The sequence below is a fragment of the Dipteris shenzhenensis genome, chromosome 8 (assembly GCF_047967505.1).
Source record: "Dipteris shenzhenensis isolate YYH24624 ecotype China chromosome 8, Dip_SZ_1.0, whole genome shotgun sequence".
NCBI classification, from domain to species: Eukaryota; Viridiplantae; Streptophyta; class Polypodiopsida; order Gleicheniales; family Dipteridaceae; genus Dipteris; species Dipteris shenzhenensis.
In genome coordinates, this window is record NC_141603.1 from 33,752,772 (window position 1) to 33,824,860 (window position 72,089).

At 41.9% G+C, this 72,089-nt stretch overlaps 1 protein-coding gene across 1 annotated transcript; it reads right to left on the minus strand.

Moving 5' to 3' along the window:
* Window positions 1-44,127: 44,127 nt before the first annotated feature.
* Window positions 44,128-45,249, minus strand: LOC147899410 (pleckstrin homology domain-containing protein 1-like). The gene has a single exon (XM_087378226.1). The coding sequence runs from the start codon at window positions 45,092-45,094 to the stop codon at window positions 44,666-44,668; it is 429 nt and encodes a 142-aa protein (XP_087234352.1). The 5' UTR covers window positions 45,095-45,249; the 3' UTR covers window positions 44,128-44,665.
* Window positions 45,250-72,089: the final 26,840 nt, after the last annotated feature.

Genomic DNA, 72,089 nt, shown 5'->3' on the forward strand with positions numbered 1-72,089 from the left:
TCCTAGTAAGAGGATGAGTGTTGCTTTCCTTTTTCGAGTTTGGGAGCAAATCTCTGCAGGCAGCACAGCCAGAAAGTGTAAGAGTGCATTGTCTTAGATTGAGACGCCCTTCGTGGTATGGCGAGAGGGCAATATATGCTGCAGGTTAGGGCAAAGCCCTAGGTGACTTTATTTTTCTGATTCGAGGCCATTTTGGGGCCCGTTTTTGAGGCGGAAGTTCTCCGCAAGCACTGAGAAAAAGGCCCTGTTTTTGCTATGCAACCACTGCTCTGCAGGTCAGTGAAAAGTTGCTGCAAAATTTGCATCGTATGCCTATGCGCAAAGATATTGGGAGTTACAGAATCATCCTTATTGCCTGTTGATGCAAAATCGTCACTAGGAAGTGACTGTGTGGTCAAATACCACTTTCGTCAATTTTGCAGATTTGCCCTTGTGAGGCAGAAGCTGTGTTTTTTACAATGACAGAATATTTTGCAGTGTTCTATAATGGCGTCTGATTCTCTTTCACAGATTGTCACTAAAAAGCTTGATAAGAACAACTTCCAAGCATGGAAGTTTAGAATGACGAATTTCCTTATGGGAAAAGGCTATTGGGATTCATTACAGAAAAATGAAGAAGAACAAGTTCTTCCTAATGTTGCAAATCAATAGAAAATGCAGGCATTTAAAGGATGGCATGAGAGAGCCAGAAAAGTTATGTACTAGCTATCTATCAGTATTTCAGATTCTATGATTGTGCATATTCAGGATGCAAGTATGCCAAAGGAGGCACGGGATACTTTGGCAAAAATGTACACCACAAATACGCAAGCCAGGAAAATGCAGCTCAAGCAGGAGTTGCACAATGTGCAGAGAGAAAATATGAGCATCAATGGCTGCCACATGAAGGTGAAGAAAATTGCAGATGCACTTGCTTCCATTGGGTCGCCAGTGAAAAATGATGATTTGGTTTTTGTGACCTTGAATGGTCTAGGAAAGGATTATGCACAGTTCCGGACATCCATTGCCGTCCATGAAAAATTTCCTAATTTTGAGGATTTGTTTGCTCTTCTAATTTCTGAAGAGCAGAGAAAAGGTGGTGCATCTTCTTCAGGAGGAACTTCAAAAGAAACTGTCTTCTACTCAAATGCTAGAAGAGGTAGAGGCAGAGGTAGAGGAGGCCAATCTGGAGGCCGTGGTAGAAATTAGAATACACGGCAAACTCAAGAAAACTAGTCCTTTGGAGGAGGACGTGGTAACTCTAAAGGCAGGGGAAGCCAAAGAGGTCGTGGTGGATGGCACAAAGGCCAAAATGCAAACAGCAATGTTGAATGCTACTACTGTGGTAAAATGGGTCATATGGCTAAAGACTGCTACAAAAAGCAGAATGACATTATGAATGGAAAATTGCACCAAGGCAATTATGCATCTTCTAGTAGACAGGGTGATGATAGAAATGAGCATCTATTTATGATGCAGCACATGATCAATTCTATGACAAGTGCAGAAGAAGGAAATGATGTGTGGTATGTTGACTCAGGTGCGTCAAACCACATGACAGGTCATGCAGAATGGATGCAGGATGCAAGGAAAATGGATAGACTAGGATTTGTGGAGAATGGTGATGATATTGCACATCCTATTGTGCAGATTGGTAAAATTCCTTTGTCTATGTAGGATGGGAAAAAGAAATACCTGTCTGATGTATTTCATGTCCCGAATATCACCAAGAACCTGGTTTCTGTTGGTCAAATGGTTGAGCAGGGCTTGCAGGTCAGATTTAATCCTCATGGATGCTTTGTTGAGGATATGAAAAATAACGGTCACTTGATAGCAAAAGGAAAGAATAAGGGCAGGATGTTTACGTTGGATGCAGAGGTTGGATGCAGAGAATTGAGTGCAGCAATGTTTGCACATGGGACCGGTGTAGTTGCAGATATTGATATCTGGCATAAACGCATTAGTCATGTTAATGTGTAGTGACTTAAATCAATGCAGGCCCAAAACATTGTTGTAGGATTGCCTAAATTCAAGGTTGCAGAAATGCATAAGGTATGTGAAGCCTGTCAATTTGGAAAGCAGGCAAGGAAACCATTTCTTAGACATGTTCAAGAGAGTAAGAAGCCATTGGAATTAATCCACTCTGATGTGTGATTTAGTGATATAAAATCAAATATTTCATTAACATAGCCAACCTAAAAGAAAAATGAATAAAGAAAATGAAAATTTACAAGGTGATGTAGTGGAAGATCAAAGTCATCTAGATTAAATTAAAAATTACATTGACAAGGTTCCTCCAAAGCGCAAGAAATTATATAGAGAATATATTGCCTAAGGGTCTTACTAGAGCTGTGCTACAAGGCACATAAGTTGTCATATTGACCAACCATCATTTGTTGAAGTTGATGCATCTATAAAAACACATGGATTTCAATTAGGTAGATGAAGGAATTTGACAATTTGGGCCATTCCAATGTCCATTTTTGGCAAATGTTGAAGGAATTTGACCGCGGCACTGAAGACAAAGTTGGTCGAGATGTCATGGGGTGTCCAAAAATGCAAAAACCCACCACAGCGCGAATTTGGCCATTTGGAGGATGTCCAAATGGCCAAATTCGCGCCATGGTGGGATTTGGCATTTTTGGACACGCCATGATGTCCCGACCAACTTTGCCTTCTCCACCGCGATCAAATTCCTCCTACATTTGCCAAAAATTGACATTGAAATGGCCAAAGTTGTCAAATTTCTTCATCTACACCTTCAAAATCTATATTTCTTCATAGAAAATCATGAAATGCATCAATCCTTTACAAGGTGATGTAGGAAAATCTCAAATTTTGGTTTTTAAACACTCCATCTCATCAATGTGGTGCCATGGTCAAATCCCTTCTACATATGTATTGGAATGGCCAAACTTGGCAAACAACATTTTATTGACTTGTAAGTTACATCAAAATGTGATATAACTTTTGCGTGCAAGGTTTTTAAACACTTCATCTAATCAATGTGGTGCCATGGTGAAATCCCTTCTACAAAATGTATTGGAATGGCCAAACTTGGCAAACAACATTTTATTGACTTGTAAGTTACATCAAAATGTGATATAAATTTTGTGTGCAAGCTGATATAAAAAACAATGCAATATTAAAAACAACAGATCATTAAAATAGACATAATAAATTTTTTTGCTTTAGATAGAAGAATATTATTAGAAATAGGTGTTTGTATTTCAAATTGTATTACAAAGAGGCTTCATAGCCTATTTCTCTTCTTCTTCAACTCTAATACACCAATAATAAGGTCTTTGAATCCTCGACTAAGTCCTTAGAAAGATTGCTATGCTATTTGGAATCTCACATTCAACTCATAAGTTCTTATAACCTCATGTACAACACATTGGAATGGATCATGTAGGTTGCCTTGGGTCAATACTGTGAATTCTCCATGTCTTTTTGTTCCAAATGGATAGATTCTCTATTCCTGCTTGCTACTACACACATGAAGAAACATCATTTTAGAAATCTAAATTTAAATAGATGTAATGCATCATGTGAATTCTTCTTCTTCAATAAACTTTTGGACTTCAAGACTTACATTAGCAGCATTATAAGCTCTAGTTATCTCGTTTGCATCACCATTCCCTTCAAGTCCTGCATCACCTCCAATACAACTTGCTCATGCATGACTTTGTGTCTTTCGATATGAAGAGTCCATATCATCCATGCCCACCATTCTCATATCATCCTCCATGAAGGTCCTGAAAGAACAACTAAGGGAACCTTAGCAAAAGCAATGCACCACTCTGGATAATCCAAAGTAAGAAATTACATTAAAACACTATGAGATTAACATTTTATCTCATATTCTCCTCTTTAGAGCACCTACTCAGGTTCAAGATGCTTCTTTTCTTGAAGAAAACAATCATGGATCACACATTGATCTTGCAACTGTACGGTCACATGGTAACATGGGAGATCTCCTCAAATGGTGCCATTAGTAGTTGCAGAATTTACAAAGACTATGATAGGCCATGATAGAAGGTAGGTGATGTTTGAGGAGGTATGAGAAGGACCATGAATGATTACGAGGGAGGAGAAGCAAGCGCAGGACTAGGTGTGAGGATGAAGGCAGACGAATACGCATGAGTAGGAGGAGTAGAAGCAATAGGAGCAGGTGTGAGCATGAGGAGGCAAGAGGAGCTTGCATGAGTAGGAGGAAGGAGGAGTAGGCATGAGCATGAGGGAAGATGAGAATGGATGAGCATGAGGGAGGAGGAGGAGCAAGAAAAACCAGTAGGGGGGGAGGAGGAGGACGCATGTGGGAGGAGGGAGGAGGAAAAAGCAGCAGGGGGAGGAGGAGGATGCATGTGGGAGGAGGGAGGAGGAGGCATGTGGACAAAGGGAGGAGGAGGGGGGGAGGGAGGAGGGAGGCAGTGGGAGGGAGGAGGAAGAGGAGGAGAACGTGTGGAAGAGGAGGAGGGACGAGGGAGACAAGGAGGAGGATGGGGGGAGGAGAAGGGAATTCAAATTCAAAATTCAAAATTCAAAAGTTTGACTTTGGAGGATAGGGGGAGGAGGGAGACAGGGGATTCAAAAACGAACTTCATAATTTTGACTTTGGGAAAAGTGCCCCCTCCTTGGTATAAGAGGTGTAAGAGGTGGCCCCCTCCTAGGTGTAAGAGGTGTAAGAGGTGTAAGAGATGGGATCAATTGGGCTTAACCCACCTAGGTAGGGGGGGTTAGGACTCCCTTGGACCCCACAAGAGGACTTTCATTAGGCCTAATCCATTTCTTAACCCATTCCTTATGAGGCCCTTTTGAGACCCCAATTCTCCCTTAATGTAAGATAAAACCAATTTACTTTGTACGCATGCCTCACAAGCCATCCCCACAATATGCTTGAACACATGAATATCTATAACTCAATTATTGGGTGTACTTCCCCTCCCCCCCCCCCAAATAATAATGAATGTTGTAATTTTGATGACTACATAATTGCTTATAGATCTAAAGAAAAAATGTGAAACAAAACTAACTATATTACAAATCATTTACTTTTTTCCCAATAAGTACAAAACACTCCACCAAAGAGATCATCCAAGAGCCAATTGCAATTGTGTGATGGTTAATGCAAATGGCCAGCATAAAAGAGGTATCTCTAGATGCATTACTACATAAGATTCAATCTATTTCCTATGCTAAGGTGTTGTTAATAAAATTATATTAATTTGTAGCTCTTTCAAAAATTAAAGCTAAAAGCAACACAAATAATACATGAAGAAAGCAAACACCAAAGTGATAAAGAAAAGACTATGTTCCTTTAATGTCTAGGGCAACTAATATCTCGGAAGATTGGCCAAAGGAAAGGAATAATATCATGGGTGGTTTCACAAAGCATGTTATCCAAATACAAACGAAGGGAGAGGAGGCGATAGAAGAGGTCTAACTTATGCAAAAGAGCAAAAAAATCTTTATAAATACACCAAGGGCATATCTATCCATTGCACAATAATGTTATGTGTTACATTCAACATCGATTTACCATATCTTGTCGACTTAGATAAGCAAGCAGATGACACAATATTGCAACAATTCAAGGAGGTGTATGATTTAAAGTAGGATGAATGGTCAATAACTATTGATAAGGTCACATACAATATGTACCCAAAGTTCACGGAGAAACATTATCGCACATGCATGAATATCTTTCCATTACAAATAAATACCTACTACACAAAGTAAAATCCTATCCCACTTTATTGATTCATAATGGCATACAATTCTCTCATATTTCATTTCATGTTGCATAGACAGATGCAAATCCCAACTTCTCTTGCAACATGGCAATTCAATAATCAATTTTATGGTGACTACATCACTTTGTGTAGACACTAGAAAGAAGCACATTGAACAAACTATATACATCCAAAAATATATAAAACAACACAAGATTAATCCACCAACGATGATGTTAACAAGCACGTCTGATTCAAAGAGCACTCCTCCGAGGCAGAGATGTTGGCATTGACTTCAAACAAAGACAAAGTGAATAGGCTAGAGCATTAATACATTGTACAACTAGGAACAACATCAACTTCAAAAAGATGCAATAATATAAAAGGAATTCAAGAAGTGGAGTAAGGAGCAAATGAGTGCATGGGTTGAGAATGGATTAGAGGAGGTATGGGAGGATTAGTATGCTTGGTGTGTCGAGTGGTTAAAAAGAGAGTGTAAAGGGGAGATTTCATGGGGGTACATAAAAGAATAATTCATAGTTGGGGAAGTATACATGCGTTGTGAGTAAGTGTGTGTGTGTGTGAGAGAGAGATATATTCACTAAAAAAAGTGTGTGTGAGATACATTTACAAATCAAAATTATTATGTGTATGTGTGTGTGCACGCGCGCGCATATACATACACACATATGTACATACATATAATCTCTAAGATATTAATTATTTAAAATTCTTCATGTAATTATGCTTTGAACTTCTAGTAGATGAAGTTAGCCTAATAATAAAGCTAGGAGTAGACAAGGATGCATTGGACCTCATGATGTTCCATATGCTAAACTGCCATTGTATCGCCACTCTCTTGGAAGCAAGTTGGAGCTATATTTATCATAGGCTGTATCAAAGAGTGATTGATAGCCGGATCCATTTGTGAAATACTCATCATCAATTATGGATTTGGGATCATTTCTCACATTAAAGAGAAAACAATAGAAGGCCAACAAGGGGGATCTTTTGTTAATCCATTACACTATGAGGTTGAAAATTTCCATGGAAAATGAGATACCTTGACATTTGATTATATTATGGTTCATACTTGGCAAGTATACATTAGCAATATCATCCCGTGAGGCAAAGCACAAAAGAATTTGTAGCGTTCTTTGCTAAGACATATAGCTTGGACAAAATTTGGAGCACTCATTGGTAAATTTTTTTGAACAAAATTGAGTGCAAAGATGAGCTCTATTTGAGGCAAATTTTGCCATATAGATCTCCCAAGTGTTCAAACACCATCACTCAGTGCACAATTTTGAAAATAAAGACCATAGAAAATACAACTATGGCAACCAATGGGATAGTGAAGATCACAAATCCAAGATTGAGGTACCGTCTTCTCCAAGTTATTGTTAGATATCAATGCTCCACTCTCATGTAACTACACGGGAACCAACTAACTCTACTTGTAAGCCCCCCATATGAGGAGAAGGCATTTGAGTAGCTCAGTTATCTGGTAGTTCTTGGTTTGGACACCAGATGGGAGGCATGTGTGGCCTTGAGAGTGCTCTCAATGGAAGCAAGAACGGAAGAGGGAGAGAGAGAAACAAAGAGCCACACAAGTTTGGTGGGTACAGAACACCCTAATCTTCTTTTTCATTCATTTATATATGTGTTTGAGTATTGTACATAACCGGGGTAAAGGCACAGTGACCTTTAACCCCCACAACCTCCCACTTAAAGGACAATGTGCCTTTAAGGGAGAACAACCAGTGAACATACTATCCAATGCCCATCAATACATGACAATACTCAAACCGTTGACTAGGTAGACTCTTCGTCAGCATATCTGTAGGGTTATCATCTATATGAACCTTGACAAGCTCTATGCGCTTGTCCTCAAGTACCTCCCTGATGAAATGGTACCTTACCTCAATGTGTTTGGTCTTTGCATGAAAGACCGAATTCCATGCTAGCTGAATAGCATTCATGAAATCACTATGCAATGTCGGTACACATGTATGAATCCCCAAATCTCCCACTAGACAATCAAGCCATACAGCCTCCTTGCAACCCTCTGTAGCTGCAACATACTCAGCCTCTGTGGTAGACAAAGCAACGCACTTCTGTGCACGAGACATCCACGACACTGCACCACCTGCAAAGGTGAACACATAACTAGAAGTGGATCTCCTACTATCCACATGCCCTGCATAGTCTGAATCTATGTACCCAAGTACACACATGTCTCCTTTACCAAGGTAGATGCACATCTCCTTGGTACCCTTCATGTACCTCATGATCCACTTAACTACCTCCCAATGCCTCTTTCCTGGATTAGCCATATACTAGCCAACAACTCCCATTGCAAATGCAATGTCTGGTCTAGTAGCTATCATAGCATACATAAGACTCCCAACCACTGATGCATAAGGAACCTTGGCCATCATGGCCCTCTCCTCATCTGATTTGGGACTATCTGTATGACTCAGTTTCACATATGGAGGCAATGGAGTACTCACTGCCTTCCCCCCCTCCATATTGAAACACTGCAATACTTTTGTAACATACTCCTTCTGTGAAAGCCAAAGGAGTTTCCTACTCTGATCACGTGTGATGCGTATACCAAGAATATGACCTGCAAGTCCCAAATCCTTCATATCAAAGGCCTCATGCAACTTGGCCTTTAATGCATCTAGCTCATAAGTATTCTTGCTAGCCAATAGCATATCATCCACATATAGTGCCAGGATTATCAGGCTATTATCCTTAGCCCTTTTAGTGTAAAGGCAGTGATCGATTTCACTCCTTCTAAAACCCTGGGACCGAATGAAAGCATCAAACTTCTGATACCATTCTCTAGGCGCTTGCTTAATACCATAGAGACTCTTCTTTAGCCTGCAAACTAAATGCTCTTTGCCCTTTTCTTTAAAGCCTTCCGACTTCACCATGTAAATTTCCTCATGCAAATCCCCATGCAAGAAAGCTGTCTTGACATCCATTTGCATTAACTCCATATCGTGTGCTGCCACTAGTCCAAGCATGCATCTAAGTGTGGTCATCTTCACAACTGGAGAGAATATCTCATCAAAGTCCACACCCTTCTCTTGCTTGAACCCTTTAGCGCCCAAACGGGCCTTGTACCTAGGCACATCATCACCTGTGACCTTCATCTTGTAGACCCATTTACATGGCAATGCTTTATTTCCATGTGGTAAAGAAATCAAGTCCCAAGTCTTATTCTTCATAAGTGAACTCATCTCTGATTGCATAGCATACTCCCACTTGCGTTGATCCTCGCGCATCATAGCATCTCTGTATCAAGAAGACTCCCTGCAATCAGTAAGCATCGCAAAGTCTACCCCTGGAACAATCCTATCAGGTGGTCTAGACACTCTAGATGATCTTCTCAAGGGCATTTCGGCTTGCTGTCCCACCTGCATATCAGCCACATTTGGCTCATCATTTCCACCAATAGATGATCCATCATCTACCCTTGATTTTATACCTATGGGAGTATTTGGTGGTACCATTTCTTGCACATTTGGTGCATGGATAGCTTCCTATCTATCAACATATGTAGGTGGATTCACATCCTAGAAAGTAATTCTCCTCATTTCCACATCCCCCATGGGTGCCTTATGCATCTTCTTCTCATATGATCTTCTTTGCTTCTGGATCCCAGAGACGATAGCCCATCTCTCCACTTTCACCATAACCCAGAAAGATGCATTTCCTAGACTTAGGATCTAGCTTCTTTCGAAGCTCTTTCGGCACATGTTCATATGCCTCACACCCAAATATATGTAAATGAGAGTAAGAGGTCTTCTTGCCACTCCATGCCTCTTTAGGAATACCACCATCCAAACTCTTACTAGGTGATCTATTGATCACATGCACTGCAGTCTTCATTGCCTCAGCCCAAAAACCACCAGAAAGACTTGCATTGGAAAGCATGCATTGCAACCTTTCTTGAATGGTACGGTTCATCTTTTCTACAACTGGTTTTTGCTCTGGAGTATGAGGGGATGTGAGCTCCCTCTTAATCCCATGTGTATCACAAAAATGCTGAAAGTCATGAGAGAGATACTCTCCACCATTATCAGTCTGTAGGCATTTAAGCGTTCTACCTGACTGATTCTCAACCAAGGCCAGCCATTTCTGAAATACTTGGAACACATCACTCTTCCGAGCTATAGCATAAGCCCATACTTTCCTAGTTGCATCATCAATGAATGTCACATAGTATTCAGCCCTACCTAATGACTGTGTAGGCATAGGACCACATACGTCTGAATGCACCAAATCAAGCTTTTCAAACTCTTTCTTTCCCCTTCTTTTATGGGCTGATTTAGTCTGTTTCCCATAGAGATAGTGCTCACAAAATTCAAAATCAGAGAAACTCAAATGTGATACATAACCCAAATGGCATAAGAGTTTCATTCCATTCTAGCTCATGTGCCCCAACGTGCAATGCCACAAAGAAGTGCTTGGTTGCTCGGTTATTGCAACAACATGATCAAATACCCCTGATACATGTAAGGGATACAAAGTCCCACACTTGGCACCCTGGCCAAAAGCATAGAGCCCTTCTGAATTTTCCAACTCTGAAAGCCAAAAGTGGTGTGAAAACCAAGATCATCTACCTGACCCATTGAAATAAGACTCTTGGTCAACTTAGGCCCATGTCTCACATGTTTCAAAATAAATACAGACCCATTTGCAAAAGAAAACTTTATGTCACCTACTCCCACTATGTCACATGCATAGTCATTTCCAAGATGCACACAACCTGTCTTTCCACTATCATAAGTGGAGAACCATTCCCTATGGGGAGTAATATGGAATGAAGCACCAGAATCCAAAATCCAATCCTGGGAATATGCATCATCTGAAGTGGTAAGCAACTCTGCAAATAAACTAGACATGAAGAGAACGTCATTGTCACTATCATGTGTGATTGCATTGATCTCCTCGATCTTCACTTTTCCTTTGTCCTCCCTTGGACTCTCTTCCTTTTGATTTGCACCCCAATTTTCATTCTTTTTCTTATCCTTTTGCTCTCTTTTTAGCTTGTAGCAATCCTTTTTCATATGGCCCTTCTTGCCACAGTGGTAACACTCAATGTTCTGTGCCCTGGATTTGCTACGAGACTTCCCTTTTTCTTGGGACTTCCCCCTGAACTGTGATCTGCCCCTTTGCACATTTAAGGTTGCATCCTGCTTGTTGCCATCCATAGACTTCCGTCTAATCTCCTCGGCCAACAAGCTACCCACAACATCATCAAATTTCAATACCCCACTAAGTGCAGAGTTACTGACAGCTGTACGGAAGGTATCCCATGAGGATGGCAATGAACATAAGAGAAATATTGCCTTAGTCTCTACATCAAAATTCATCTTCTGAGCTTGAAGCTGGCTAAAAATAATATTGAATTCATTCAAGTGAGAAGCAATGGAGACCCCTTCCTTCATCTGCAGCTCAAACAACCTCTTCATGAGGTAAACTTTATTAGAGGCAGTTTCCTTCTCATAAGTGGCACACAGTTTCTTCCACAAATCTTCCATAGTCTGCTCATTTACTACTGTGAAATAAACTAACTCTGCAAGATGAAATCTAATAGTAGACTTTGCTAATGCATCCAACTCATTCCAATCATCCTCAGACATATTTGCAGGCTTAGCTTCAATTCTTGCCAAGGGTTTAATCTGCTTCTTTTGAATAAGCACATTCCTTATCTGTTCTTTCCACAAAGAAAAGTTTGTCCCATCAAACTTTTTAATGCTAAAAAACTCCTTTTCAGACATGGAAGAGGATGCCATGATGCAAATGAAGCAAAAATCCCAAATGCTAGTGCCTATAAGAGAGAATCACACCAAATACCAGGTGCACCCAAATGTGTATGCCACAATAGAGTGAAATATCACCAAAACTCAAAGCTCAAAGCATCAAAAGATACAGTTGACTCATGTGCATGTACTATGCATCCATATGAGCAAATCTGGCCCAAAAGAAAATGCCAACTGCAATGGCAATCCAAAATGCCAATAAGTGCCAAATGACTCAAGCATAAACACCATCCACTGGCATATGCCAATAAGTGCCAAATGACTCAAGCATAAACACCATCCAAGAGAGCATAGCACTATCAATGCATCACCTGCAATGTGTCAAAGCTATCCCTCAGCATAAAATAGCATCCATGTGCAAAGCGTCCATAAAAAAAGCATCCCACAAGGCAATTTGGGCCTATCAGCACATCCAATAAGGACCGCAATGCATCCAAATGGCCTATAAATCATCCACTGCAACCCAATGCACAACACGAATGAGCGCACACTGATCAAACCTGCAACCAGAGTGATCTGCATAAGGTATGCTCAAGAAATCATAGTCCCACAGTAATGACCGCTACTAAAAATAGAACTTGAGATGCCTCAAAACATGGGCGCCACTGCATAATCGGACTCAGCAAGAAAATTTGCAAATATCTCTCTTTTGCCAGAACTCCAAAATCCCAACCGATGAGTGAGAAATGGGAGTCAACACTTATCCACTGCCATGTGGCATAAATCTAAGGTTTCAAAACCTTAGAATGAAAAATGCATAACAGAGAGATGAAATCGAATACACAGAGATCTATAACTCTGAAATTCCTCCACCAAATCGCATAAGAACTGACAGGTAGGGTTTTTAGGCATCGGAACGCAATGGGACAGACGGTTTTGGAAACCGTGGTCTCAATCACTGGGTCCAACACACAGACTGAAAAACGTTTTTGGAAACAGAGCTGTTCGTAAACTCCACCGGAGTGCAAATGATGAGCAACGTAGAAGTTTTAGGACCTCCTGAGTTCACCGGAACTGATAGATCTGCAAATGGTTGCTCCAAACTTGAGTTCCAACACCCGAGCAGAAAAACGTAAAAACTGACACAGTGAGTCAGAAATCCAATGAAATGATCCCAGATTCAAGAATGAAGGTGTTTCCAAGCTCTTGAAGTGAAGTGGACACCAAAAGCAAGCAATAGTTGCCTCTATAAGTCAATACGGAGTCTTTGTCATCGAACGGAACAAGGAAAAGCTCAAAAAACGACTTTTTCTTTGAAAAACACTTAACAGGCTCTCAAAACCACTTCGCAAAACCAAAGTGACTTTTCCAATGGTTCCTCTAAGGTCTCTACACACTCGGATGCAAGTAAAGTCACCCACAAAGCTTCCCATAGAGCTTCTCCTTCCTCCCACAGAGCTGCTGAGCTTCCAGCATTCACGCACGCTCAACTAGATCACCAAGAAGATTTGGTAGTGTGTTTCTGTTTGAGAGCAGATTGTGAGAGATGGCCCAGCCCGCAAAACTACGAATCCCACCGTTCGGCGAAAGCGAAAAGTTGGACGGCACTAACTATCCACTCTGGAAGTTCAAGATGAAGACCATCCTAAGCGCATATGAGCTTCGGGATACTGCTACTGGGGTGGACCTGAAGCCGGGAATGCAACCAATGCAGCACAACAGATAGTACTTGCGGATGAGATTCTCGTGTGGACAAGAAGAAATGCAGATGTGCTATGTTCTATTGTCTGCAGTGTAATTGATTCTATCATGGCGTTAATTCAACATGTCACCACAGCGAAGGAGGCATGGACGATCTTGAGAAATTAGTACGAGACCACGAATTAGACACGGATTCAGAATCTGGAGACTCAACTCACGAATGAGAAATTGTCTAAGTCTGAAACGGTAGAGAAGTTCATCACTAGGGTGAAGAATCTACGTGATCAGATGACTGCAGCTGGCATCACCATCACCAGCAAGAATCTAGCACGAAGCTGCATACGGATTCTCCCACCAAAGTACGACGGTCTTGTTATGGCGCTGAATACACAAAACACAAAACCGCTCCTCAACTTTGAGGATTTCAGTGCAATGCTTCTAGAGGAGGAGATGCGTCAAAAGACGAGGACTGGATAAGATTCGGCTTTCTATGCTGGATCAAAGAAAGGTAAGGGTAAGGACTCTGGTAACCCATCTTGCTCTGATGATAAAAAGAGAAAGAAGAAGATCAAGTGCTTCTATTGCAACAAGGCAGGGCACAAGCAGAATGAGTGCCGAAAGAAGATTGCAGATGAGAAGAACGGAGTAAAGAAAGAGTCCAGCAACATCGCGCAGGCAGTACCAATAGAGCTATTCGTAGCAATTGAGGAGATTTGCACGGAGGCAGTTCATGTACCTACGGATGAACCTTGGATTATTGATAGTGGTGCATCGCACACATGACTAGTCGAAAGGATTGGTATACCTCTCTACATCTGGTAGGGAATGACATCTTGGTACTAGTCGGCAATGATGCAAAATGTCGAGCAAAAGGAAAAGGTATGATTGCTCTCAAGTGAGATGGAGTTGTAAAACAATTTTCCAATGTTCTTTATGTGCCAGATATCAAGAGGAACTTGTTGTCCATTTCTGCGATCACGGATCGGGACCTCAAAGTTCAATTCGATAAAAATGGTGCACTCATTTTGGATCTTCAAGGGAAGGTCATTGGTAAAGATACACGGTGCAACAACATCTACAAACTCTCAGCTTTCAGTGCTTGAGCTGATGTGAAGAACACTAAGCTGTGGCATGAGAGGTTTGGTCATCTAAACCTTAGTTCTTTAAAGGAGATGCATAAAAGTGGAATGATTGCAGACCTACTAGAAATTACAGATCTGCTCGATGTATGTGAAGCTTGCATGATGGGCAAGCAGCATCAGCATCCCTTTCCTAAAGACGCTAGCAGGGCAAAGGCTCCTCTAGAGCTTGTTCACACGGACCTCTGCAGAAAGATGGAGACGGAAGGTTTGGGTGGTGGTTCCTACTACTTCATGATGCTGATCGATGACTACAGTAGAAGGATATGGATATACTTCCTGAAGACTAAAGATGAGGCTTTTAGTAAGTTCAAATAATGGCATGTAATGGTCGAGAAAGAAACGGGGAGAAAGGTGAAGAAGTTGAGATCAGACAGAGGTGGAGAGTTCACATCAAGTGAATTCGAAAGTTACTGCAAAATTCACGGGATCAAGAGGTAGAAACCCCCACCACATACATCACAGCAAAATGGAGTAGCAAAGCGCAAGATGCGCGTCATCTGCAAAATGGGCAGGAGTATGATGAAAGGGAAAGATTTGCCAAAGACTTTCTGGGCTGAAGCATGTAACACGGTAGTTTACATTCTGAATCGTTGCTACACGACGGCTGTGAACGGGATGACTCCACTGCAAGCCTTTTTCTGATAAGAAACCTTCAGCTGCACATTTTAGAGTTTTTGGATGTGATTGTTTTGTGCATGTCCCTGATGCTAACAGGACCAAATTGGAACCGAAGAGCCGAAAATGTATTTTCATGGGCTACAGTAAAGAGGCGAAGGTTACCATCTCTATAACCCTGTTACTAAGAAGGTAATAGTAAGTCACGATGTGGTCTTCTCATAACAGCCGCATAAATTGGAGGAGGATGCTTCCTTCCCAGACAACCAGGACCGTGATATCCATCCAGTACAACCACCAACAGCAAACCGAACTCCCCCAATGGTGCTTGGGAGGATTCAAGATAAAGAAGAGGAAGAAGAGCCTGTAGAACGACAATGGCAACAGCCATTCCCAACGTGGGTAAAGCGGAACCATCCGAACACCGCCGGCAGTCCAAGGGATTAGAGGAGCAAAGAAGGGCACAGGAACACTTGGTCAACTATGCTTTGATGACAGAGGTGATCCGTGCTAAAGAACCCAAGTGTCTTGAAGAGGCACAGGGTGATGATAGGTGGATGGAGGCTATGCAGTCGAAGTATGGCTCCATAATGAAGAATAACACTTGGGACCTTGTGGATCGACCACCAAAACGCAAGGTCATTGACACCAAGTGGGTGCATAAGACTAAGTACACGTTCCACGGCACGTTACATAAGTACAAGGCTCGGCTCGTGGCAAAACAATTCACACAGGTACATGGTTTTGATTATCGGGATACTTTTGCTCCCACAATGCGACTAACCACAATTCATAGTGTTTTGGCTTTAGCAGCACAGGGAAGTTGGCCCGTGTTTCAGATGGATGTAAAATCCACCTTTCTGAATGGAGATCTCAAGGAGGAGGTATATGTGGAACAACCACTAGGTTTTGTGATCCCCGGTTCAGAAGGTAAAGTCTGTAAACTGAAGAAGGCACTTTACGGGCTGAAACAAGCCTCATGAGCATGGTACTAATGGATCGATGCCTACTTTCTTCAAAACGAGTTGAGGAGGAGCCCATCTGATGCAACTTTGTATATCTTCAGAGAAGCAGTCAAGTGTATGATCGTGGTCCTTTATGTGGACAACCTTATCATAACAGGGAACCATGAAGAAAAGATCTCGCAGACAAAGCAGTTGCTAGGAAGAGAGTTTGAAATGACAGACCTCGGACTGATGCATTTATGTTTGGGGATTGAAGTTTGGCAAGAGCTAAAACAAATCTTCATCTCACAGCTGAAGTATGTTGCTGAAGTATGCTGGAGAGATATTGAAGGCATTTGGCATGGCTGAGTATAAGACAGTTGGCACCCCTATGGAGGTTGACGTGAAGCTCTCAAACGAGGATTCATCACCACTAGTGGACGAAGCGAAGTACAAAAGGCTTGTGGGCAGTTTGATTTACTTGTGCAACACATGGCCGGACATCAGCTTTGCGACTGGTGTACTAAGCAAGTTTTCCAATAAGCCCTGAGAGAACCATTGGAGGGCAGGGATGTGGGCGCTGAAATACATCAAAGGCACACTTGATTATGGCATCACCTATACCAAGGGCAACACCTTGACTGGAATCTGTGACTCCAATTAGGCAAGAGACATGGACAACAGGAGATCAGTGATAGGTTACTGTTTCTCACTTGGATCTGGAGCTGTGTCATGGGTCAGCAAGAAGCAACCCACAGTTGCTATTTCTTCTACCGAGGCTGAGTACAAATCAGCATGTTTTGCTTCTTGTGAGGCAATGTGGTTGAGGAGGATTTAAGGGGACATGGGTGCAGTGCAGAACAAGCCTATGCAGTTATCATGTGACAATTAGAGTTGCATGGCAATTGCAAAGAACCCTATGTTCCACGCTCGTACAAAATACATTGAGATTCAATATCACTTTGTGCGCAAGCTCATCATGGATGGAGAGGTCGACTTAGTGTACTGTCCGACTACAAAGAATGCTGCGGACATCTTCACGAAGGCTCTTGGAAGAGACTTGCTGGAGAGGCATCTTCATCGGACTTAGCATTGGGCCGAAAAAGTAAGTTCACTTGCGGGTGGACATTAAGGGGGGGTGTTAGATATCAATGCTCCACTCTCGTGTAACTATGCGAGAACCAGCTAACTCTACTTGTAAGCCCCCCATATGAGGAGAAGGCATTTGAGTAGCTCAGTTATCTGGTAAGTCATGGTTTGGACACCAAATGGGGGCCATGTGTGGCCTGATGGCTGGACAGCTTCAGATAGAGTTGGTACACTGCCAACTAGGCTACATGCAAGTGCGGGAAGGCATCCCATGACTGACTGCACTGAGGGTAGACAAAGCATTTCTCGGGGCAACCCACTCAGGTTGCGGTGCCGGTTTGAAGCCCCATATGATCCCGGATGGCTCTGGGCCGAACGAAAATCATAGGTTAGTTGCTCTATTTTGCACCACGGTTCTATCGAGTGGTCGGTGCCTATTTCGGGACCGACCCCCAGTCGGCCGTTTTGGGCAGATTGGGTCGGTCACGCAATTGGGTCTAACCGACTATGCCTAGTGGCTATATAAGAGCAAGCCCGTAAAGCCCATCATCATCACTGGCTACAGCAACCCTGATTCCTTAGCATCCAGCCTCCGTCCTCTACTATTTCCAGCGCGCCATCGAAGCTTCTCACACAGGAGCGAACGGGTGGGAGGCAGCGCCATCTATTGTATTGTATCAGTTTTACAGTAATAAAAATTTTGAATCTCCATACTATCTGCTTTTCTCTCTTGCATACGAGATCCTGTTATCTGTTGAGCATAGACGTTGTATTGTTTTCTTACAGTTATGCCCTTTCTCTACCCTTTTCAAGCATAATGTACAAACACACTTGCATAATTTTTTGTGAGGATGTTTGGCTTTGAAAAATTAGGGGTAATATAGAGGATCAATTGATGGTAATATAATTTGATAATTAGAGCTTCAAAGCACCAAAAATTCAACATGACATAATTTATCATTCAAAATACAATTGCTAAATTTAAGCACACCAAAAGAGCATGACTATGATCTCGAAAGAGAAGATGAAGATCAACGCTTCATTGATAAGGGTATCCTTTTTTTGTGACTCTTGTTCTAAGCGTGGTCAAGCATGAATGTCCTTTCAAGGGAGGAAGACAATTTCATAAGCCAATTTCATTGAGCTTCTCTATGCACTTTGTTGTTCTACACATTCTGTGATACCATTTTCTTAATCCTTCATTAAGATTAGGTATCCTAGTTGAAAACAATGATGTCAACCATTGGGATTATTTTTCAAGTGACATGGTCCATGATTTAATAGGCTAATTATGCATAATTGTGGGATTAGTAGGCTAATTTAATCCACTATCATCCAATGGTGGCCTATTTAAGATGTAACAATAGATTATAAATAGATCCAAACACTATAAAATGGTCAACCCAATGTTTCTTGTCATGCCACACTTGATAAGGTGTTTAACTAATAAGAGATTTTGCCAAATGAGTAACCTTTTATTGTATAATAGCTTATATTAGATAAGTAAATTTTGTAATTATAGCTTCAACCAAAAAAATATGCTTTGCAATTGAATGCATTTATAAAAGTAGATCGATTTGCAATATTAGTGATAGAAGGCCCATAATTGCATTTGTATTACCATACATAATGAATGTGGAAGGCATGGGCACAATCCCTCCTATCACTCTAAATTGTCTTGTGTCAACAAAATCCACAAATCATATGAACATTGAGTATACCATAAACTTCTCCCATAGTAATGTTCACATGTTGTGAAAAGGAATCACTAATGCGATAAATAATATGGATCCTCATAGGCAAGTAGTCCTCATTATCCCCACAAAATTAGTTTGTACACATTACACGTGTTCCTTGACTTTTGACTAATACCTTGAATATGGTGCATCAAAGTTTGCAAGGCTGCAACCCTCACATACAATTGAAGTGGGCTACTATAAATCAGGCATGTTATCCTTCCCATTACATTTCATAAGCCTTCGACAAATTACATCTCCATTTTTTGCATATCATAGAGAAGTCAACTTAGTTATCTTTAAAATCCCATTTTCATTGTGCCAATGGTGGTGGCTACCACTTAGAGAGGTATTTGATTAGGTATGTGCCATACAAAGCTACAATCAAATTTTTATAAATGTATGTTGTGTTCTTCCATTGGTTCTAGTACATTGAGCATGCCTACTTGATACAAAATTCAAAGACAAAACATGTCCTTCCTAGGACTTGGTACTTGAACTACCACTATACATCAATTGCCAAACATTTAGCCCATTTTCTTAGACTACATAATGAAATCATTATCATGTCCTCAACTATTTCATGCATCATTTGCTGGCGTCTTTTCTATAAATGCCTTAAAGTAGATGGAAGCTCCATCATGAATAGAAATACATATTCTCTCATCAATTAAGAGAAATTAAGCTTGCTGAACTGGCACTTCTTTAGCATACTTAGTAGTATATTTCTTATATATATTTACAATCTTTTCCTTGCATTCAACACTTAAATTTCCATACCAAATGCAATATTGCAGTTTTTAAATAATTTGACTTTGCATTAATCATTTCTAGAACATCCATACCTCTTCTTGTTAGCTTAGGCCTACCATGCAATCCCTTAGTATTATAAGGTAAAAGGCTTGACCATCCTTTTACCTTCTCCTCCAAATTACCAACAATTTATTCCTACCATCTTTCTTTAGAACTTCAAGTAAGTCATCATCTTATTGTTTTATGATAATTTTACTTGTTTGTTTAGATGATAGGCTACGATATTGTGCTCATTTTTTAAGAGAGCTATTTATTGTTTCTCCCTTTAGTGTGTGAGTTTTTAACCTAGACATTGCTAATCATTGATCTTGTTGGTATTCCTTGAAATGTAATGTGTATTATTCCAAGTTTCCACTTGCTCTAGGCTCAAAATCCACAAACCTCTCTCCTCCAAAATGCATAGCCTTCCTACTTTTTTGTGATCCATCCCTACCATTAAAATTATATGTCTAATAATTATAGGTTATATTTGCAAGCATAACATGGCTCTAGATTACTAATATTAGATGAATGCAAAAAATATTTAGGATATATAGGTTAAGGGGACCCACCGGAGCCGTAGCAAATTAATGCTCTAATACTGTAAATATTAACTTGTTCTTTGATGCTACACATTCATATTCCAACACCTAAACTTGTGGGTTGTGGTTCTTCAAGCTCATTAACAACTCTTGTTTTTATCATGGCTTGTATCCATCTCTTCAACTTTTCGAAGAAATTGCATGAGTTTGGACGTTACGGTTTACTTATTTATTCATTATTCTTATGAGAGATTCAATAGATTCTAAGAATCAATTATAGGGGTGACCTATGCTACTAATGCTCTCTACTAGAGCATAGTGCACATGTGTTTCTTGTTGTTTCGCTTTGCCATACTTGCCTTAAGCATTAAGATCTTTCCCTCTACTTGTTGCAATTTTGTTTGAAGGGATGGGATCATTTTCCTTTCCATTTGCCTTTGTTGCATTTATAGCAAATAATTTTGACATTTGTTACAATTGCTCACTAAAAATAAAGGACTTGAGATTTGAGACAAGTCAATCATAGACATAGAACGCTCATTTTGCAAGGAAGTACTAACACAATTGCACAAAATTCCATTTTATACAAATTGATCACAATATTAGAAACATCACATAGAAAACGTGGCTCACAATTATATAAACATGTTATGTATCATAAGTCCGTGACTTTGTCTCATTTTACTTGTCATGTGTATCATGTTATGTAACGTAAGTCCATGAGTTTGTCTCACTACTTTTGTCATCAATTGGAATGCCACTCCAAAATTGTGTGATCTTCACTACTACTTTATGATGGTGCAATCCAAAAGCTTATATAGAGGCACAAGTGGATTAAAGCATTTGAGGGTTTGCCTCCTTAAGGTGAGTCTAGTGAAGACGGTGGCCTATTATCTCCACTTCCTATAACGTGAAAAACCTCAATTGCTTTCATCCTCTAATGTGAGTAGGAAGACTAGAAATCTCTTGCAACTCTTGAGTGGCCCGCCCACTCTCAAATGATGTTAGGACTTTGTGGACATAACAAAGCCAAGTCAAGATGGAGAGGCAAGCTCCTCCTTGGGCGGGGTGCCTCCATCTGGTTCTTTGGCCATTGGTTGCAGCATAGCAATTTGCATCTCTATGTGAGACGTGTGTTGGCTTCTAAGACCTTGCTCATTGATCACTAGTATAGCGTTGTAGATTGGGCTCAAAATTTGAGAGCTCTAGTAGTCTACACACAAGGTGTAAATCTTTGTAGCTTGGCAACTATGTGTGCAATTTGTGTGCATAGTTGGCCTGAGTTGGGACTTGGTGGGGTGTGATTGTCTTCCCAATGACTACCTCTTAATCGAAGCTTTTAACTCCAAAGGGTATTGTCTAAAGAAGATGTTACCATCAATCCACCATACATCACAAACATTAGGGGCGATAATGGAACATGGTGATGTAGCTACCCCATACAAGGACCAAATGGTTGCTTCACTCATGGGAAAGGGAACTCCTGAGTTTTATGTCACGTACACATAGGTGGAGGGATTCCTTCACTTCTCCATGTCTTTGGCCCTCATAGCATTCGAGAGGAGCGTTGGGCTCTTGAGCGTGCACCAAGATTCCCTCTGTCTCCAAAGCACTTGTCTCAAACCAATCTATGGTGTCGGTGATTTCCATTCGACTCCCATGATCAAGCTTAAGGAGTCAAAGAGTAGGATTTATATATGCTTCTATGCTATGTCCTTTCTCCCTTCTCGGACTCCACTCTTTCAACTACCTATTCCTCATCATTATATTCCTCAAACATTTGTGAATCCCACTCGGCTATGTGGTGTCCATCTTCCTTAAGGCTCGCCCTTTCTGCTTCATCCTTCCTTTGGAATCCACTTGGCCTGAACTGGCTGTCCTCAACTATGAAATCCATGCTAACACAGAAGCGTTGTTTCCATTGCTTAACTTGATTCACACTCAGGAATCTAAATAGCCATAAGCTGAAATAACTTCAATAACAAAAACTTTGAAATTTTCACACCTGGGAGTAGGATTTAAAAGAAGATAGAATAAAGAAATGATGACATACAGCATGGGTGTGAACGAGGACTACCCATAAACTCTGGTATATTTCTTTATACGAATGATGCCTGGTCTGAAACACAATAGTATTCTTAAAATTCAATAGGAACTTGTATTCTTGAATCCTTGCATTCACCATAGAGAGGTTTATTAACATTGACTCTCACCCATTTTGCACATCCACGCACACAAAATCCAAAGAAAACAACCTTCTATTACAAACTTGAGAAGACGATACAGTATCAGCACGCTTGACCAATCCAAAGGGGCAGCTGGCTGCTATGCAACCTACTTTCTCAGGACCCCACTTCACTGCCTAGAGTGTTCTGGAAACCGTGCCACATGGGCAGATAAGCATGACCTAAGGCTGTTTTCCCAAGGCTAATTAGGCAAATCAATGGAAAACAAAGTAGGTCCCTATACCTATAAAATCCATGCTAACACAGAAGCGTCGTTTCCATTGCTTAACTTAATTCACACTCGGGAATCTAAATAGCCATAAGCTGAAATAACTTCAATAACAAAAACTTTGAAATTTTCACACCTGGGAGTAGGATTTAAAAGAAGATAGAAAATAGAATAAAGAAATGACGACATACAGCATGGGTGTGAACGAGGACTACCCATAAACTCTGGTATATTTCTTTATGCGAATGATGCCTGGTCTGAAACACAATAGTGTTCTTAAAATTCAGTAGGAACTTGTATTCTTGAATCCTTGCATTCACCATATAGAGGTTTATTAACATTGACTCTCACCCATTTTGCACATCCACGCACACGAAATCCAAAGAAAACAACCTTCTATTACAAACTTGAGAAGACGATACAGTATCAGCACGCTTGACCAATCCAAAGGGGCAGCTGGCTGCTATGCAACCTGCTTTCTCACGACCCCACTTCACTGCCTAGAGTGTCCTGGAAACCGTGCCACATGGGCAGATAAGCTTTGACCTAAGGCTGTTTTCCCAAGGCTAATCAGGCAAATCAATGGAAAACAAAGTAGGTCCCTATACCTATGAAATCCATGCTAACACAGAAGCATCGTTTCCATTGCTTAACTTAATTCACACTCAGGAATCTAAATAGCCATAAGCTGAAATAACTTCAATAACAAAACTTTGAAATTTTCACACCTGGGAGTAGGATTTAACAGAAGATAGAATAAAGAAACGACAACATACAGCATGAGTGTGAACGAGGAGGACTACCCATAAATTCTGGTATATTTCTTTATATGAATGATGCCTGGTCTGAAACACAATAGTATTTTTAAAATTCAGTAGGAACTTGTATCTCCACAAGAAACTGAACCAAATGCCAATACTCAACCAAATACAAGGCCCGAAATATGAATCACCAAGGTATGGTTGCAATTCTTCGACAAAGACACTTCCACAATCAATTCACCATCAGTAGTATCAATAGCATATATAGTTAAATAGTAGCACAACCAGATATAAATCTATGTCCAACTCAAAGCAAAAAACATTGTGGTTGATTTACCTCAACATGACAAAACCTCAAATATAGGTAGCTAACCCAACAAATACTAACATCAAATTAGATGGCCTGATTATGAATCCAGGTGTAAGCTAATAGCCTGGCCTGGATCCAAAACCCAAAGAGGATACCCACCCTGTGTACCCAGTACACGTTGGATACCAATCTGTGCACATGACATACTTCCCCTCCTCTAAGAACTCACTCCTGAGTTCGCTAAAAAACCCGGGAATGTCCTCTAAAGGTTTTGTAATGTCTCCCATGTTGCATCTTCCTCAACACGATCCTTCCACTTGATCTTGTATTCCATGATAGTTCTATTACAAATCTGTCTTTCACAAAATTCAAGAATACACTTAAGTTCGTGTGGAATAAAAGTCAAATCTGTAACTTCTATTATTTCTTGAGGAGAAACAAGTTGATCATCCGCACCCAATACTTCTTTCAGTCTACTGACATGAAATACTGGATGTACTTTAACATCAGGAGGCAATTCTAGTCGATAAGCAACTGGTCCAATTCTTTTAATAACCTTGAACGGACCACAGTGTCTGGGGGATAACTTTGGAACCAAACCAGTACTTAGGCTCTTGGATTCCTTGGGAATTTGCAAATATACCATCGTTCCTTCAGAGAACTCTCTAGGTGAACGATGTCTGTTAGCATAAAATCTGTCCCGATCTTGGGCACTTCTAATAGACTCCTTGGCAAACTGCAACATTTCCTGCATGTCTAGCAAGAAGGTCTTTACAGCATCATTTTGGATTCCCTTTAACCCAACCATAACTGGTGACTTATACCTAGATGAATCCAGGAACATTCCCAAACTCATCCTCTAAAAACACAACATAGTGCAGTTTCAATCTCATGATAGTCACTCACAAGGTTGAAAACCATAAACTCCATCATGCATTGCAGGGACTAGCTACTATGACATCCCCACTGACGTCATCAGCGCCCAACAATGGGTGTAGACCATAGTATAAAAATATGCTCTCACACATACAAATCCACACACCCACACATACTTGAGCATACATTTATACACAGTCTTCGTACTGAGTTTCTGTTGGCACTCCGGAGGTGAAGGGCAGACTCAGCCATGATGAAGGCTAGCACTAAAGGAGAAGGCTAATCAAAAGGGAGTCCAAAATCTCTTCATTCAAGCTACAACTGCTTGTGAAGTCTAAACATTTTCATTTTAGTCTCTCCCCAACGAGCATCTAAATCTAAATCTAGCTGATAGGGCAACGCACCATTTAAGATAAAAGAATTATCACAATACCAGCAGGCCACAACTTGGACGAAAACTTCACAAGGTGACATTTGCATGTCCGCTAATACGGCAGAAGCATATACCTAGATGAATCCAGGAACATTCCCAAACTCAAACACAACATAGTGCAGTTTCAATCTCATGATAGTCACTCACAAGGTTGAAAACCATAAACTCCATCATGCATAGCAGGGACTAGCTACTATGACATCCCCACTGACGTCATCAGCGCCCAACAGTGGGTGTAGACCATAGTATAAAAATATGCTCTCACACATACAAATCCACACACCCACACATACTTGAGCATACATTTATACACAGTCTTCGTACTGAGTTTCTGTCGGCACTCCGGAGGTGAAGGGCAGACTCAGCCATGATGAAGGCTAGCACTAAAGGAGAAGGCTAATGCATAACTGGTGACTTAGGTTGAAACCCGTACATAAGCATAAAAGCACTGTAACCAGTACTCGAATGCTTTGCACTGTTATAAGCAAATTCTATCATAGGTAGATAATCTTCCCATGAAGATTGTCTCTTAGAAACATTTGCCCGAAGCATATCTTCAACCAATTGGTTGACCTTCTCTGTACTACCATCAGTTTGTGCATGATCCGAGAAACTCATACTTATTCAGACCCATCACACACATACTTGATTGACTGATGATCGGTCAATACAAGAAACTTTGAACCATACAAGTAGTGTCTCCAAACCTTCAGTGCATACACAACTGCATAGAGTTCTTTTTCTAGTGTGGGCCAACGATATTGAATGTCGTCTAGCTTCTTACTCTCAAAAGCTACAGGTCTGCCCTCTTGGAATAAAGCTGCCCCAATCGCAAAATCACTCGCATCGGCCTCTAAAACATAAGGCCGGATAGGATCAGGTAATGCAAGAACGGGTGCTTCCTTGATAGCAAACTTCAAGGTTTCAAAAGCCTTGTTCAATGCATCATTCCAAGAGATCGATTGGGTAGACATGTATCCGCGACCTTTCAATATGTTTGTCAGGGGTGCCGTGATGTGTGAATAATCACGCACAGACTTCCGTAAAAATACCGTAAATCTTAAGAAAGAACGAAGTTGTTTCACAGTCTGAGGAATAGGCCAGTCTAAAACCTTCTGGATACGATCCAGATCAATGCTAATACCTTCAGAAGAAATCTTGTGTCCTAAGTAAATGATCTCCTTCATAAAGAAGTCACATTTACTCATCTTGGCATAGAGCTTATGCTATCTTAGAATAACTAAGACAATCCGGAGGTGTCCTATGTGATCCTCTAGCATTCGGCTATATACCAAGATGTCATCTAAGAACACTACAACGAATTTGCCCAGAAAATCTCGGAACAAATCGTTCATCATTTGCTAGAAGGTGACTGGAGCATTGATTAAACCAAAAGGTAATACAAGAAACTCGTAGTGGCCATACCTAGTTCGGAATGCGGTTCTATCTATGTGTTTAGCATAGATACGGATTTGGCGATAACCCGTACGCAAATCAATCTTAGTGAAATACTTCGCTCCGACCAAACGGTCTATTAGATCATCGGACCGAGGTAGAGGGTATTGTTTCTTAATTGTTACTTTATTCAATCGTTTATAATCTATACACATTCTCCATGAAGTATCTTTCTTCTTTCTTAAGAGGACACGTGCTCCCCAAGGTGATTTACTTCGGCAAATATAGCCCATATTCAAATAATCATGAAGCTGTGAAGCTAACTCATCCTCCTCAAGCTGGCTCATCCTATAAGGTGATACACTAATAGATTGAGCCCCACGTACTAAATCTATGCGATGATCTACTACCCGTTTTGGAGGTAAACCTTCCGGCAGTTGAGCAGGGAATACATCCATGAAATCATCTAACAACATTCTCAATTCTCGGTGTTCAAACACACTTAAATCATTCTTGTTATTTACAGAGACAACAAATGAAGAAAGTAGAATCAAAACACACTGATAAACATCATAATGAGAAGTGTTTAATATATTCCGAAGCTGCATCACAGATAAAATAGGTCCCTTAGAAGAAGGAATATTATCACACTGAATACAAAATTGGGTGTCCTTATCCAAAAAGAAAGAGTATGGTCCTTCCATCCAATCCGAATATCGTGGGTTTTAAACCACTCTATTCCAACTAACAAGTCCACATGCTCCAAGTGCATGACATAGCACGTAAGAGCCGCTGTGTATTCTTGAATCCGGATAGATAGCTCTTCAATCTTGCGATCCCAAAACTGCTTTCCAGCTGGAAGCTGTACCTCATAGGTGTGATCGCTAGGTATCGTGGACAGCCCCATCTTCTGCACAAGTTTGTAATTAACAAAGTTGTGAGAGCTACCCGGGTCAAAAAGAATGTGAACTCTTTGGTTTCTAACTTCTCCATAAACTCTGAAAAGATCATGGGAACCAAATAACGAAGTATTAAAAGTGCAAATACAAGAAAGTGGGCAGGTAATGACATTTACAAAAATACCTGTCATCGAAACTTGATTAGCTCCCTTAGCTTTGGTACCCAGACCCACCTGGAGCTTTGGTCCCGATGCTTGCTTCTGGTTCTTGCGCTTAGGACAATCATTCTTAGTGTGGTCCCGCTCCTCGCAGATGAAGCAACATCCCTCTTTCTTTAGCTTCAAGGTACGAAGGAAATGGGCACGACCATTCTTCGCCTGAGTCAAATGTTTCTTGGAGGCGTTGTCTATAGACTTTGACTCCCCGGTACCAGTGGTAGACTGGAAGAACTTTCTCTTGTTCTTCCAACCCGTGTCAGCAACTGTGGTTCCCTTTGCACTCGCCATGGTATCATCATAAATGCATGCGTAATTCATGGCCTCTTGCAACGTGGTACACTTGTTGTTCTTGATCTGTAACTTGTAGGAGTCAGGCAAACCATCTACAAAGAAACCTAACAAGGTCACTGGATCCATCTTTGTAGCTCTGGTCTGCAAATCCCAAAACCTCTGAAGAAAAACCTCAAAAGTCAAATTCAGCTTGGACATATCAAGGGCTTTGAGCTTACCTACGATATCGTAATCTTCCTCCTCCTTCAGAAACTCTTTCCTGAAGACCCCTTTGAATTCTATCCATGTTGCAGGCTTGGGTTGGAGTTCCTTCCACCACAATAAAGCCTTTCCTGACATAAACCCGGCTGCAAGCTGTATTTTCTTGTCATCTGGGTAAGAGTGGAACTAGAAGTGTACTTGCCACTTGTGCAACCAAGTGTCAACAACCCATCCACGAGGGGCCTGAAAAACTAACAACCTCCTTGGTACGAGACTTTTAATCTTCGAGAAAAGAATCTGGAGTGATGTTGGGACCTAACACTGAAACCATGGCATCCACATGCGTGAGTGCCTGAATTGTGCTAGTCAAAAGTGTGAGTGTAGTTTGAATCCCGTGGAGTTGCTGCGTCAACCCCGTTTGATTCATGTTAACTTGCTCAAACTTTCCATCAAGAGCAGTGGTGAATTCACTGAAGGCTTTTTTTGTAATCAGATCATTGTAGAGACCCTGGTCATCCTCTGCATGGTAGTTCATATCCTGGTCCCCCATCGCAAGCTCAGGGTCTACAGAATCAGCCATAACTGAAATCTGATCTGAAAAGAAGAAAATAGGCTGAGAGAAGAGAAGGGACAGGTGGGCTCGAAACTAGGAGACTGGAACAGAGAGAAAATCTGACGAAATAGAGGGGGATGAGAGAAAAAGGCTGGCTGGTCGAAAGAAGGGGCTGGCGGGGGCTGTCAATCTAGGAGCCGAGCTCCGCCCTGCACAGAAATCTGCAGCAGGCAGTACCTAAGAGTGGAATCGTCAAGAGGGGCGGAGAGGGGTAGAGACTTGCGCACGGGTCATGATAAGGGGAGGAGCTGCTGCTGCGCTATGCTCTAGAATAGGTGGGCGCAACTCTTAGAGAGTTCAGCTGCCAAAAAAAACCCACGCTCCTAAGTTGGAGGGGTGGTGCTTTTTTTAGCTCACCCTCCTAAGTTGGAGGGGTGGTGCTTTTTTTAGCATCCAAACCCCCCCAAATTGGCACAGCCTTGCCTGCGACCTGCTCCCATCCATGGCGCACCCCACTCTCCCCTTGGCTGCCAACTGCTCTAACGAACTGCTCCAGCCTATGGCGCACTCCAGGTCTCTGCTCAGTCCGACCATACCTAGGTGCAACTGAAGCTCCGCCTCAGCCCATCGCTTACCAATGATCAGCCCATATCTTCACTCCTACGAGCGCTTCTCACCTACAATCTCTCTCCCCTACAATCGTTCTCTAGCCCTCCAAGCTACACCTCGTTCTCTCTCTCACCTAACGCCTCAGTTCAACTTCGAATTCACTCACCCTCTTCTTTCTCCTGCCTTCTTCCCCTAATTTTAACCACTTCCCAAAACCGATGAACCAAACAAGCACTTGCAGGATAATGAACATGAGTTTCGAAATTAGGGCATACCTGGAGAAAAAAAATCATCCAAAATTCTTGCAACAGAAGTTCCTACCTCAGGAGTTGGCTCTGATACCAACTGACACATCCCCAGCACTCCTGAAACCTCTGATCTGCAAGCAAACACAAGAACACACCAACGTGAGGTAACTGAGCAGGCTGCTCACCACCCAACCATGACATCTACGAGATGTGATCCCGAATCATGAGATGTCCCCTCCGAGCCACAAGCACGAACTCCCAACCAAATCCTAACTAGCCTGGTGTCCCATACCACCAGGTGGCGCTGTGAAGCATGGAATCTGCTGCTGGGCCTTGGGCTACGCTATGATGCAAGCGCGCATCCGCGACTCAATCCAGGATCAGACCTAGCACCTGGGAACGAAACTTGCTCCCATCGGCTCCCTGAGAACTGAACCTCTGGACCCCTTATATAGACTCGGGCCCCAAGCGCCAAACATAGCGAAGACCTCAAACTGTTTCGTACCCTTGCCACTCAACCCGAGAATCAAGCCTCCCTAGCTCTAAGCCTCCCCAGGCTACCTGAGCTAGTCTTGTGTACCCAGTACATGTCGGATACCAATCCGTGCACATGACAACACCTGCCTGGAAGCAAGTGGAGATGGTAGTACAAGGAGGAGATTACAAAAGTGAGAAGAGGCCTTGAGCAAACTCACAAGGAGGCAAAATTGAGCCTTGAATGAAGGAGAACTAGCACAATAAAGCAAGAAATCTAATATTTTAGAAATCCAAAAGCTAAACCCAAGTAATCAAGATTGAATCAAGCTTGCCTTAGGCTAGAAAACTCACATTAATCCCAAACTAAAAACGAATCGTTAGGTCTTGACATGTACTCTTTGAGAGATCAGGGAGCTACATGTTTAACTAGAATATGCTGTCGATTCTAGACATCCCATCCACCTTACAGGTCTCCACTAAGTAATCTCATTCTAACCTTGACCAAACATCATTTCTTAACACACCAAGGCTCACCCCAAAGACCCAGTACCAAGGTGCTAGGAATTAGATGCAGGGTGTAAAAACCCAAGTGGAAACAAAATACCATGAAATTGCAAAGTGTCACAATCTTCAATCGAGTACCAACATCATGTGGAAGGTGGGTGATCCGATACGAACTGAACAGCCCTAAAGACTCAAAACTCCACTCATGTGGAATCTTACCACAGGCACTAGCTTCAACCTCCTGTCACTACTGGTGACTAGCTGATCATTATATCAAGTGTCTCTTGTAGCCAAAAAAAAATTCCCAAAAGAAAAGAGCTTTCTATTAATGCTTGAAAAAAACAACCATAAAACCAGCAATCCTTGTGTGCCACTGATCATGGAAGGAAACAAAAGGACAAACACTGGCTCTCAACCAGCCTGGTTTAAAAGAACCCAACTCACTGCCTAGGGAACCTGAAACAAAGCCAACAGCCAGGGTGGGGTAGTATATATCCAACGTATACCTCACTCTCTGACTACATAGAAAACCCAAGCCTTGCAGAAACGCACGTGCCTCTCAATGGTCGTCCGAGATCCCGAAGTCCCATGCTCCCATATGGCTTGCTAAATAGCAACGAGGGTGGCTACAGCAGGGACCTGGTGGCCTCCCATCACCATGCTGCAACGGGCAATCCAGAAGTTCCAAGCAGTGATGTGTCACACCATCTCCCAAATATTGTCCTCTAGTGAAAAACATGATGCTACCAGGAAGAGGATCCACGTCTCACAATCTAGAAGACCCTCTATCCCTAGATCTTGTAAGCTGGTGCAGCCATGTCAATGGAGACGGCCTGACCTCCCTTAGTCAGCCAAGATGCTATACCCCACATGAAATGCTGCTTCATCCTCTGCGTCCTTGCCATAATCCAAAGGGCCCCCTGCCAAGTCCTCTGTGCTGCGGGGCAGCTCCACAAACAGTCCGGGATCATCTCGACAACATTGTCCATCAATGCACATCTACTCCAATCATGGCTTATGGACAATCCCCCATCAATGCATATCTACTCCCAACACATATCCCGTCAACGCACATCTACTCCAACCATGGGCCGATGGACAATCCCCCATGGGCAACCATCAACGGTGACACCTCCCATCGGTGCACATCTACTCCAAGTATGGGCCAATGGACAATCCCCCATGGGCAACCATCAAAAGAAATACGTAACCTTGCACGGATGGCGGTGAAACGTCCCCAAACCAGGTCTAGTAAACATCCCCAAACCAAGTCTAATAAACATCAAACCTACAACTTCAAGCTAGAGTCCAAACAAACCACCCGCAAACAACCCATAAGGGTGGGAGCTAGCAGCTCACCTCCCAACCATACGCTCAGTACATCAAGCCACCCCGAGCTAAAGGTGGAGACCACCGGAGCCAACCTCGGCCCTCGATGTCCAAATATGTGTCCCATACCCCCTTTCCTCTAGCTACTGCTCTTGGGCCACCAGGTCTACGTCCAAAGGAGCGCACTCCTCGGACCCTTGATAATGAGCCCTTGATCTATACTTATAGACCGGGCCCTAACTATTTTTAGCTATGAGCCTATGCTTTAGCATGCATGTAATAAGTAAAATTTACTTTGTGCCCACTCTTTGCCAAGCTTAGCTTAGTCCGCCACATCTTTAGCAAGTCAACTCAATCCCCACGATCTAGACTTGTAACCCCAAGTTAGACTATGGTCTAACCTTATAGATCTAATCCTAGATCCTTGGTTAGTCAAGCATAGGCTTTGGTAAACATATAGCCTAGTTAGTCTAGTTATGGACGTAACAAGGCATTGGTCCAAGATCTCGCCAAAATCTAGAGATGAGCTCCTAAGACACCTGTTGCTGGTCTCTCGGAGGAGTCTAGGTGGCCGCCTTCAGCCAAAGGCGACGACCAATCCGTGTCACATATAAGGAAACCTCAACACACCTCTCCAAGTGCCCCTAGCTTGGAAAGTCAATACCACTCACCAGCATCCCATTGTGCCTTGCAAAGGGGCCGTCCCTCCCACACCCAAGGCAACACCGTGACCCATCTTGACTCAAAAGTGATTGGTGTTGGGTCAATGGTCCAATCCTTGACCAAACGGCCCACTACTCCACTCAAGTGAGTTCATGGCCTCATCCAACTTTGGTCTCTATCTATCTATGGCTAAAGAAGGCCCCATAGCCCCTCTATAATGTCTAGAGCGAAAGGATCTGAGCGCTAGATGCAAATACTGAATCCTCAAGGGATCCCTTGTCCTAAAGACTATCCATATCAACACGAAGGAGCTGAGGCTTTGAGCAGTCCATCCCTCCGAGACTCAAGGATGGTAGATTCCATCTCTACCCCCCTCAAATGTGAGAGGGTTCTCGCACATGCCTCTATCTCAGTGGAAAGACCGACTCCATGTTCCAAAAAAACTTGCCTGGCAACTATCTCACTGCGCCCATCCAATTGGTTAGGATATGTACCACCTAATCCACTATTGGACATAATACAACCTCTATTTCATTGCTCGAAATCTTTTCATATATAAAGTGTTGTTGCACCTTAACGTGTTTGGTTCAAACATGAAATACAAGATCTTTAGCAAAGATAATAGAACTCTAGTTATCAACAAATAAAGAGTTGAATCTTTTTGAGTGAGATCATATCATTCAAGATTCTCCAAAAAGCCTTGTAAGTTGTATTTGCAGTTGCTCTATATTCAGTTTATGTTAGTAATTGAGCAGTAGTGCGTTGTTTCTTGCTGCTCCATGACACAAACCCTGATCCAAAAAGTAGATCTCCTATTATCTAGACCAATTGCTATCAATAAACCTTGACAGTTCCATATTCTTGCTCCATTTCTATTACATTCCATGAGACTATGTTCCCTTGACATATTTAAGAATTCATTGTTGCCTTCCAATGGCCAAATTAGCTATATATTTGGACATTGCACTAACACATGGTAGAATATATCACGTGTCACGATCTGTGACGTATTCCTTTCTCTATATCTAGACTTATGGATGGTTTGATGAATGGACACTTGTGGAAGGGTATGCCCTTTCGACGGGACACTTCCTATGAGGCACAACCCTTGCCCTTTCGACGGGACACTTCCTATAAGGCACAACCCTTCACAAGAGACACTCTATTGAAGAGACATTCCTATTGTAATGTACCCTCTCATCAAGGGACACACCCTTCACAAGGGGTACACACCTCTTCATGCACATACCCTTTGGAGTACACACCCTTTCATGTGTGACTTTTCACTCTCTATATAAGAGAGGCCCAATTGTATGGATGACATATCATCTACCCTACAGACATTCAAGCAATACAATTATTCCTTGTTCTCTGCTATCTCAGTCTCCTTTCTGTTCCTTAGCACATCTCTAAATATAATAAATCTAGGATTTCTTACAGTGGTATCAGAGCAAAATTCGCTCCTGCCTGTAGGAAATGCCCCCCACCTTCTAGCGCCGATCTGATACATCTTTTCCGCTAGAAGGACATCCATGCACATTGTGCATGGAAGAGATGGAGAGGATGAGCGTAAAAATTTTAAGTGCCAACCCTGCCTAAAGTCATCTATGGCCTCTCCATCTTCCTCACATCACAAGTTGATGTGAATGGACACGACAAAAATCATGTCTTTTCAGGTGCTTGGGCTGTCCCAAAACCAAGGGACGCACCTTTTCCACCATGGGACACACCTTCTGGTGACGAGTCGCGACTCCTCACTCACAGGACACACCCCATCGTGGACAAAAGGACATACCTATTCATGTAGGGACACCCCTTTTAAAAACAGGGACACACCCTTCATGAAAAGGTGCACCTATTCCAAGGGTCACACCCCTTCGAATAGGCACACCTTTTAGGCCCCAAGTACCTACAAAAGGGTACCTAGAGGGGTAAAAAAGGAAAAAAATAAACCCATCCCCTACCCTTAGGTTTACCCTAGCTACCTAGGGTTAACTAAACCCCCAATTTAATTTTTGCGGCAACTAACCACCTAGGCAGCCTCAACGAAAAGTCGCCAGCCCTCCCTTTTCTATCCCGTACGGCCTGCACCGTACAGATTCCTGGCACCCCTGCGCAGCACCAGCCTGCACCGTACGGACTTACCTGCAGCCTGCGCCAGCCATCGCCTGTGCCGTACAGCCTGCGCAGCCCTGCACCGTACGATCCACCAGCCTGCACCGTACAGCCTGCGCAGCCCTGCACCAGCCCTGCGCCATACCATCCGCAGCCTGCACCGTACAGCCTGCGCAGCCCTGCACCAGCCCTGCGCCATACTGCACGACCAGCCCCTGCGCATTTGATTGACCTCGCCAGCCCCCCCCTCCTGCGATATCTTTGGCCTCGCCAGCCCCCCCTCCTACGCAGTCCTTGCCAGCCAAGCCTTCGCTCCTGCCTACACCTGCGCAGTCCAGCCCTGGGAAATGCTACGAGCCTCACCATTAACAGCCTGCAGCCCCCCTTGTTTCGCCATCTTTTGTCCTGCCAAATCAGCACCAGTTGCAGCTCCTCGCGCAATGAAGACCCACTGTTAACAGCCCGGACCGGACAAGCCCCGATCTCTCCTCGCAAAACACTGCAACATGGATCTCCGGACAACGATTTGCAGCCTTCTTCTACGCAACAATCTGGCAGTTTAAATTATTGCCAGGTGGAGTCTTTCCAATCTGCTTTTAAGGATTCTCTTTCCATTAACAAATTACAGCAAATGAAGGAATCTACCTTAAAGCATGGAAACCCCTGGTAATTCACCCGGCATTTCAAGGACACCTCAGGCATCAGCTACCACACAATATCGTGTTCAAATTGCACAGCCAGCCCATTTTGGAGCTTTTGCATCTTGGGTCTTCTGTGTCACGTGCCCTCCTAGTGATTCGGACCACATCCTCTACCTTCTGCGTGAGGCACCTCAGTTACATTACTTCCTCAGCACAGTCCAGGTTGTGTTCCACGAGACACGAGGATACTCAGAACCCGATATTCCTCAAGAGTTTGCTGTCCATCTTTGGAGAGAATTTTACCCCTCACCTTCGGCATCTCCAGGGTACTCTCCACCTCCTTCAGCTCCCAGATATCCTCGTACCTTCTCCAAGTCAATATTTACACTCTAAAGGCACTCCCTCTCCTGGATATCCTCCACTTCCGACAGCAGCTCCTTATCCCTTTTCAGATCCGTGGACTCTGCTACCTACCCCTGTCCTCTCACGAGCAATAACACCACTTTCGGCATCTCCAGTGTTACCTCAGACAGGACCTCCTTTACCAGATTTCCACGGGTGGTTCCATCCTGCCTCGCCTGCCCCCTCCAACATGAGCAACCTCAGGGAGTAGCCCGAATCTTCTTCCAGGAATGGTACAAACTAGAGCGCAAGTTCGCGCTTTTCTCACAGGGATCTCCGATATGTCGCAACGCTCGCGTGAAGCCTCTCCAGAGATCAAAGAATCAAGTCCAAAAAAGACCTCTGAAGTCAACGTACAAGGCGAATCACTATTGCAACTTCAAATATCCCAGCTTCAGGACAGCATCTCCGACTTGGTCCAGAAAGTTCAACAACTTCAAGATTCTCGAAGTACCGCACATACACAGGATGACGTGACGCAACCAGACGACTATGCAGATTCATTTCCACCAGAGGTAGAAAACACTGAACTCCGTGCCCTCTACCGTTTACTTCAAGCTTCCAAAACTAAAAGACTTGACATCAAACTTCCGGAATCCTACACTGGTCAACGCAATCGCCGAACAGTTGACCAATGGCTCGCAAAAATGCGCATGTATTTTGATACTGTTGACCTCACTGAAGGCAAAAAGATCGCCTTGGCAGTCTCCCTCCTCAAGGATACAGCTTTTCTATGGTGGCAAAGATGCTTAAAGGACGGAAAAAGTGTGTTAACATGGCAACGTTTTGAACACGTGCTCCGTAAGCAGTTTATCCCTGCCAATGCGGACTTCCAAGCACGTTCAAAACTCCGACAGTTGGAGCAAACGGGTTCCCTGTCTTCCTACATCTCTCAGTTCACCACATTGATGCTGGAGATTGATGGTTTAACTGAGGATGATCGCCTTCATGCTTTCATCTCAGGCCTAAATCCCTCGTTACGCATTGATGTCCTTAAAGCAAACATCACCACCACAGATGGCGCTATTGCTTACACAGAGCGCATTACAGATTTCCAAAACACAGGGAAGCACAGTGCTAATCACACACAGAACTCTCCTATAGCCAAAGGTGCTCGCCCTCAAGATAACACCAAGTTTCGAAAAAACTTCGGTAATCAAGGTCAGCGATAGTCTCAAGATCCCCAGAAGACTCAGAAATCATTTGCTGGATTCCAACAGAAGCACTCCTCCAAGGATCGTGTTTCTTCTTCTTCACAAAGTCATTACCGACATCCCCAACATAAAGGTGCGGCCACTGACAAGAAGAACAGCTCCAGCACAAAAGGACTTTGTACCATCTGTACAGGCGACCATAGATGGTTCGATTGTCCCAAGCGACCAAAGCAAAATTCCAATATGGAACCTAGCACTTCCCAAAAAGAAGATGCTATCTCAGCACAAGACAAGAAAGGCAAAGCTGTTCGCATGGCGAATACCATCCACCTGAGCCTTGCCAACAACCCCAAACCTTCCCTGGCCACTCAAGTACTTTGTGTTCAAGGATCGATTCGTGGAACAACGGTCACTATCCTCATCGACAGTGGCTGCTCTCATAATTTCCTAGCCAGTTCTGTGGTCGATAAACTTCGGTTGACCACCAGTCCTAGTCTCATGGACTATCAGATTGAACTCGCAAATGGAACGACTTTCTTGTGCAACACCAGGATCAAAAACTTGTCTTTTCGCATCCAACATTATACGGACAAGTTGAACTTCGACATCATGCCTCTTTCTCGGTACGATGTCATACTTGGACAACAGTGACTCTACGACTATGATCCATCAATCAGTTTTCGCAGCCATACTATCCAGTTTGTCCACCAGGGAAAACTTATTGAGCTAACTGGTTCTAGGGACTCTCCTTCAACCCCAGTTGCCTCTGCCCTACAAGTAAAGAAGTGGGTTCGTAAACGTCAAGTAAAGACTTCACTTTTGTTGGTTACGGCAATCGAGGAGACACCAACTAAGGATCATCCTGAATACCTCAACCAACCTTTTTTCCAACCCTACCTGGACCTTTTTCCACCGGAATTGCCAAAGCACCCTATCGGGTTTCTTACACTCAAAATGAAGAAATCCAAAGACAGGTCACCGAGCTACTCGACAAAGGTCACATTCGGCCCAATCACAGCCCTTTCGGATCTCCTGTACTACTTGTGGAAAAAAAGAATAAGTCAATGCGCCTCTGCATCGACTACCGAGCCCTCAATAAGCTCACTATCAAAAACAAGTATCCATTGCCTCGCATCGATGACCTCTTCGATCAACTTCTACATGCAACACAATTCTCAAAGATTGATCTTCATTCAGGTTATCATCAAATTCGCATACGAGAAGGCGATGAGTACAAGACAGCTTTTCGAACAAAGTATGGACACTATGAATGTTTGTTTGGTCATGCCTTTTGGGTTAAACAATGCCCCGGCCACATTCATGACATTAATGAACGACATCTTCAGGCCTTTCCTCGATAAGTTCGTCATCGTTTACCTCGATGACATCCTCGTTTTCAACAGATCCCTACATGAGCACAAACAACATCTTCACCAAGTTTTTGAAGTTCTCCGTGCAAATTCTCTCTACATCAACATTGAGAAGAGTGAGTTCTTCAAGACCCAACTCGAATATTTGGGACATGTTATTTCCGCTCAAGGCATCTCTGTGGATCCCAAGAAGGTCGAGGTAATCCAAAACTGGCCTACTCCTAAGAATGTTCATGATGTCCGCTTTTACCATACCAAGGTCTATCAGCTTTCCGAAATCGAAGCTCCTATGTCCGAATTATTGAAAAGCACAGCAATTTTTTAGTGGCTTCCCGAAACAAAGTATAGTTTCCAACAACTCAAGCAAGCCCTCACTACCACACCAGTTATGGCTATTGCTGACCCCAACCTTCCATTTGAGGTCATGACCGACGCTTCCGACATCGCTACAGGAGCAGTCTTGATGCAAGAAGGCAGAGTTATTGCTTTTGACAGCCATAAACATTCTGATACCCAAACCCGATACCCGGTTTATGATAAGGAGTTTCTTGCTGTTGTACATGCTTATCGCTCTTGGAAACATTATCTCATGGGAGCCGACTCTGTGGTCAAGACAGACCATCACTCTTTAAAGTATATTTTTACTCAGCCAGTCATGAACGCTCGACAAGCACGCTGGGTTGAGTTTCTGGCCAACTTTCACATGACCATTGAGTACATACCAGGACTACGCAATGTAGTTGCAGATGCTCTCAGCAGGTTACCTCTAGCATCAGCCATGGTAATCTCTACATTATCTGTGGATGTTCCGAATTCATTCAAAGGAAAGTATTTCAATGATAAAGACTTCGGCACAGCAGTACAGGTTCTTTCAAAAGATCACCCTTCGACTTCCGAACAGAAGATTTTCTCATCCTATTCTTATACGGACGACCTTCTGTACTATCAAGATCGCGTCTGTGTACCCCATGACAAAGATGTTCGACGTCTTTTGTTAAAAGAGCATCATGTAGTTCCTTATGCTGCCCATCCAGGCATCAACAAGACTTATCGGTTACTCAGTTCAACATACTACTGGCCTCAGATGAAAAGCGATGTCATCAAAATGGTTACATCTTGCTTATCTTGTCAACAAATGAAAGCAAGCCGACGACTTCCAACAGGACTTCTTCAGCCTCTTCCAGTTCCAACTGAAAGGTGGGAAAGTATTTCCATGGATTTCATTACAACACTACCACGATCCTCCAGAGGTAACACTCAGATTATGGTAATTGTTGATCGATTGTCCAAAATGGCACACTTTATTGCTTGCAAAAGCAGTGCACAGGGTCCGGACATAACCAAACTTTTCATACAACACATCTTCCGACACCATGGATTGCCCAAGAATATCATATCCGACAGAGATCCTAAGTTTACCAGTCACTTTTGGATTTCCCTGTTCGAATCTTTGGGTACAACCCTACTGTTCAGTTCAGCCTACCACCCAGAATCAGATGGCCAAACTGAAAGAGTCAACCAAGTTCTGGAAGAAATGCTTCGACATTATGTTCAGTCACGCCTAGCAGCTTGGGAAGAGTATCTACCACTCCTTGAGTTTGCTTATAATAACTCTTTCCATAGTGCCATCAGCATGACTCCATTCCAAGCAGCTTATGGACACACTCCGATTGTACCAACGAATTTTGTACTTCACCATCGAGTGGCCCTAGCTGATCAACTGGTTCAAGAAATGCAAGACATTCTACTGCAAGTCAGGAGCGCAAGAGCGGTATCAACGGTCTGCCAACAAACATAGACGTCACCTGGAATTTAACACTGGTGACATGGTGCTATTATTTGTAGCCCCACATCGCTATAAGATGGTTAAGTCTGTGTTTCCTAAGTTGCGACCAAGATACTATGGCCCTTTCCGGATCGTCAAGAATAAATTCACCTTTAAGTTACAAATTGGAATTACCACCATCATGGGGTAAAATCCATCCAACATTTCATATTTCTTGGCTAAAGACGTACATTCCAGGCGATGAAGCAGTTCCTCCTGCAGGTGATTATGTCCCAGAAATCGAAGACGATTATGTTCTCCTTATTCCTGAGCGTATTCTGGACCATCGACAGCGAGAGACTCGACATCGACTTATCACGGAATTCCTTGTTCTTTGGCAAGATCTGGACGACCCCGACACTACTTGGCAGTCTGATGAAGACTTACAGCAGTACCCTGACATTTTACTGCAGTATTTTCAAAATTTACAGTGATATTTTCTACATCAGTTCATTATCTCCACCAGGGTCTTCTTTTGAGTGGGAGGGGATGTCACGATCTGTGACGGATTCCTTTCTCTATATCTAGACTTATGGATGGTTTGATGAATGGACACTTGTGGAAGGGTATGCCCTTTCGACGGGACACTTCCTATGAGGCACAACCCTTGCCCTTTCGACGGGACACTTCCTATAAGGCACAACCCTTCACAAGAGACACTCTATTGAAGAGCCATTCCTATTGTAATGTACCCTCTCATCAAGGGACACACCCTTCACAAGGGGTACACACCTCTTCATGCACATACCCTTTGGAGTACACACCTTTTCATGTGTGACTTTTCACTTTCTATATAAGAGAGGCCCAATTGTATGGATGACATATCATCTACCCTACAAACATTCAAGCAATACAATTATTCCTTGTTCTCTGCTATCTCAGTCTCCTTTCTGTTCCTTAGCACATCTCTAAATATAATAAATCTAGGATTTCTTACATCACGCTACATATCAATTGCCCATATACCAATGGCCAAATTAGCTATATGTTTGGACATTGCACTAACCCATGGTAGAATATCAATTGCCTAAATAATGGTTAATCTATTTATATACCTAGATGAATCCAGAAACATTCCCAAACTCATCCTCTAAAAACACAACATAGTGCAATTTCAATCTCACGATAGTCACTCATAAGATTGAAAACCACAAACTCCATCACGCTTAATAGGGACTAGATACTACGACATCCCCACTGACGTCATCAGCGCCTAACAGCAATTTGGCTTTATACATACCTTTGTAAGACTAGAATAAGTCCAATCATACAAATTTATAATTTTTGCTTTTAAGCACTTCTATCACTCTTGGCTTTAATTCGGTAGCCCGATTTATTGCCAATGGAAGTTATACTTGGTGATAGATATGTCAGAGTTAGCTATCTCCTGCCTGTCAGTTATGGGGAGAGTGTTTCTGTGTGGGTGTGCCCGCCCAAAGAGGTGTAGCATTTTCATCCTTTCTCAATGTATTTTTGTAGGTTAGGAGGGGGTCTTGCAAAAGCACATTGCCAGGGTTAGAGACTGAGTCACAGGGCCTGGTTTAGGCCAGTACAGGCCTGGTTTGTGGCCACAACTTGGGGCCTGTTACAGGCCAGTTGCAAGCGAGTAATGGGCTGGTCTGGGACCTTGAACAAGGTGTAGACCTTGTCAGCCACATCACCACCCCCTGCCCCTATATATAGAGCCATTTCAACCTCGTCTTTGTAGAGTTGTTAGGCAATTTCATGTGCAATCTCTAGCATTTCTTGGAAAGCATATGGCGCAGTGTAGAGCCTACTTCCTGTTGTGAGGTGTAGTCCTACCTCATCATCTTTTGATAACATTCGGCCTTGGTCTTGTATAAGTTCTGTGGAGGTTTTATCAGCAGTACATGCAAAGTTTTTCCTGTATACTCATGTGCAGTCTATTCTCTCTAGTTGCAATTTGTTGTTCTCTCTCTATTCTCAAACCTGCATACTCCTCTTTCATGCTCCTGTCACTTGGGATTGCTTTTCTCTTCCACATATTTTTCAACTTAGGAAGATATATCTTTCATTTTTTTCATTAAAGGTCCACTTCCATAAGCTTCCTAGTAAATCTTTTGAGACAAGTCTCACTTATTCAGATTCATCCATGACTTAACCTTCTTTAACGGTTTTATAAAACCATCCCTTACAATAGTTTCCATTGTGCAAGTCCTTGCTAGTAGTGTGGTGGAAGCGCTAGTGGATGAAGGAGCCGAAGTGGAAGCAGTGTGGCTATAGCTTCTGAAACTGACTGAGAAAAGAAAACAAATCTTGCTGTGGCAACCAAACAAGTGCAGCACACCCCTTGAATTGGGGTCGCCTTTGAACTTGGAGGGACTTCTTCCTTCAGAGTGAATACAAGAGTTGCAATGATGGCTCTGATACCATGCCAGAAAATACAGGCCTAAATCTCTCAAACCTCACACACAGCGGAATGATCTATGAAACTCTTTCCAAACACTCTCGATGCACTCACAAACTGAAAACCTCACTAAGACAGCAGAGAGGCAAGAAGAACTTAGACTATATTCATCCACTGATGTGGGAAAAACTGCTCACAAAAGTGCTGACAAACATCTAGCTGAGGTGCTGGGCAGGGGCAGAAACACAACCAAAGTGATTGTTACGCTGAGTTCTCAGAGACTACGAGACTCTACACACTCTTCCAGGTCCATGCTGCCAAGTTGGAGAGGCTTCAGTGTTGCTGAATAGGGCTGAATCCTGCCCTAGAACAGCCAACTAGGTCAGTTGCTCCACCGGACTCAGTCTGTGAGATTCACAGACTGGAACTGCCCAACTTTGACCCTATTTGCCCGCGAACTGTTGCAGACTGAGATGCCTACTGCCAGGGCTATCCATCTGCCTGTCCTGCTGCTCCGCTACCAGGTCCATTCTCCTGTGTACCAGATGACTGAAAGTGTGAAGAAGTCGGCCAAGACACAACGCTCATCTGAACATTGGTCAAATCATCCTTAAGAGGAAGCGTACCACACATAGTACCAACCAGTCCACTCACCGGTGGGGGAAGGTGCTTGCTCGAATGGATTGTCGATCTCTCTGTGAGGAAACCACCTTACCTCCAATGAGAAAATAAATGCTATGAGCCTTGCAGGCCCCTCTGTCTGTCCTAGCAATCAGAAAAAGGAATCGATGAAGCAGGGAGGGAGAGAAGGAGAGAGAGAAGGAGAGAGAGAGAGAGATTCTCTGGGTCCTCTTTGTCTTTGTCTTCAGCCCCATCAAGGATCCTGTGTAATTTATTGCTGCCGGTGAGAGAGAGAGAGAGAGAGAGAGAGAGAGGGATTTCAGAAAAGTACTTAGTTCTTGCCCTCCAGCTTGCAAAAGCTTCCAGAACTGTGAAACTGAAGATAGACCTTTCAGCCCTCTCATTCATTTGAGATCACGACATAATGTGTCTTTTCCACAAAAATAGGAGGGAATCCAAACAAAAACAAGAAGTCTACACAATTTCTGGCTTTCTTTGCAAATTGACCACTTACTACTACCTCCACAAATTTTATAGAGCTGCAGTTTCAATCCCCACAATGTACGAGAAACCCCTTTAAGCGTATTCCCTTCATCCCCGTTAGAGTATCATCCCCGAGCTGGGCCTAACAGATGCATGCCCCTCGATTGGATTTTTGAAAATGTATTACTTAGTGGAATAGGAGGGAGGGGAGGAGTGGAAATCGAAGGGAGAGGGGAACATTAATATCAGGGTTGGGGGCGGATGAAGAGTGCCTAAATGATTTATCACAATATTATGGGAGGTGAGTAAGCGGGGCATTTAGAAGGACACGATTGGAGGAAGGACTTCCTCCATTTTTTTAACTTCAGCTAACCTGGTGATAAGATGCTTCAAGTCCCCCTTCACCTTTTCAAGGTGAGGTTCTGAACCATTTCTTTTGGGTGGATTGGCACGCCCTAAATCCTTGATTTAATTGGGCCACTCAATGTGTTGTACCAAGGAAACCAATGCCTTTCTCCTTTATGTAAAAAAGGAAATCGAGTGCCTTTTTGGCGTTAAGGGCTTTCAGAATAGGCTAATGGGAAGTGTAGGTGAGCAAAATAATCAAGAACCAATACTTCAAGCACAAAAGGGGGGTAAACGCATGTAAGCATTGACTTGTGTGTGATAAAAGAACAATCCACGTCTGCACACGACAATTAAAGACAACAAAGACCACTGAAGTCTTAAGCACGACTTTCAATAAGTAGATGTGCATCAAAAGAGAGTTGTTTTGTTCTATATAATCTTTACACTTTGATGCTGCCTCCAAAACAAACAACTCCACAGTAGACTTCAGTACATCAACAGGGTAGAAAAACCAATCAGATCTCAGCTTATCAATTTCAGGCACAATACTGCAACCCCAATATATGACGCAAGATAAACAGGAAAACTACCATGAGTCTTTAAGAGATGATCCTGGTCTTGTCAAACAAGAGCAGGGAAATTTGACTGGCATGGAGAAATCATACGTGCTACAATCTTAAATCCATTCAAAACACTTGAGGAGAATAATGTACATCACAACATTGACCTTTTTCATACGCGAGGCCAAGTCCAATGTCTTGTAGGCAGTTTATGTTCTTCACGATTATGACGACAGCTACAGTTTGAAATGCCATCCCACAATCCCAAAACTCCTCTTACATTGAAAGATCCCATTCATGTGCGATTTGCAAATCATTCAATTATAGACGGGATACTAAGAATCAAGAATGGCAACATGAACTATTTCCCACTTAAAACTAGATTATGCACAAAAAGTATGTAGTCGTAACTTTTGCCGGCAGCTTGCAAAGATGACGTTGCCTCCGCTCGATGTTTCCTGATGGAGAAAGCACCGACCAATTAGCGCAAAACAGCAATCCTCTACTTGGGTAGGTTGCTATCATAGTCAACAACCTCGGACTCCGTTACAGACCGCGAGTGCTGCACTATCGATCGACCCACAGAGTTGATCCACTCCTCCTTCTCCTTATCAGAGTCGGCGATGAAGTACATGGTCTCACGGCTGGTGGTGAGCTCAAATGCGAACTGCTTGTTGAGCACATCTTCAGCGCCCTTGACAGTGAGGCAAGAGGTGACAGGGATGATGCCACGGGGCTTGGAGTCACGAGAGACAAAGCTATCCTTGAACCAGAAGAGCTTACCGCGTTTGAGGACGAACCAACGACGACGCCAGGTTTTGATGTATTCACCTTGTTTCATGAGCCAGCCGGAGCGTTCTGGGTTGACCCAAAAATCGATTTGGTAGTCCTGAGAGGGTTTACCCTTCAAAAGATTGATGATGGAGTCCATGATGGGAGGCACAAGGGCTGCAAATCAGAGCTTGGAGCTTCTGGGAAGAAGACGAGAGGCCTTGAACATGATCTGCAGGAAGGCCTGCACACACACACACACACTTTTTGGTGAATACACACACGCACACACTTTTTTGGTAATTCTACACACACTCTCTCTCTCTCTCTCTCTCTCTCTCACTACAACTAAAGCCCCTCCTTATCTCACCACCTACAATAGTCTTAACATCACATGGCAAACCCTTGGTCCCATTTTCATTTTGCTTGCCTAGCATTTGCATTTTGCTTGCCTCCCACGTTGGTGGTGAGAAGACGTTCTTGCGTAGTTGTCCACGCCCTGCGGTTGACCACAACCCTCCAACACGTCTGTTACCAACATGAAACTTGCAAAAGGAGTGGGTGTCGCAGCAATGGCCCCAAAATGCCCACTAGTAGTAGACTCTGTTTTCTCGTCTCCAGCGGGGCACTACAATGCCATATTATGGCACCTAGATTACTGGGGTGGCCTGTGAGAACAATCTTGGCATGGAGAGTAATCACCAAGCGAGAATGTCCTCTTATAGGGTATTTACCGACTACCTCGAGCTGTCGATGATCCATGCGGCATATGTTGCCCAATCGTACATCCCAGATGCATGTAATGCACCATATAACCCTTTAACATATTAATGATCAATTCCACGATGGGAAGGACAAGGGGCGGCATCCAAATCTTAGAGCTTCTTGGAAGTAGATGAGAGGCATTGGACATGATCTGCAAGAAGGCCTGCGCATACTAAAAGTAAGTCTTTCCAATGCCCTGTCTACATCTCGCAAGAAGCTGTCAGATGGTGTCGCTGAGCACGGACGTCGTCCCCATAGCCCAGCATCACCCTGGCTTCTCTCCCATAGCTCCTCCTCAATCCTGTGTCATAGAAGCTGTGGGCAAGGGTGACGCTACCACGTAGGCTACCTTCTTTGGTGGGAGGCGTGGGGTACCCCCGAGCACACACTAGATCATTGTTGTTAGAGGGCTTTTTAGATGTGGGTTGCTTCTTGCTGACCCATGACACAGCTCCAGATCCAAGTGAGAAACAGTACCCTGTCACTGATCTCCTATTGTCCACGTCTCCTGCCCAATCCGAGTCACAGAATCCAGTCAAGATGTTGCCCTTGGTATAGGTGATGCCATAATCAAGATGTTGCCCTTGGTATAGGTGTGCCTTTGATGTATTTCAGCACCCGCATCCCTGCCTCCAATGGTTCTCCCGGGGCTTATTGGAAAACCTGCTTAGTACACCAGTCGCAAAGCTGATGTCCGACCGTGTGTTGCACAAGTAAATCAAACTACCCACAAGCCTTTTGTACTTCGCTTCGTCCACCAGTGGTGATGAATCCTCATTTGAGAGCTTCACGTCAACCTCCATAGGGGTGCCAACTGCCTTGCACTCAGCCATGCCAAATGCCTTCAGTATCTCTCTAGCATACTTCAGTATGAGATGAAGATTTGTTTTGGCTCTCGCCAAATTTCAATCCCCAAACATAAATGCATCAGTCCGAGGTCTGTCATTTCAAACTCTCTTCCTAGAACCTGCTTTGTCTGCGGGATCTTTTCTTCGTGGTTCCCTATTATGACAAGGCCGTCCACATAAAGGGCCACGATCATACACCTGCCTCCTTCTCTCTAGATATACAAATTTGCATCAGATGGACTCCTTCTGAACTCGTTTTGCAGAAAGTAGGCATCAATCCGCTGGTACCATGCTCGTGGGGACTGTTTCAGCCCGTAAAGTGCCTTCTTTAGTTTACAGGCTTTACCTTCTGAACCAGGGATCACAAAACCTGGTGGTTGTTCCACGTATACCTCCTCCTTGAGATCTCCATTCAGAAAGGTGAATTTTACATCCATCTGAAACACGGGCCAACTTTCCTATGCTGCTAAAGCCAAAACACTACGAATTGTGGTTAGTCGAGCTGTGGGAGCAAAAGTATCTTGATAATCAAAACCATGTACCTGTGCGAATCCTTTTGCCATGAGCCGAGCCTTGTACTTCTCCAACATGCCGTCGGACTTGTACTTGGTCTTGTACACCCACTTGGTGCTGATTACCTTGCGTTTTGGTGGTCGATCCACAAGGTCCCAAGTGTTGTTCTTCATTATGGAGCCATACTCCGACTGCATAGCCTCCATCCACCTATCATCGCCATGTGCCTCTTCAAGACACTTGGGTTCTTCAGCATGGATCACTTCTGTCATCAAAGCGTAGTTGACCAAGTGTTCCTGTGCCCTTCTTTGCTCCTCTGATCTCTTGGAACTGTGGTGTTCGGATGGTTCCTCCTCAATGGCTGGAGGTTCTCTGTCGTCCAAAAGTTGCTTTACCCACTTCAGGAATGGCGGTTGCCGTTGTGGTTCTGCAGGCTCTTCTTCCTCTTCTTTATCTTGAATCCTCCCAAGCACCGTTGGGGGAGTTCGGTCTACTGTTGGTGGTTGTACTGGATGGATATCCTGGGCCTGGTTGCCTGGGAAGGAAACATCCTCCTCCAATTGATGCGGCTGTTCTGAGAAGACCACATCGCGACTTACTATTACCTTCTTGGTAACAGGATTATAGAGACGGTAACCCTTCGCCTCTTCACTGTAGCCCAAGAAAATACACTTCCGGCTCTTCAGTTCCCATTTGGTCCTGTTAGCATCAGGGACATGCACAAAATAGTCACATCCAAAAACTCTGAAATGCAGCTGAAGGTTTCTTACCAGAAAAGGCCTACAATGGAGTCATCCCCCATTCACAGCCTTCGTGTAGCTACGATTCAGAATGTAAACTGTTGTGTTACATGGTTCAGCCCAAAAAGTCTTTGGCAAATCTTTCCCTTTCATCATACTTCTGCCCATTTCGCAGATGACGCGCATCTTGCACTCTCCTACTCCATTTTGTTGTGATGTATGTGGCGGGGGTTTCTGCCTCTTGATCCCGTGACTTTTGCAGTAACTTTCGAATTCACTTGATGTGAACTCTCCACCTCTGTCTGATCTCAACTTCTTCACCTTCCTCCCCAGTTCTTTCTCGACCATTACATGCCATTCTTTGAACTTACTAAAAGCCTCATCTTTAGTCTTCAGGAAGTATATCCATATCCTTCTACTGTAGTCATCGATCAACGTCATGAAGTAGTAGGAACCACCCAAAGCTTCCGTCTCCATCTTTTTGCAAGGGTCCGTGTGAACGAGCTCTAGAGGAGCCTTTGCCCTACTGGCCTCTTTAGGAAAGGGCTGCCAATGCTGCTTGCCCATCATGCAAGCTTCCATTACATCGGGCAGATCTGTAATTTCTAGTAGGTCTGCAATCATTCCACTTTTATGCATCTCCTTTAAAGAACTAAGGTTTAGATGACCAAATCTCTCATGCCACAGCTTAGTGTTGCTCACATCAACTCGAGCACTGAAAGTAGAGAGTTCATAGATGTTGTTGTGCTGTGTACCTTTACCAACGACCTTCCCTTGAAGATCCAAAATCTATGCGCCATTCTTATCGAATTGAACTTTGAGGTCCCGATCCATGATCGCAGAAACGGACAACAAGTTCCTCTTGATTTCTGACACATAAAGGACATCGGACAACTATTTTACAACTCCATCTGACTTGAGAGCAATCATACCTTTTCCTTTTGCTGAACATTTTGCATCATTGTTGACTATTACTAGGATGTCATTCCCTACTGGATGTAGAGAGGTATACCAATCCTTCCAACTGGTCATGTGGCGCGATGCACCACTGTCAATAATCCAAGGCTCATCCGTAGGTACATGAATTGCATTCATGCAAATCTCCTCAATTGCTACGAACAGCTCTACTGGTACTGCCTGCATGCTGTTGTTGGACTCTTTCTTTACTCCGTTCTTCTCATCTGCAATCTTCTTTCGGCACTCATTCTGCTTGTGCCCTGCCTTGTTGCAATAGAAGCACGATCTTCTTCTTTCTCTTTTTATCATCAAAAGAAGATGCATTACCAGAGTCCTTACCCTTACCTTTCTTTGATCCAGCCGAGAAAGCCTTCTCCAGTCCTCATCTTTTGACGCATCTCCTCCTTCAGAAGCATCGCGCTGAAATCCTCAAAGTTGAGGGGCGGATTTCTGTTCTGTGTATTCAGCACCGTAATAAGACCGTCGTACTTTGGTGGGAGAATCCGTATGCACCTTCGTGCTAGATTCTCACTGGTGATGGTGATGCCAATCGTAGTCATCTGATCGCACAGATTCTTCACCCTAGTGATGAACTTCTCTACCGTTTCAGATTCAGACAGTTTCTCGTTTGTGAATTGAGTCTCCAGATTCTGAATCCGTGTTTGATTCGTGGTCTCGTACTGATTTTTCAAGACCGTCCATGCCTCCTCCGTTGTGGTGACATGTTGAATTAACGCCATGACAGAATCACTTACACTACATACAATAGAACATAGCGCATCTGCATTTCTTCTTGTCCACGCAAGAATCTCATCCACAGTTGGTACTATCTGTTGTCCTGCTTTGGCTGGATCCAGTCTTGCAATCGGCTTCATGTCCACCCCAGTAGCACTATCCCAAAGCTCGTATGTGCTTAGGATGGTCTTCATCTTGAACTTCCAGAGTGGATAGTTAGTGCCGTCCAACTTTTCGCTTTCGCCAAATGGTGGGATTCACAATCTTGCGGGCTGGGCCATCTCTCACAATCTACTCGCAAAGAGAAACACACTACCAAATCTTCTTGCTAGAGCCCAAGCTCTAGTACCATGTAAGAAAATAATACAACGTCTGTGCTCAACATATAACAGGATCTTGTATGCAAGAAAGAAAAGCATATAGTATGGAGAATCAAAAATTTGATTACTGTAAAACTGATACAATAGATGGCGCTGCCTCCCAGCCATGCACTTCTGTGTGGGAAGCTTCGATGGCATGCTGGAAACAGTAGAGGACGGAGGCTGGATGCTAAGGAATCAAGGTTGTTGTAGCCAGTGATGATTATGGGCTTCACGAGCTTGCTCTTATATAGCCACCATTTGTAGTCGGTTAGACCCAATTGGGAGACCAACCCAGTTGGCCCAAAACGGCCGACTAGAGGTCGGTCCCAAAATAGGCCACCGACCACGCGTTAGAACTGTGGCGCAGAATAGAGCAACTAGCCCACGGTGTCCGTTCGGCCCAGAGCCATTCACGATTATCTAGGGCTCCAAACGGGCCCCGCAACCCGAGAGTGGGCTGCCCTGGGAAATGCTCCGTCTACCCTTAGTCCGCTCAGTCATGGGATGCCTTCTCGCACTTGCATGTAGCCTAGTTGGCAGTTTGCCAACTCTATCTGAAGACGTCCAGCCATCAGGCCACACATGGCCCCTATCTGGTGTCCAAACCAGGACCTACCGGATAACCGAGCTACTCAAATGCCTTCTCCTCATATGGGGGGCTTACAAAGTAGAGTTAGCTGGTTCCCGCATAGTTACATGAGAGTGGAGCATTGATATCTAACAGCTTTTTCATGAATCTATGGGCCATCTCCACCAATTGATGAACAAAGAGATGACTTACCTCAAAGATTCCACTTGATTTCATGAGTGCCCAAGGATCCTTTGATTCCTCTAGGCTATCATGCATAAAACTAGGGTGGGTAGGTGAACAAAAATGGAGAGGAAAAGGAGAAGAGTGGAGATGAGAAGAGAGGACACAGCTAGAGAGCACACCACAAATGACTAGTTGTACACTAGATTTAGTTGAAAATAATGAATATATACAAACCCCTTTAGGGTTAGGATTAGGTTTAGGGTTTCCAACCCTTGTGCCTTTTAGCACTCTTTAGTGTTAGTGCTATGCACATATGATCACTTAATGTTGAGATGAATCATCAACACCTTCCCTCAAGATCAACACCATGAAGTAGGCCTTCCCTTAAGATGATGATTATGGGGAATCAAAGAAGTATTGAACATTACGTTCCATCACACCCCTTTAATGGGAATTTCCTTCCTCTAAGTCAAACCAAGAGCTTGTCCGTGTCTCTCAAAAAGCTCTGTCCCAAGTGGTTTGGTGAAGATATTTGCAACATTCTCCTTGCTATCACAATTAACACTCTTTCTCCGATGTAGTGCTCTTTGACATCAATGTGCTTTGTCCTTGAGCGATATAGGAGTGATATACTGGATTCTTGGCTAATGCTTAATAGCCTCACATGAAAATGTTGTGTGTGCCCTGTATTCTACTTCAATTGAACACAAAGAAATAGTTGGCTGCTTGTTTGACAACCATGATATAGCACCTTGAGCAAGGAAAAATACATATCCTTGTGCAGATCTCCTGGTCGAATGATCTCCTCCATAGTCATTGTCACAGTATCCATGCAACCTTGGATGACTTCCTCTGTATCAATTCCAAACTATCTTGTAACTCTAATGTACCTTAAGACTCTCTTAGCTACATTCCATTGAGACTGTTTTGGATTCACCATAAACTGTGCTAGTGAACTAACTGCATAACAAATATTTGGCCTTGTGATTGTCAAATATATAAGAGATTTGATGAGCTGCAAATAGTACTTGTCATTGTAGTCTTTTCTTGATCTTTTGTAAGTTTCAACCTCTACTCCATGGGAGTGGCTGCAATCTTGCAATTTGCCATATGAAATTTCTTTAGGTGACTAGTCTATCCACGTATTTCTGCTGGCTCATGAGGGTGCCATTTGAGTCTCTCCAAAACTCAATTCCAATACAATAGTGCATAAGTCCAAGATTTTTCATGTTCAACTCTGAAGATCTCATTACTTCCTATCACAAACAGATCATCTACATACAAAAGTGCAATAGTGATGTCTTCCCCTTGAACTTTGTAGTAGAGAGCATGATCTGCATTGGACTTTCCAAATTAGCAAAATACTTGTCAATTCTGCTATATCAACTTCTGGGTGCTTGCTTTAAGCTATTGAGACTTTTCTTGAGATGGCAAACCTGATGCTCTTTCTTGGTTTAAAATACCCTACTAATTGTTGCATGTAGACTTCATTGTCTAGGTAACCATTGAGAAAAGCATTCTTGCATCTAGTTGGTACACATTCCATCTACTGAGTGTCGCTAATGACATAAAAAATAATTGGGAAAAGCATTCTTGACATCTAGTTGGTACACATTCCATCTACTGAGTGTCGCTAGTGACATCAAAAATCTTATGCAACTCATCTTTGCTACTAGAGCATAAGTCTCATCATAATCTTGACCATCATAACTCTCATCATAATCTTGACCATATTGTTGTGCAAAACCTTTTGCAACTAGTTAGGCTTTGTATCTTTCAATGCTTCCATCTAGATTTGTAAACCCATTTGTTTGCAATGGCATTCTTTCCTCATGGAAGGTCACCTAAATCCCAATGTTGTTTTTGTACAAAGCATATATTTCTTCATTCGTAGTAGCAGTTTGCCATTCTAGCTTGTCAATTGCATCCTCAAAGTACACTGGCTCTTCTATAGCCATGATGCTAGTCATAAGAGCATAATTGGTGGTTTCAATATGAAGTGCTTTGTCTTTCTGAGAATATGTCAATCTAGCTAGTGATCTGCTATCCCTAGTAGACCGTTTGAGTTGCTGCTCTTTTGGAGGGTTCTCTGGCAATTCTCACTCTTCTTCATCAACCTATTTTGTAGGTGACTGAGTAATTGGTGTGAACATCTCCTATGTATTTGATGTTTTCCATTCTGATTCTTCATCAAATATTACATCTTTGGAGATTATGACCTTTTGGTTGATGGGGGTCATACAACTTTTATGCTTTGCTCTCTTTATTGTAGCCAACCATGAACGTGACTTAACATCCAACTTTCTGCGATCATCATTATGTATGTGGGCATATGATATGCACCCAAATATGCTGAGATTCCCAATGTGTGGCTTGTATCCAATGAATGTGTGCCATACCCTAAATTAGTTCGGTCAAAAGTTGATTAAGCAAGTAGTTTACATTTGCAATTGCTTTTGCCAATAATGTTTAAGAAGATGCTTATCTCACTGAGCATTGCTCTAGCATTGCCTACTAAAGTGCCATTCTTTCTTTCAGCTATTGCATTTTGTTGATGAGTATATGCACATGTGAATCGCCTTCAAATGCCATTACTTTTGCAAAATCTCATGCATGCTAAAGGCATGTATTCACCTCCTTTGCCTAATCACATGACTTTGATCTTTCTGTCTGTCTGGTTGTCTACTATGGCTTTGAATTCTTGAAATGAGGAAACGACTTTAGATTTCTCTTTCTGAAAATAGTCACAACAATATCTGTTGTAGTCATCAATGAAAGTCAAGTAGTAAAGTGAACCATTAATGCTATGAGTTTGTGCATAACCCCATGCATTTGTATGTATTAAATCAAGAATACCTCTTGCTCGAGAGGTGCTTCTACCAAAATTGGTTCTCTTTTGTTTTTCGAAGCAACATGCTTCACAAACTTTTCCAAGAAACTGCAGTTTTGGAATTCCAAGTGCCATGTTCTAGTTTCTTAACTGCATCAAGTTTTTGAAATTCACATGACCATATCTCTTATGCCATACTGCAAAAAGTGGCATTGGTTGCTGTTGAGATGAAGTGGCATGCAAGTCTAGTATTGAAGCTAGCATCCTAAACAGGTGTCCTTCCTTAACTGCTTTTCCCACTAGCTGACATCCTTTAGATTTGTCTCTGATTGTGCATTCATCTCCATCGAAGATGAATCAATAGTTATGTTCTATACTCAAAGTGCCTGTGTGACAAGCACTGTCTGTATCAACTGTAAAGCATTATCTGTACATCAAGTGCAATCTAAATTGCTGAGTGAAGATAGAACTGTTGAGATATCGAGCTCCACTCGCGATATGCCAGGATGACCGTTGTGTATTTATGTCACCGAGATGCGGTTGGTACATTGCCCACGAATAATAGCTGGATGACAGCTATCCTTATCTACTCTAGTTTGTGGCTCAGTTAGTATGCCACCTTAGTTAGTTGAGTTTGGTTTGAGACCCACATATAGGGTTCTTCTATTTCTTTGTACGAGAGTTCTTTTTGGCTTTCACAACTAAGAAGAGGAAAACTGTTTTCAGCCTCCACCTTTGTGTGTATTCCCCCATTGTGCATGTGAGAAAGCCACAAGTGAGACTCCTTCCCTCTCTCCGACTATCTTCACATGGTATCAGAGCCTTGTTCGTGGTAAGGAGCTCAAGAAAGCAAACCAAGTTCGCAGTGTCCTGGTAAGAGGACAAGTGTTGCTTTCCTTTTTCGAGTTTGGGAGCAAATCTCTGCAGGTAGCATAGCCGGAAGTGCAAGAGTGCACTGTCTCAGATTGAGACGCCCTTCGTGGTGTGGCAAGAGGGTATTATATGCTGCGGGTGAGGGCAAAGCCCATGGTGATTTTATTTTTCTGATTCGAGGTCATTTTGGGGCCCGTTTTGGAGGTGAAAGTTCTTCGCAGGCACTTAGAAAAAAGGCCCTGTTTTTGCTGTGCGACCACTGCGCGGCTAGTCGGTAAAAAGTTGCTGCAGAAATTGCATCGTATGCCTGTGTGCAGAGATATTGGGAGTTACAGATTCATGCCTGTTGCCTGTTGATGCAAAATCGTCACTAGGAAGTGACTGTGTGGTGAAATACCACTTTCGTCAGTTTTGCAGATCTGCCCTTGTGAGGCAAAAGCTGTGTTTTTTACAGTGATAGAATATTTTGCAGTGTTCTGTAATGGCATCTGATTCTCTTTCACAGATTGTCACTGAAAAGCTTGACAAGAACAACTTCCAGGCATGGAAGTTTAGAATGACGAATTTCTTGATGGGAAAAGGCTATTGGGATTCATTACAGGAAATGAAGAAGAACCTGTTCTTCCTAATGTTCCCAGTCAACAGGAAATGCAGGCATTTAAAGGATGGCATGAGAGAGCCAAGAAAGTTATGTACTGGCTATCTATCAGTATTTCGGACTCCATGATTGTGCATATTCAGGATGTGAATACGCCAAAGGAGGCATGGGATACTTTGGCAAAAATGTACAGCACAAATACGCAAGCCAGGAAAATGCAACTCAAACAGGAGTTGCATAATGTGCAGAGAGAAAATTTGAGCATAAATGACTACCACATGAAAGTGAAGAAAATTGCAGATGCACTTGCTTCCATTGGGTCGCCAGTGGATGATGACGATTTGGTCTCTGTGACCTTGAATGGTCTAGGAAAGGATTATGCACAGTTCCGGACATCCATTGCCGTCCGTGAAAAATTTCCTGATTTTGAGGAGTTGATTGCTCTTCTAATTTCTGAAGAGCAGAGAAATGGTGGTGCATCTTCTTTAGGAGGAGCCTCAAAAGAAACTATCTTCTACTCAAATGCTGGAAGGGGTAGAGGCAGAGGTAGAGGAGGCCGATCTGCAGGTCGTGGTAGAAATCAGAATATGCAGCAAACGCAAGAAAACCAGTCCTATGTAGGAGGACGTGGTAACTCTAGAGGTAGGGGGAGCCAAAGAGGCCGTGGTGGATGGCAGAGAGGCCAAAATGCAAACAGCAACATTGAATGCTACTATTGTGGCAAAATGGGTCATATGGCTAAGGACTGCTATAAAAAGCAGAATGACATTATGAATGGAAAATTGCAGCAAGGCAATTATGCATCCTCTAGTAGACAGGGTGATGACAGAAATGAGCATTTGTTTATGGTGCAGCATATGACAAATTCTGTAACAAGTGCAGAAGAAAGCAATGATGTGTGGTATGTTGACTCGGGTGCGTCAAACCACATGACAGGTCACGCTGAATGGATGCAGGATGCAAGAAAAATGGAAAAACCAGGATTTGTGGAGACTGGTGATGATACTGCACATCCTATTGTGCAGATTGGCAAAATTCCTTTGTCTATGCAGGATGGGAAAAAGAAATACTTGTCTGATGTATTTCATGTCCCGAACATCACCAAGAACCTGGTTTCTGTTGGTCAAATGGTTGAGCAGGGCTTGCAAGTTAGATTTAATCCTCATGGATGCTTTGTTGAGGATATGAAAAATAACGGTCGCTTGATAGCAAAAGGAAAGAAGAAGGGCAGGATGTTTACGTTGGATGCAGACATGCTTAAATTGAGTGCAGCAATGTTTGCACATGGGACCGGTGTAGTTGCAGATATTGATATCTGGCACAAACGCATTGGTCATGTTAATATACAGCGACTTAAATCAATGCAAGCCCAAAATATTGTTGTAGGATTGCCTAAATTCAAGGTTGCAGAAATGCACAAGGTTTGTGAGGCCTGTCAATTTGGGAAACAGGCAAGGAAACCTTTTCCTAGGCATGTTCAAGAGAGTAAAAAGCCATTGGAATTAATCCACTCTGATGTGTGGACTACAAAAGCTGCATCTATTGGAGGCTGTCACTATTTTGTCACATTTATTGATGACTTCAGCAGAAAACTGTGGGTGTATTTTATGAAAAAGAAAAGTGAAGTGTTTGGGCACTTCAAAGCTTTCAAAGCTATGGTTGAAAAAGAAACAGGCCTGCAAATAAAATGCCTAAGGTCAGATGAAGGGGGAGAGTACCTCTCAAATGAGTTTGTAAGGTTCTTGCAGGAGCATGGTATAAAGCAGCAATATTCATGCAGTCATACCCCACAGCAAAATGGAATTGCAGAAAGGAAAAACAGGCATATTGGACAGGTATCTCGGGCTATGCTAAATGAAAAAGATCTACCAAATTATTATTGGGCTGAAGCAGTTGCTACAGCAGTTTATATAATGAACAGGACTCCCACTACAGCAATACATGGCATGACACCAGAGGAGATGTATACTGGTAGGAAACCAGATATTTCTCATTTGAAAATTTTTGGTTGCATTGCCTATGTCCATGTGCCAGATGAGTTGAGGTCCAAGTTGGATCCAAAAGCTGAAAAGTGCGTCTTTATTGGTTATTCTCTGTAGCAAAAAGGGTATAGATGCTATAACCCTTCTACACGAAAGTTCACAGTGAGCAGAGATGTTGTTTTTGATGAGATGAGCAGTTGGTATAAACCAGTAAATGTGATGATTGATGTAGATGCACAAAATGGTAATGCTGCACAGAATTCACAGCAGCAATCACAAAATATCAGTGGACCTGCAGTGTCGTCTAGCAGTGGTTCACATACTTCGCCATGGACAGGTAGATTGAGATCAGGAGAATCTCCTCAAAGCAATGCAGAGAGTGGTATGCAAGTATCACGAAAAGGAAAAGAGAAGGTAGATCAGCCCATGTTTGATGTGAATGCAGGTCACTCTTGTGTGGATGGTGAATCCAGTGGCTCAGAACAGAGCATTGATGATGAGTTGGGTATTCCTTCTGTTGTTACACCTGGAGTAAGGAAGACTAGGGACGTTTTGAGAGCACCTGGAAGTGAGCCTATTTTGCGCAGGTCTACAGGGTTAGGTATCCTGTGGATAGGCTGAAATATGATGGATTTACAGCCATTCACTATGCCTATATGGTCAAAGTGATACAGGAACCAGAACCCACTTCTTTTGAGCAAGCCATGGGAAATGAAAAATGGGAGAAAGCCATGGATGAAGAAATGGATGCCTTGGATGCTAATGCTACATGGGAATTGGTGCCTTTGCCTAAAGGCAAGAATGCAATTGGCTGTAAGTGGGTTTATAAGATCAAGCACAATGCAGATGGTTCTGTGAATAGATACAAGGCAAGATTAGTTGTCAAGGGGTATGCACAGACATATGGCATTGATTATGAAGAAACTTTCAGCCCGGTTGCAAGGATGGCAACCGTAAGAGCAGCCATTGCTATGGCTGCATCAAAGGGATGGTCTTTACATCAGATGGATGTAAAGAATGCCTTCTTGCATGGTGATTTACAAGAAGAGGTCTTTATGGAGCAGCCAGCAGGTTATGTTCATGCTATTCATCTTGAGTTTGTTTGCAGGTTGAAGAAAGCCTTGTATGGCTTGAAGCAAGCACCTAGAGCATGGTCTGACAAGATAGGACAATATCTTGTTACTATTGGCTTTCAGATTTCCAAGGCACTCTATGTGAGAAAAACAGAGAAAGGGATTATGCTGCTGGTCATTTATGTTGATGATTTGATCATCACAGGTGATAGTGATGAAGATATCCTTCATGTGAAAATGCTATTGAGGTAGAAGTTTGAGATGAAGGATTTGGGAGAGCTGCGTTATTTCTTGGGCATTGAGGTGATTAGATCACCAAGTGAGATACAGCTCTTACAGAGGCAGTATGGATTGGACATGCTGTCCAAATATGGGATGACAGGCTGTAAGCCTATTTCAGTTCCTTTGGAGCAGAATGTGAAGCTGAGCGTAGATGCAGGTGAGCTTCTGGAAGACCCTACCATGTACAGACGCATAGTAGGAAGTTTGATTTACATGACTATTACCAGGCCAGATTTGAGCTATGCTGCTAGGTTGGTAAGTCAGTTTTTATGCAGGCTCCAAGGAAACCGCATTTGGATGCGGCTAGACGCATACTCAGGTATGTGAAGTCCACATTGCAGTATGGACTATTTTATGAGGCTGGGGTTCAGATACAGTTGCATGAATACACTGATGCTGATTGGGCTGGTAGTATTTCTGATAGACGATCTACCAGTGGATATGTGTTCTCTTTTGGGAGTGCTGCAGTCACTTGGAGCAGCAAGAAACAACCTACAGTTGCCTTGTCGAGCACAGAGGCTGAGTACAGGGGTGCAGCAATGGCTGCATGTGAGGTAGCTTGGTTGCATAAGCTACTCTATGATATGCATCAGTCTACAGATGGGCCAGTTGTCATTTATTGTGACAACATGAGCAATATACACTTGGCAAAGAACCCAGTCTTTCATGCTAGAACAAAGCACATTGAGGTGCATTATCACTATGTGCGGGAGAAGGTTTTACTAGGTCTTATTGATCTAGTTTATGTCAGCACAGAGGATCAGGTAGCTGACATATTCACGAAAGCATTGGGCGCAAAGAAGCTGCGCGAGTTCAGAGACCTACTTGGTGTGCAGGAATTGGGATTGAGCTCGAGGGGGAGTGTTGAGATATCGAGCTCCACTGGCAATATGCCAGGGTGACCGTTGTGTATTTATGTCACCGACTTGTTAGCTGGAGATGCGGTTGGTACACCGCCCACGAATAATAGCTGGATGACAGCTATCCTTATCTACTCTAGTTTGTGGCTCAGTTAGTATGCCACCTTAGTTACTTGAGTTTGGTTTGAGACCCACATGTAGGGTTCTTCTATTTCTTTGTACGAGAGTTCTTTTTGGCTTTCACAACTAAGAAGAGGAAAACTGTTTTTAGCCTCCACCTTTGTGTGTATTCCCCCATTGTGCATGTGAGAAAGCCACAAGTGAGACTCCTTACCTCTCTCCCACTATCTTCACAAGAACTACAATATATATCCATTCTGTTACAAGGCTTATGTGGCAAATGATGTTGAGAATATCCAAGAGGCTTTCCTAGGATCAAATAATTTGCATTAATGCTAGAAAATAGCAAAGGCTTTACAATGAAGGCATGTGAGTGTAAAATAAAATGGTATGCGATTTGATCACTTAACAATCTACCAATACCTTTGAACACTCTAAAATCTTTTCATTGATATGTAGGCAATTAGGTTTCAGGACATGTGATGATGTGAAACCGCATGTGAGTATAGGGACAGATGCCGAGTAGGAACGAATCGAGAACTTTTGGGCATGGCTATGAGTGGCTGCTTTGGATTTGTCTCCTCTATGGATAAACTAATCTATGCTAATCTAGAGCTATACCAACCATCGAGTGATGAAAAATGAGAAATAGTTTCTTTTCATTTTGTTACTTTTATGTGTGCGGTCAGATGCATCGATGTAGAGGTTTCAATGTGTGTAAGAAGTAGATCTAATGGACAAGGCTAAAAAGTATGTGATACAAGTGTCAAAATGTGTGAGTGATGTGACAACCACGTAGAGCACACAAAAATGAGTGATTTTTTGTTTTGGAGCACCCTCAAATTCTTCCTGGATCAAGATATACAGGTTGATCAAGTTGATCAAGATATATAGTTGGATCAAGTTGGAGGGGCAAAAAAGGGTGAAAATGATCAAGATATACTGCAAGGAAACAATCCTTATGTCTGCAAAAAACTTAAATCCATGCACTAACACTCCACATAGATGTGTCTTCAAAAAGTATTTTCCTTGTAGCTTAGGGGAGTATTAACGAATTGAGGTAATGTTGTGTTTTGATCCATACCATCTACAATAACGCACATGTACTCATTTGGATGAGAAATAGCTTCTCAATAGCTTGTCCTTCCAAAATGCATATTTTAGTCTAGAATGCCAAACAAGTTCATGATGAAATCCTCTTTTTTTTTTGTATGAGTCTCTTTGTTTTGGAGACGTTGCACTCTCTAGTACTCGATTTAGATAAACACAATCACTGCACTTTGACTTTTTTTGCCTCTTTGGAATTTTTTGCACTCTCAAGTGCTCACTTTAGATCATCACAATCATTGCACTTTGATATTTTTTGCCTCTTTGCTGGCCTTAGATAATCACAATCACTACCTCTTTGGGATTTTAACATGTCCAAAGCTCTTCTTCCAAAGAGTATACAAATTGAGAAAAGATGTCGGAGCATGCCGTCTTTGCCTTTGTGTTTCTCGAATAGACTTAAATACTTTTGTCCAACCTATTGAAAGATGCATTTCAGATAGATGGGGTTGAGGTAAAGCATTTTCATGAATGGTCTTTTAAAATTGCTATTATCGAGACCATTGAGGCTCTTGTTTTGGGCCTTCTTGTGTTTCCATGAATGTTAAATTTTACTCTATACTTTGCTTTATTAGCCAAATCCCAGTATGTGACATGTGATAATCCTATGGTAATGCGATATGCATTATTGCAAATGCTTTTCCTATTTATACGAGGCTTTATCTATTGTCCGGAACTTTGCTTTTTTGTGTCATTTACCAGACAGCAAGAGAGCCTTGTGAGTAGGTATTCATTTCTTTTGCTCCCTCTCCTTTGCCACACTTGTTCTTTACACACCGTGATGTCATGTAAGCTAATGGAATGCATACATCTGTGCTTGCAATATGTAGATCGCATTGCTTTTAGCATAACATCTTCATTCATTACTCTTATTCTCTTTGATTTCTTTCCTACATCTGCCTAGACTCACTTTCTTTTCATGCATGTGTATGTCCGTTTCTTCTGTACATTATTTGTACACTTCTCCCTGTCAAATTTAGATGTCACTTTATTTTCATGGGATGTATCCTTCATCTTATTATAGGCAAAGTAAAATACCAAATAGTCCTTTATTCGTTTCTTATGTACATTCTTGTTTGAATTTGTACATGTCTCCCTATCAAATTTATTTGTCACTTTGTTTTCATGGGATGTTGCATCGTTGATCTTATCACATAGTCAAAGTCAAATACCAAATAGTCCTTTGTTGATTTAATTCTTTTCTTTGAATAAATCTTCGGACCATTCGAGTCAATATCCATGTCATCCATGTTTGATAAGCCAACACTTTTGAACTCTTTGCACCCCTTGTCAATGTGTGTGAATTCATCTTCTCAAGATAAGACATCACTTCTGAAACCTTATTCTTTCTTGATACCAATGAACTCATCCACTCTCGACAATATATCACTTCTATAGTTAAGCGCATTGAAATCATCCAAGTTTAAGGGGACAACATTGATGATATCTTTATCCTTCTCGACATGCGTGAATTCATCAACTCCAGATAAGATATCATGTTTGACATATTTTTCCTTCATCGTACCACTGAACTCATCCACTCTTTAGTAAGATGTCACTTCTATAGATGATTTGCATTGAAATCATCTAATTTTGAAGAGACAACACTTTTGATGTCTTTTCCTTTCTCAATGAATTCATCCACTCTAGATAAGGCATTGCTTTTGAATTCTTTATCTTGCTCAATACCAATGAACTCCTCCACTCCTGATAAGATATCACTTCTATACTTGAGTCCATTGAAATCATCCACATCTAAAGGGACAAAGCTTGGCTCATTGGCATATTTTTTATGTCCTTTGAAATTGTAGTATACCTTATCTTTATCATTGAAAACCACATGTCCTTTTTCAATCTTCAAAAATTGCATGCTCCATCTCAAATATTTTCCTTCCTCATAATAGCGACCATCCAATGACATTGCATTATCATCCATACCATCATTAGTAACTTTCACAATCCTCATCCATGCAAATGACCATTGATCCACGTCTTCAAACCCCAAAACTTGACCTTCTGCTATGTTCTTATTTACAAATTATATCATTTGCAACATATCTCCCACACTGAAATCCAAAGAAATGCACTTTGTATTCTTGATGATATGTGTTGGATAAGTCTCATCTCTATCCCATGCAATAAATGATTTTTTGAAAACATTATAAGGCATAACATCTCCAAGTACTTCCATATCTCCACACTTATGCTTTAGCTCAACATGCACTAAGAATCTTTGATACAATAACTTCCACCTTATTTTCACCAAGTCTTTTAAAGTGACAAAGAGAATTTGGATCACTATCATGGATTGTAGCAAATGCAACTACTTCTCTTTTGTAACATAATATTACCTCCATCCCAGGAACAAAATTTGTAGCCATCTTCTTTGCAAGCAAGCTGTGGAACAATTATAAAAAATCTGAGTCTCTTTTAAATATTTTTCCTGTTTAGTTGTAACTTTTTTTATGAAATTACTCTCTTTTATTTTACTTTTACTTTATTTGATACAATCTATGGGTTTCCAATAATGGAATCAGGTCTAATTTAAATTTGTGATTATGCCTTCTAGAATAATACATGATGGTACAAATATTTTAGGTCCAGTGTGATGAGAGACGGGGCATATCAAAAGCCATAGACTTTTCTTCAAATTTAATTGATATGATGATTGCTAGAAAACCTGAAAAGGAAATATTTGAGACAGTAAGAGGATCACCAAAAGACTTCCCTAACATGGAGAGTTAACTACTTGGCTTATATGGGAGCTCAGAGCATATGAGGATGGCACAGCTGAGGTTGAAGAATTCTGAAGATTTGTCTAAGCTACAAGACATGGGAAGCAAGTTTGATATTTAGGTTCTCATTGGACAACAATCTCAATATTTATCATTTGGTGAAGAAGAGATTCAAATCCTCAGATATCGTAAGAAAGAGGTTAATTTTAAAGTTATAATGGCCACCCTTAGGTTTGATACAAACTTTATCTTAGCTTGGTATTTATATTTTGATTAAATCTAATGAGCTAATACTCGTTATTTTTTGGTGCAGTACAATTATATCTTAGTTTCCTATAGTTTTTGGAAAGTGTATATATGTCATAGATTCCCTCCTTTCTACATGGCTCAATAATAATAAAAAGTCAATAGGAGATATTTGCACTTGGCAGCAATCTCTCAATATGGACAATGTACAAGTTATCATTTTTCCATATTATGAGGAGTAAGTGACACCGCAACCTCATATTTACTTTTGCCAGAGGTAAGATGTAGTCAAATAATAAAGATTCTTAATTGGCCATGCAGGAAACATTAGAGTTTGGCGACTTTGGACCTTCAAGCCAAGAAATGTTTTTTGCCAATTCAATGGCAAGATATCATGGCAATGTGTTAGCATAAGTGTACTCTTAATGCATTGTAAGTTTCATGGTATGTATCTTTTACGAGGACGTATTCATTTCCTTGTATGTTATAATGGACATGTCTACATTAAGGTTTAATAAGTGTGATCAAACAAGTCACAAAGTATGATGGTAAGGAAGCAATAGACTTACAAAGATGTGATCTTGTGTCCACTTGAGAAAGTAGAGACTGAATCTATGCCCAAAGCATCACAACGTATAGGGGAGTCTATGGCCAAAGCATCACAACAGAGTCCATGACCTAAAGTAGAGATTCATTCTATGCCATAAGCATCACAACCTCCTGAGGAGTCTATGCCCAAGGCATCACAATTGAGCCCACACTTAAAAGCAAAGAATCAATATATGCCCAAAGAATCATAGAATCCAATGGAGTCTATGCCTAAACCATCACAATCGAGTCCATGCTGAAAAGTAGACAAATTCTATGCCGAAAGGATATACCAAAAGCATCAAAGCCAAGCCTTCAAAGAAAGAGTCTACTCCCAAAGCATCACAATGGAGTCCATAGTAAGCATCAGATTCCACTTCATTGTTAAGCATGTAGATGAGTTTATTCTGAAGTAGGAAAAACTTTATTGGCAAGTGATGCATGTGCAAGTGCAAAGTTGTGAAACTTTGTATTTGTTGCTCATAATATTATTTTGGTTGATTTTATTAAATGTGTGAATACATAAGGGGCATGTTATCCTGAATACATAAGGGAACTTCATCATAGATACATATTAAATGTGTGATGATCGAAATGAAAGCATCTTTCAGTCCAATCTACTATATGCATTAAAAAGTCTCTCATGACAAATATGCAATAATTATTTCTTAAATCTCAATTTATTCAAAATCTATCGTCTCACATTACGGTCTTGCACTTGTTACCTCATACTATATATTAGAGAGTTCTCGTCATTGACTACTCCTTGTCTCTCGATTATTTAGTCGGTTTCACTTTTTTCAAAGTCTAACTTATTATATATAATAAATATGTCATGATAGAAATATGATAATTATATCATTCTTGTCTTCAATCACTTTATTTCATATATTTCAATGTATTCAAAATCTATCCTCTCATATGTCTCACATTACGGTCTTGCATCTGTTACTTCAACCAATCAACAACTTATCCTCTCTAAATTAATTTAATTGGCTTCACTTTATTCGAAGTCTAATTTATTATATACAATAAATATCTCATGATAAGAATCTAATAATTTTATCATTCTTTTCTTCCATCACTTTATTTTATAGATTTCAATGTATTCAAAATCTATCATCTCACATGTCTCGCATTACCGTCTTGCATCTATTACTTAACACAATCGAGTAGTCTAGCATTCTCCAACCATCATCATAGCGACATCTCAGCCTCTCCCAATTATTTATTTTAAATATTTCATCTTACATTATGAGTCTTCACTTCTATAAATGCCTCTCTAATCATTTGTCTTCTACATCTCACTCGCACCTTTACTCTCAAACATCTCACATGTCTCTTCTTTCTTCCTTCCATCTCACCCGTAGCCTTACTCTCAAACTATTCTTCCATCTCACCTTGGAGTCTACTCCCATTACCATTCTTGCACACTTCTTTCATCTCACAGCCTTACTCTCGAACTCTTCTTCTATCTCGCCTTGGATTCTACTCCCATTACCATTCTTACACTCTTCTTTCATCTCATAGCCTTACTCTCTCACATTTCTTCCATCTTGCCTTACTCCCTCACTTTCTCTTGTTCCTCATTCCATATTCTCTTAGCTCAAAGCTTCATGGATCCTTTTGAAGTCATCAATTGTGTGGAGGAAGCCATTAGCGCCAATAAAGATTGGATCACCGAGAATGAGACAAACAGAGAGCAAAGAAAGAGGCAACGAGCTCCACTAACCTAAGAGGGAAAGAAGGATTTTGCTCTTCAAAAGTGCCTAGAGAGGGAGGAAAGAGAAAAAATAAGTAGCTCTACTATCAAAATAAATAGTTTACTTTCATATAGGAGAGAGCTACTAGACTTTCTAAGTGAGGTTACTTCTCATAGCACTCTTTATGCCTTGGGCGCCAACTCCCTTTAGTAACAAAAACCTATTAAAATCTTGAGTATGAGATGAATTTAAAAATATGCCATGAGTAGAAATTAGTCAAATTAACATGGTTGTGTTCTACACTAAAAGAGCTTCAAATATGTCTTTACACCATGAAATTTAGGTAACACATGAAAAAGTTACAATAATTTGAAAGCAGATGGGTTTTCATATTTTAGTGTATTTCTTGTTTCCCCCCCCATCCAAAAGAACCCCCCCCCTCTTGGGCCTCACATATTATGAAAAATATGTATAAATCTTAAAATCTTGCATATTTTTCAAGGTATATGCCTTATATTTTGTGGAAGGGGGGACATGAGATTTTCATATTTTTCCCTTGCATATTTGAAAATTTTAAAGGAAATCCATGCATATTCTTCTATATGGACCTTGTCCCCCCATACCTTGGATTTTGGACGAGGGTAGTAACATAATACATATTGAGTTAGTGCCCCAGGTCATTATGGGAGGTTTCCACCACCTGAAGCACAAGCCATACAAAACCGAGAAAGTGCTATCGAGGAAAAAAATTTATAATTCCCTACTTCTCTTCCATAGTTTTAACTACATCGATCATGATGAGATGGTCTCAACATAGGAATGGGTTGAATCTCGAATAGAAATAGCAAATACTAAGGCCTTCCTGTTTGTTAACACCATTATAAATATTATGAGAGTTTGCAATTGCTTCTTATCTTTTGGTGTAACTTATCTGTGTCACATTCAATTTTATAATTTTTATTTCATTTCCTTCAAAAAACTCTAAAAAATTGCTTGTTTTTATGTTTTTATCTGTGTTTTGAAGAGTGGGGTTTTTCTTAAAATTTATCCAAAAACTACTCCAAAGTGCCCTAAAAATGAATTTGTACATTGATAAATCCAAAATTAATGAAATGAGTATTCTTTGTCTTCTGGTGCCATTCAGATCTAGTAATAACCACTGGACCCATCTAGGAAGCTGTAGATTTCATGGCCAGCTACTACTACATCAAGCATGGTGTCGCAAAATGGTAGTGGGAATGGATACGTAATTGTAGATGCATTGAACTTTCTATAGTCAAAACACACTCTGAGCTTTCCATTCTTTTTGGGAACAATGATGATAGGGGAGAGCCATGTCACCTTATCAAGAGGATAAATGAAACCCACATGTAGGAGTTTGTCCAGTTCCTCTTTGACTTGTTGGGCATAATTTGATTCATCTAATACCTTTATTACACCACCGGCATGACATCTTTTTTAAGGTTGATATTGTGATGACAAAATGATGGATCGACACCTTTCATGTTGGTGTAATGCCAAGCAAAGAAATCCTTGAGCTCAAGTAAGAGTTTGTGTAAATCTGCTCTAAATGTTTGTTCCAAATCTGCACTGACATAGACTGATTTGGGGTCATCAAGCAAGCCAAGATTGACCTCATCTAGATTGTCCTCTTTTACCCTGGAGCTCTTACTCATGTGTTTAGCAAATGCTTTCTCTGCCTCAAGAATGGCCTGGTTCTCTGTAATTTCTAATGACTTTGTGGATGCATCGGTTGAAGTATTTGGTATGGCATGTGTACCATTTGACTTCTGAGTTGGATCGAGAGACTGCTGTCCGTTCTGCATTACATTTATTTCCAAAAGAGGTATGAGAGATGGGTTTCTCTTCAAAAAATAATCTTCTTTATCTTCTTCAAACTCGATAACCATGTTGACTCCTTTGGCCTAGAGTGGCTGCATCATTCAAGGAATTGTGTGCTTGTGTATTAGTGGCAACTTGTATTTCTTCTTATCGTGTCGGATTGTAATCTAATCTACTCCCCAATCTTGCTTCACTTTAGTAGCTTTGAGCCATGGTCTTCCAAGCAACATGGGGTAGGCACCATCCTCTCCTTCCATTATGAGGATGACAAAACTCACTAGAAAAGTTAGTCCATGCACTGTGATTTCTTGATTTCTCACAATTCCCAATGGTTGGATCCTTCTCTGATCTGCCATTTTAACTTGAAATGGAGCTGGTACAAGTTCATGACAACAAAATGTTTTGTATAAAGATTTAGATAGGATATTGACACCTGATCCCCCATCCAAAAGGACATTGGGGATTTTTTATCTCTTGTACTCCACGTCTAAGTGGGTACCTTGTAGTCCATCTCTTCTACCATGGAAATATAAGTCTCTAGGTCTTGCTGCTTGAGCCACCAAGCTACTTATCAATTGTTAGCGGTAATGTTTTTTCATGCAGTCTTGATATTAAATCATCTTTGAAAGCTGGTACCAAGTTGAGAACTTGATCTAGCATCATGCTTAGTTGAGATTCAAGTAAGGCTTGAAACAATGCATTAGATAAACCTTTGCTAGTATGGGAGTTATTTTTTACCTTAGTACCTTCAAGGGGTACCTCTATTTGGGAGGTTATGTCAGGTCTTGTTGCTTTTTTGCTTCTAATGTCTTGGTTGGATGAGGTTCCAACTTGTTCCGACTATCATCAAACTGTGGCTGGGCATTGGCAGTCTGTCCTATGTGCATGTTTGTCTTGGACTTCCCTTGTTGTTAAGGGGTAGGGAATCTACCATCCTTTATTTCCCATGCATGGCTACTTTGGCTGCATTAATTTCTTGTATGTGTTCAAGTGTTTGTTGTCAGAACTTCTCCTGCTGTACCTAATCAATGGCGTGCTTTGAATTGCTTGGAGGGGTATATTTCTATTCAAGATCTTCTAGTACCTTGCCCTTTGAGTAGGTCATGACCATAGCTTCATGGTAGGTATAAACTGTCATTGCCTGAGTTGTCTTATCTTCAAGCTTTTCTTGGATTGTCTCAAGGAGTATTGAATTGACTCTGGCTACTGGTGGAGCTTGCTACTGCTATCCTAGTCTCTGGTTGTAGTGCACGATGGCTATACCCCATTATCCTCTATGTTTGCACCACAATTCACCCTGAGGTCCTTGCCTGTGTCCTGCTACTCCACAATAAGTGCAAGGCTCATTGGCATTGGGCCTTGTCGATGGTGCCTAATTTTGTTTTTATGGTCTTCTCATATTATTGTAGCATTGTTGTTGTGGTGCTCCGATTTGCACTTGATAAATGGTAGGGGGTGCTAGAGCATTGGCCAATTGCATATGTGTGGGTAGTTTTTCTCGATAGTTGGGACTGTACCAACACTTGTCTTCATTATGGTTGTCCTTGGAGCAAAATCTGCATGGAGTTTCATCCTATTTTGGTGACACCCCGAGGTTCTTAAGTTGCTCTTTAATGATTCTTTCTAATTTGGAGTCTCCTTTTGAGCTCTGTTTCTTTCTACTGTTTGTGTTGGACTTAGCCTTGTTGTTGGTGCATTTCTTTTTCTTTTTCTTTGAATCTTCATCTGAATCGGACTCTGAATTTGAGCTATCTGAGGATGATTCCTTAGTGTCATCCTCTTCTGAGTTGGAGTCTTCTTCCTCCTTGGACTCTGTGTTGGAGTCCTAATACTTCTTCTTTTTACCTTTTTGGTCTTTCGACTTGATGATGCCAAACCTTCTTTCAACTTGCTTAGCTACTTCCAAAAGGTTATTGAAATCATTGGCTGCTACCAACTGATCTCTTCCTACTACTATAGTTCTTAAGTGCTTTTTGAGACCCTTACAAAAGTAGTCTCCTAATTGTTCCTCAGAAGGCCTTTGTGGGACTGCTAGCCTCCTATTCAGATTTCTAAATGTTTTGGCATAGTCCTCTACCAAAAGATCCTTTTGTTTGAGTGTTCTTAACCAGCAAATTGTTCCTTTTTTACTGCATCTAGTAGGTATCCTAAGCCACTACTGTCGATCTTGTTTTAAATTTCCCCATGTGATTGTTGGGGTCATCTCCTTTCTTGCCTATGAATTTTGCAGCCTTGATCATCGGATTCATCATCCTAGGTGGTTGTGGGGATGGAAGAGGTTGTGGGGGTGGAGCAGGGTGTCTTCTTTGTGGTTGAGGAGGTAGTGGGTTGAAAAGCTGCCTTTTGGTTTCTAAATAAATTCTTGCAACCAAGTGAGTACTGCAAGTAGTCTGTTTAAAGACCCCAATTGGGCCTAGTGTATCGAGGAGATGGAGGTTAGCTTCAGCTTCCTGGAACTCTAAGATTTGAATAGAATCTGATGAAGCACTAGGGATGTAATCTGGATCCTCTGTACTATTGTTGGAATGTTCAGTTGTTGATGTGCCTTTTGATTGATCTTTAGCTTGTGCTTTGGCTCTTTCTCACATGAAGTAAGGTGCTCTATTCTCCTTGTCTGACATCCATCTTGAGACTTTCCATGAGAAACTGGTGCTATTCTGCCAAGTTTGCCATAGCAACTTGATTTTGAAGAAGACAGAGTCGTGGTGAGCTGTGATCTTAGAGAGGTCACTTTACTTAGCTTGAGGCAAGATGGTATTGCATACAATCCCGATCAAATGCTTTGCCGCCGTGGAAAGTTGTCAACCCAAACTAGATGGATGTTAGTAGTGATATCTTTCGATCATCTTCCACCACCTTTGTCTTAGAGTAGATGTGCGAGTCTTGTATTTCTACACCTCCACCTTCTGCACACGGTCGATGGTGCTAATGTGTGTTGGAAGTTCTTCGCGTGTTGTTTCTACTCATGATTTTTGTAGTATAGGCTTGTCGGACTGGGGTTGGAATGCATTCTGAGCTACTGGATGGTTGGTCTACCATAACCAAAGCAATTTAAGGTCATTTGGAGGCAGGATCACCAAATGTGTTAAGGGCTAAACTTGCCCTGAACAAAAGGAATGCAAAGGCAATAGACAATGTAGGAACAGAAGCTAGTCGGAATATATATTCACTCAAAAATATATCATATAAGGTAAAAGTTGATACAGCAGAGAAAGATAGGAGCAAAAGCTTTCCTCTTATAGTAACCACTTGTACAAGCTGCTCTTCTCTTCATAATCTTCAACTAGTGAAGAGAGAAGGCTGTTACACTACAGTCAGGCTATCATCATATTACCATGACTATGTTTTGTAACTGATTCTAATAGTTGAAAACAGTTATCTATCCATATGGTTGTTTTTGCCACTACTACTATGACTTATGTTGATTACAAAAGTGTGTTTCACTTGGTGTTGGGTTACCCCCTAACACATTAGATGAGAATTTTTAAGAGTTGAAAAATCAACCTTGCTTGATTTTTGTTGGATGAAATTTAGAAAGCAAGACCTTGATTTGAAAATGAAAGAGTGCACAAAATTTGTACATGCTAAAGATGGCCTTTGTTCATTAAACTTTCTTCTACATTATTTGTTCATAACTTTAGGAGACTCTTTATTCTAGCAAAACACTAGTAATACAATGCACAATAATAACACTTTTTCTTAGCAAACTTTGTTTCTTTTACTTATGAATTTGAGTTTGTGCAATGATTGATCTCTTCTAAGAATTGTCAGATTGTTCTTCATTAATTCATCACCAAAAAATACATAGGCTTAATGAGCCACAATTCAGCTAAAGCTTCTATACCTCTAGCTCTCAATACAAAATCAACATTTTTTTTCACTTTTTTTCTTAACATGCCCGTGTGGGCTAAAAGCATCCACTATGCGCTTGATAGCGATCTTCAAAAGTCGACTCCTAATTTCACCTATTTCAAGGGTGATGAGAACATCAGTTGGTGCATTTGAATTGCAGTCACATCTAGAAAGCTTCCAGGCGATACATTGCAAAAGTGCTTAAGGATGGTCGAGATTTTGTACATAATGCAATGATGACTTGAACCTATAGAGTACCATTCCAGCCTTATGTGATTGAGGCATGATTGATGATGTACGAGTTGTGTTTATGGCATAGTGCCAGAAGTAAGTAACATTGCATACTCATTTTTTATGATGTGTTGACAACTTTGCCAAATAGTAACTCTTCATTGATGGTGCAACTTGTATTGTATTTTGTTATGTGTGGGTCATTATTTCATTGCTCAATGGAATTAAGCAAAATTTGTCTTCAAGTTGTACTATACATGCCAAACTTGAACATGAAACCAAAAATTTATGGAATAAGGATATGAAACGAGATAGTTAAAGCATTACAAGTGCTATGTTGCATGTGAAGCATGCATCTTGAAGACTATAGGATATAGCAGTTTATTCAAAAACATTACTTTTTGTTTATATACGTACATGCAACCAAGTAATCATTCAGAGGTACACTACATGAGCTTCTCCTCAACCCAAGGACACACCTAAATGAGAACATTAGGTATGGGTTAACATGCCTCCAATGTTGTGCTAAAGTGATGCACACCAATTTGAGGGCACGCTC

What these genes read in the sequence shown, in the direction of transcription:
- LOC147899410 (XM_087378226.1), bottom strand. Translation starts at nt 45,094, where the DNA reads ATGGACTCCATCATCAATCTTTTGAAGGGTAAACCCTCTCAGGACTAC.